This window comes from Marmota monax, unplaced genomic scaffold (genome assembly GCF_021218885.2).
Source record: "Marmota monax isolate L192 unplaced genomic scaffold, Marmota_monax_Labrador192_F-V1.1 WCK01_AAM20220418_F8-fsc00038, whole genome shotgun sequence".
Taxonomy (NCBI): Eukaryota; Metazoa; Chordata; class Mammalia; order Rodentia; family Sciuridae; genus Marmota; species Marmota monax.
The window spans coordinates 9,239,636-9,311,724 of NW_026692498.1; the positions used below are offsets into that span (position 1 = coordinate 9,239,636).

Below are 72,089 nucleotides of genomic sequence, written 5' to 3' on the forward strand. Positions count from 1 at the left end.
TATCTTTGATTGAATAATAGCTCTCCTAACCATTGTAGTGTGATATCTCGATGTGGTCTTGATTTCTAGCTCTCTGATGTTTAGTGATGCTAAGCATTTTTTCACATAGTGTTTTGTCATTTGTGTCTTCATTAAGACATGTCCATATTTCAAGGCAAAAGAAAATAGAAACACAAGATAAAAACAACTTGGGGAATACAAGGGTAATAAGAGGGTACTGGAAAAGCATCAGATGAAATTCAGCATCCTCTTATCATAAAAACTCTCAAAAAATTAGGCATGCAAGAATCATACCTCAACATTATTAAGGCCATTTGTGAGAAATCCACAGCTATCAAGACACTGATGAGTATCGGGGAGCTGATAGTTTTGATTGTAATGTCTCAAACAAGAGAGTAATGCTAGTTCACCACTTCTATTCTATGTAGTGCTGTAAGAACTCAGAGTAATAAGAGAGAGAAAAAACTTAAAAACATCCAAATTTGGAAAAAATTAAATTGCATGCTTGCAGATGATATGAGATTATAGAGAGAAAATCATAATGATTCCATCAAAAAGCTGATAGAACTCATAAACCACTTAATTAAATGTGCATAAAAATCAATGTACAAAAATCAGTATGATATCTACAAATAATAATAAAGTATGTAAAAAAAGAAGTCAAGAAAGTAATTTCATTTATAGAAGCTACAAAAAATATCTAGGGATAAATTTAATTATAAATATGCAAAATTTGCATAATAAAAATTATAATACATTTGTAAAATAAATTGAAGAAGACACAAATAAATACATATTGATCTCAAGTTTTCTTTACTTGATCTGGTTTTGGTATCAGGGTGATACTAGCCTCATAGAATGAGTTTGGAAGGGTTCCCTCCTTTTCTATTTCACAGAATACTTTGAGGAGTTTTGTAACAGTTATTTCTTGAAGGTGTTGTAGAGCTCAGCTGCAAATCCGACTGGTTCTGGCCTTTTCTTGACTGGTAGGCTTTTGGCAGCATTTTCTATTCCATTACTTGCAATTGATCTGTTTAAATCATGTATGACCTCCTCATCCATTTCTAGAGAGAAATTTGTTGGTGTCTTTGATATTTTGTATTTTATTGGAGTATAAATTTTCAAAATAGTTTATAATTATCTTCTGTATTTTAGACATTTCTTTTGTGATATTTTCTTCTTCATCACATATTTTAGTAATTTGAGTTTTCTCTCTTTTTCCTCTTCATTAGCATGGCTAGAGGTTTATCTGTTTTATTTATTTTTTCAAAGAACCAAGTCTTCTTTTGTCAATGTTTTATTTTGTTTCTATTTCATTGATTTCAGCTCTGATTTTAATTATTTCCTGCCTTCTGCTTTTGGTGTTGATTTGTTCTTCTTCTTGTAGGACTTTGATATGTAATGTTAGGTCATTTATTTGTTGACGTTTTATTCTTTTAATGAATGAGCTCAATACAATAAACTTTCCTCTTAGTACTGCCTTTATAGTGTACCATGATTTTGATATGTTGTATTGGTGTTCTCATTTACCTCTAAGAATTTTTTTATTTCATCCTTAGTTTCTTCTACTATCCATTCATCATTCAATAGTGTATTTTTTAGTCTCCATGTGTTAGAGTAGCTTCTATCATTATTTTGTAATTGATTTCTAATTTTATTCCATTGTGATATGATTAGAATATTATCTCTCTCTTTTTTGAATTTACTAGTAATTGATTTGTGGCATAAGATATGATCTATTGTACAGATGAAGCTGTGTGCAGCTGATAAGAAAATATATTCACTTGTTAAAGGATGAAATATTCTATATATGTCTGTTAAGTTTAAATTGTTGGTTGTATTATTTAGTTCTACAGTTTCTTTATTTAGTTTTTGTTTGGAAGATCTGACCAGTAGTGACAGAAGAGTGTTAACATCACCCAGTATTATTGTGTTGGGGTCTATTTGATTTTTGAAATTGAAAAGTGTTTGTTTGATGTGCATAGATGCTCCACTGTTTGGGGTATAACTATTTAAAATTGTTATGTCTTTCTGATATATAATTCCCTTAAGTAATATGAAATGTCATTCTTTGTTTCTTATTAAATTTGGCTTGAAGTCTACTTTATCTGAAATGAGGATGAAAACTCCTGCTTGTTTATGCAATTCATATAAGTGACATGTTTTTTCCCATTCTTTCATCTTCAGTTTGTAGATGTATTTGCCTCTGAGATGAGTCTTTTGGATTCAACATATAGTTGGGGCTTTTTTAAATCCAGTCTACTACTCTATGTCTTTTTATTGATGAATGTAGGCTATGAACATTCAAATATTAAGATATGATTTGTATTCCATCTTTTTGATTTGTTTCTTTTTTTTTTTAATTGGCTTAGTTTCTCCTTTGGTTAACCTTTAGTCTAGTTTTTCCCTTTGCTGGTTACATTTTTTTTCTCCACTTCATTCTCATGAAATATTTCTCTAAGGGAGAATGGTGTATGACATCCATGGTCCTCAGTCTCAAATCTATCTCCTAAAGAAAAGGCTTAGAGGTATTTATGGGATGCAGAAGCTGGGTGATAGAGCATGGTGGTGCACATATGTAATCCAAGCTCAGGAGGCTGAGGCAGGAGGGTCACAAGTTGAAAGTCAGCCTTAGCAACCTGAAGCCTTAGGTAACATATGTAGACAATGTCTCAAAATAAACAATAAAAATAGCTAGGTATCTGACTCAAAGGTTAAGTGCAACTGAGTTCAATCCCTCATACTAAAACAAACAACAACAACAATAAAAAACCAAACATGGTGGTCAGAGATATGAGGAAAAGGTGACCAGAGGAAGGGAAAAAATAGGCAAAATAACTGAACAGATAGCTCTCAAACAAAGACCTGTGGAAGTGCAATAGGTAAAACAACAACAACAACAACAAAATACTCAATATTATTAAAAGCACAGTAAGTGTACATCAGTCCTACAATTAAACACAGCATGGTGGCATGTGCTTGTAAGCCCAGCTATTTGGGAGGCTGAGGCAGGAGAATTGTAAAATTAAGCTCAGCTTGAGCAATTGAGTGAATCCTTTTCTCAAAATAAGATAGTTGAGGAGATACTGGGGATGTAGATTAGCGACAGAGCAACCCTGGATTCAATCCCTGACATCAGAAAAAACATAATTGCAATGATATATTTACCTCTCCCCACTTAGAATGGCTGTTATAAAAAAAACCCCAAAGGATTACAAGTGTGGATGAGAAGGTGAACAACAGGGAAGCCTTGCATACTGTGGAAATAAAAATTAGTAAAATCATTATGGGAAATAGCATAGAGTTTCTTAACAATATATAATTTCTATATTCAGGGTATATGTCCACAGGAAATGAAATCAGTGTGTCAAGGAGACATCTGCATCTTGTTTGGTCTACCTATATGTACTGATGTCTGGAACATAAATATTTACTATTGATATATCTTTATACTGGCTTGTTCCCTTATTTGTCTCTTCTGATTGATTTTATTAGTTTTATTTTTACTTTTTATTTATTTATTATTAATTGCTTTTATATTTAAAATACATGACAGCAGAATGCATCACTATTCTTACAACACATATAGAACACAATTTTTCATATTGCTGTTTGTATATAAAGTACGTTCACACCAATTCATGTCTTCATACATGTACTTTGAATAATGATGTCCATCATATTCCACCATCATTGCTAACACCCTGCCCCTCCTTCCCCTCCCACACCTCTGCCCTATCTAGAGTTCATCTATTCCTCCCATGCTCCCTCTCCCTACCCCACTATGAGTCAGTCACGGCATATCAGAGAAAACATTTGCCATTTGTTTTTTTGGGATTGGCTAAGTTCACTTAGTATTATCTTCTCCAACTGCATCCACTTACCTGAAAATCCATGATTTTATTCTCTTTTATTGCTGAGTAATATTCCATTGTGTATGTATGCTACATCTTTTTAACCATTCATCTACTGAAGGGCATTTAGGTTGGTTCCACAGTTTAGCTATTGTGAATTCTGCTGCTATGAACATTGATGTGGCTGTGTCCCTGTAGTATGCTGTTTTAAGTCCTTTGGGTATACACCAAGGAGAGGTGTAGCTAGGTCAAATGGTGGTTTCATTCCAAGTTTTCCAAGGAATTTCCATACTGCTTTCCATATTGGCTGTGCCAATTTGCAGTCCCACCAGCAATGTATGAGTGTGCCTTTTCCTCCACATCCCCATCAAAATTAATATTATCAAAATGGCCATATTATCCAAAGCACTAAACAGAGTCAGTGTGATTCCAATTAAAATCCTATATCATTTGAAATTTGAAAAAAATTATGAAATTTATCTGGAAAAATAAGAAACCCAGAATAGCCAAAGCAATTCTTAGTAAGAAGAGTGAAGCAGGAGACATCACAATACCAGAACTTAAACTATACTACACAGAACTTCTTTTCATTTGTGAGTTTGTGTGTGTTCTCTTTAATTTCTCCTCCTCCTCCTCCTCCTCCTCCTCCTCTTCTTCCTCCTCCTCCTTTTTCTCTCTCTTTAATTTTTTTCCCACTTAGCACAGGGGATTGACTTATTGTGCATGCTATATAAGTACCATATAAGTTAGATATATTCCCAACACTTTTATATTTGAAACAGCATCTTGCTAAAGTGCTGAGACTGGCCTTGAGCTTGCAATCTGCCTGCCTTTGACTTCTGAGTAGCTGAGAAAGCCAGGTGTGTGCCACCACATATGACTCATTTCAGTTATTCTTTTTTGAATAGTTTTCACTATTCAACTGGTTTATCACCAGCAACCTGAGAGGCTGAGTCAGGAGGATTACAAGTTCAGAGCAAGTCTTAGCAATTTAGAAAAGCCCTAATCAACTTAGTGAACCACTGTCTCAAAATAAAAATCTTTAAAACACCAGGCTGTGTATGTAACTTAGTGGTTAAGTGCCCCTGGGTTCCATGACCAATAGCAAAAACCAACCAAACAAACAAACAAACAAAAAACATAACACACAGGTTTGGTTTATCAGTTCTAAGAATTTTTTTTGGAGTAGACTCTTGGTTTTGCTGTATATTTGTTTTATGTCTTCACAAAAAAGGCAAATTTTGAGTATTACTTCCCAACTTATATCCTCATAATTTCTATGAATATGAATTTGAATACTAGTTAAATAAAAGTGTGGGAATTGGAACTTTTTTTACTTCAGATCTCAGAGGAAAAGCTTTCAACATTTTCTGATTCAGTGTGATCTGAGTGGTGACTATTACACGTGGACCTTATAGTATTGGGGTAAGTTCAATCTATACCTAATTTGTTCTGAGTTTATAGTCATGGAGGAATATTGCCATAAAAAATACCAGACATGAAGACCAATTTTTATGGTCTAGATATTATGTGTCCCCCATAAGCTCATGTATGACTCACTGCAGGAATGTTCAGAGGAGGAATGATTGAGTTATGAGAGTCTTTATCCAATAAGTGACTTAATCTCCTGGTGGGATTAACTAAATGGAAACTGAAGGTGGGTGGGTTGTGGCTGGAGGAGGTGGGACACTGGGGTCCTGCCTTTTTGGTATATATTTTGTATCTGGCAAGTGGAATCTCTCTCTGTTCTTGATTAGCATATGTGGTGCTTCTCTCCACTACACTCTTCCACCATGATGTTGTGCCTCACCTTGAGCTCTAAGGAATTGAGCCTGCTGTCTTTGGATTGAAACCTCTGAAGCTGTGAGCCCAAGACAAGCCTTTTCTCTTCTAAAATTGTTCCTGTCAGACCTTTTAGTCACAGCAGCAAAAAAGCTAACTAAAACTGAAATTGGTACTGAGAAGTGGGGCCTTTGCTGTGACCATGTTGTTTGGAAGCTTTTGGAGATTTTTGGAATTTGGGGGAGGAATTTGAGATGTTTAGTAGTGCAGGCTGGAAATGTTGTAGACTGTTGTAAGCAGAGCTTAATGGCTGATTCTGGTGGGAGCTCAGGATACCAGAATGCCAATAGAACCATGGATTGTAGACAGGGCTCAAGAGGGTTTAGAAAGACAACTGTATTGGAATTTGCAGTAGAGACCATTTGTGTTATGTTCTGAGTGAGAAATTGTCTGTATTTTGCAGAAGTCTGTGAGGCTGATTTAAAAGGCATGGACTCTCTAATCTGGTGAAAGAAGTATATAGAAAACATAGAATTTGGGTGGTGGCATACATGTTGCTGGTGGATTTTAACCACGTTTATTGTGATAATCAAGAGCAGAAAAGCAGAGCAGAAAGATTGGAAAAACTTTAACTTGAAAGGTGGGAGTAAAACTGGGTAGTTGCACTTGTGAAAGACATTACCTACACTAAAATGCTAAAACTTTTTCCCAGAAACAATAAGAAAGATGGCTATAGAGCATCTCAGAAAATGGCAAGTTCATATCCATCTCAGACTCAAGAAAGTCAAAGTAAAAATTCTCTTGAGAAGAGACCAGTGGGGACCCCTTCTTGCAGAAGGAAACGTAGGAGTTTTTTCAACAGAGTAAAATACCCAAACACTCAGAGGCTGCCACAGCCAGGGTCCCTGGAGTCTTGGCTAGTGTTCAAGATGGTGGCAGACCTTGCTGTCAACCACTTGGTTCTGCAGGAATATAACATGGTGGAGTCTGGAGGTCAGGGAAGCCTTCATTGAGATTCCAAATGAAGGTGTGGGAGTCCAGAAAAAGTGCAGCAGCATCATAGTTCCTGCAAGCAAGGAGGGCAATGCATAAAGATGTGAGGAAGAAGCAAAAGCTCCAGACCATCAAGAATAAGAAATTCTAGTACCATGGAACATCCATTGAGAAAGACTGCAGCAACTGAGGTGAGTCAAACCAACAGAAAGGCCACGTGGGCTAAAATCAACAAGGCCACAGGTTGGAGTTAAACAAGCCCTTTAGACAGTACATAATGCCATGTGCCCAGATGCCAGATGTGGAACTACAGGACTTGTTTGCCCAGCTGGATTTCAGACTTCCTGAAGTCCCTGTACGTTTATATTTTGGATGCATGTACATTGCTTTTGATTATTTACAGGAGCTCATTATATGAGCCTACCCTGAGTCTCAGAGGAGATTTTTTAATATAAACTTTTGGGCAGCTTGAACTGTTCAGCCTATGGGAACTCTTGGAAATGGACTAAGTGTATTTTTCATAATGAGATGAACATGAGCTTTTGTGGGTCAGGTGTGGAATATTATTATTTATATATTAGTTGCCCCCCAAAAGCTCATGTGTAAGACAATGCAAGCATATTTTGAGGAGAAATTATTAAGGTATGAGCGCCTCAACCCAGTTAGTGGATTAATCCCCTGAAGTGACTATCTGAGTGAAAATGGAAACAGGTAGGGTGTGGCTTGAGGAGGTGGGTCATTGGGGGTATGCCTTTGGTGTATATATTTTGCCTGGCAAGTGGAGTCTCTGCTTACTGATTATCATGTGAACTACTTCCTTCCATCACACTCTTCCACCATGATGTTCTGCCTCACATGGAGCCCTGAGAACTGGACCTTGCTGTCTATGTATTGAGACCTCTGAAACTATGAGTCCTAAATAAACTTTTCCTCTTCTACAATTGTTCTTCTCAGGTCTTTTATTCACAGCAGCAAAAAACTAACTAAAACATCAATAGAACAGAATAGAAGATATAAAGACAAAACCACATAGATATACAGCCATCTGATACTCAAAAAGGTGCTAAACACAAGGTTAGAAAAATGATGATCTTTTTAACAAATGTTGCTAATGAAAACTGTATATTCATATGTACAAGAATGAAAGTAGATGCTTACTTTTCACCCTGACAAAAGTCAGCTCAAAGTGGATCTGATGCCTAGGAATTAGACCAGAAACTGCAACTGTTGGAGGAAAACATAAAGTCACCACCCCAATATATTGGAGCAGGCACCAACTTCCTTAGCAAAATCCTAAAGCTCAAAAAAATTGATAATCAATAATTAGGATGGCATCAAATTAAAAATCTTATGCACAATAAAGGGAACAATTAAGTGAATGAAAAGAAACCCTATAGAAATCTTTGCCAGCTACTCCTCCTAGAGGGATTAATGTCCAGAATATATAAAGAACTCAAAATACTTAACAAAAAGGGAAAAACCTAGTCAACAAGTGGGAAGAAAAACTAAACAGATATTTCTCAAAAGAAGAAATATAAAAAGCCAACAAATACATGCAAATTCTCAATATCTCCAGCAATCACGGAAATGCACATGAAAAAATACTGAGATTTTATCTCACTCAATTTAGAATGTCAATCATTGAGAATGCAAAGAATAATAAATGCTGGCAAGAATGATACATTCAAATATTTTGGTGGCACTGAAATCTAGTACAACCACTTTGGAATGTAGTTTGTAGATTTCTCCAAAGCCCAGGAATAGATCAACCCTATGACCCAGGTATCCTGTTCCTTGTCAGACATGAAAAATAAAGAAAGAAAGAAAGAATGAAAGAAAGAAAGAAAGAAAGAAAGAAAGAAAGCCATTACAGTGAAACAAGAATATCAATATTTATAGCAGTGCCATTCACTAATAATCAAGTTATGGGCCCAGCCCAGATACCCATTAATAAATGAATGAAAAAATAGGATATGCCATATATACACAATGGAGTTTTACTCAACCATGAAGAAGACTAAGATTATGGCATTTGCTAGGAAATGAATTGAACTGGAGAACATAACACTGAGTGAAATAAGTTAGACTTATAAAGTCAAAGATTGAATATTTTCCTTCACATACAGAAGCTAGAGCAAAATAAGAGAAAAAGATAGGTGGAGGGCAGTTACTTGAAAATAAAACACAAGAGAGTGGAGTAGTATAAAAGGATAGAAGGGGAAGGAAAAGAGAGAAAAAGTACGAGACTGTGGAATAAAATGGACCACATTATTCTATGTATGTATTTGAATACAACACAGTGGCTGAGCATGGTGGCACACCCCTGTAATCCCAGAAACTCAGGTAGCTGAAGAAAGAGAATTGATGGTCCAAAGCCAACTCAGTGAGACTCTGTTTCTAAATAAAATATTTTAAAAAGGGCTGGAAATGTGGTTCAGTGTTTAAACACCTCTGGGTTCAATCATCAGTACACCCACTAAATTTTTTTTAATACAACACAGTAGAGTTTTCCTTTTTGTATATCTATAAAATATCCATTAAAAACAATAAATTAATCAAAGAAAGACCAGTAGAACTAAAGAAGGGGATACGGGACAGTGGAGGTAGTAGGGACTGAAAAGGAGCAAATTATTTTCTATGCATGTATTTATGTGAAAATGAATTCCACTATTATATGTAAGCATAATGCACTAATAAAAACATTTTTTAAATCGAAAAGAGAAGCCATATGATCCAGCAATTCTACTACTGAGAATATACCCAAAGAACATGAAATCAGTGTGCAAAAAGATACCTGCGTGCTCATGTTCATTGCAGCCCTATTCACAATAGCTAAGTAGTGGAAACAAGCTAGGTCTTCATAGATGAATGAATGAATAAATAAAATATATATTCATATATATACATATATATTCATAAAGAAGAATGAGAAGGAGGAGGGATTGCAAGGTGGGGGGAGGGGAGGCAATGGAATGTGGAGTAATGGGGATTGAAATGAAGCAAATTACATTTCATGCATGTATGAATATGTCACAATAAACTCCACTACAATGTATAAGTATAAGGCACTGATAAAAAATATTTGAACTTTTTAAATGCAAGAGCCCAGAAGCTAGTGGAATGAAAAAACAGAAACAAAATCCTGTCATTTGCAACAACATGGATGGATCTGGAGGTCTATATGTTAAGTGAAATAAAACAGGCTCAAGTATTGCATATCATAAAAGTGTAGAATCTTAAAAATCGAGAGTACAATGGTATTGCCAAAGGTTTGGGAGACTATTGTGGACAGATGGCAAAAGTTTGATCAATGTGTACAAAATGACAATTGGATGGGAGCATTAAATATCAGTGTGCTATTGTACAGTGAGGAGACTATAGCTCACAATAATGTCCTGTACATTTTTAAAAGTTATAATAATAATTTTCACCATGAAAGAAATGATAAGGGCTGGAGCTCTGCCTTAGTGATAGAGCACATGCCTAGCAAGTGTGAGGCACTGGAGTTGATCCCCAGCACCACATTAAAAAAACCTACATAAACAAAAAGTATTGTGTCCATCACAACTAAAAATATTTTAAATAAAATAAATGATAAATGTTTAAGGAAACAGATGTTTGGCCATATTCCAATACTATACAATGTATAATGTGTCAAAACATAAAAGGGTACACAAAATATGTACATTTTTAATGCTTTTATGTATGACCTAAAAACATTTCACTTAAATTATCAAAAAGTCATTTCCTGAAAGAATTTGTGCATACTGGACAGAAATCTGCATTTTAAGATGTTGCACAGGTGATGGATTTAAAGTTAAAGAATAAAACCCTCTAGTTTGCATAAATAATTCCAGATTTTCTGTTTGGTTGCTTGTTTTGGTTTTGTTCAACCAGTCCAACTCCTTCCATTATTATCCTGCATGTTCTTCACCTTTGGAATATCCTGCAGGTACAGTTATGTCAAACCTTTTTTATATAATTAGGTACTTATAATTATGTACTTTCTTGTTCATAAGCTGTCCTTTTAATCATTTATTGTCTCAGGAATTCTTCTTCACAAGTTCAAAGTTTTACTTCTAGAGAGATGACTCTCCTGTCCCATTCTACCAAGGAATAATTAAACATTTTCTGTGAAATTGTTTATGTGTCTCTCTCTCACTAACTGGAACATAAGACCTTATAACAGCAAACTCATATACTATCTCCAAATTTGTAATTAAGTACACAAATATATTGATATAAAAGGCCAAAATGCTATTTGAATAAATTAACAAATCTGATAAAATAAACTGTGGCATAAAAGTTCTGTTTCCTTCCTCCCTGTCCCTTATACTTGTTTCCATATTTCAAAAACTTTAAAATCACTGTCACTATTTAAACTGAAACAGAATTTCAGTTACCAACAGTCAGCATTTGCATTCAATATCCCTCTTTCCTTTATTTTAACCAAGAATATTTATCACTAACTTCTAGTGAAAATTCAGTCCTAACTAAGAAAACCATGCTCTGTTCTTTACACAGTAATATCAGAAAGCCTTTTACTTTTGAGATTCCAACATTCCTTTTCTAAAAAGGACAGATCATTGAAAGGTATATTTAGGGTCATATGGAGATTATACCCACTGAAAGTCCACTGTTGACTTCTCAGAAAGCTCAAAGATCAGAATCATTCACAGAGTAATCTTTTAAGCCGCGTTCAGTTGTCAGCAAGTAGAAGTCTCTTTGCCAAATATTTCTGTAGCTTTATTGAAACTATCTGCCTGTCTAAACCCATTATTCTGCAGCAGTGAGTCACAGCCCATCAAGGAGAAAGTTGAATGAGGATCAACACATTACAGGTCTTGTTGAAAGGAAGCATTTTCTCCTTCTGAATTTACCTCCATAAAGTGATTCCTTTAGGTGATCCCCTGTTCAGCCTCAATGTCCTTTGATGAGCTCCTGGATCAAGCTGGAGGCCTGGGGAGATTCCAAATCTTTCAGTTAGTTCTCTTTTGTGTCATCAACCTCCTAACATACCCACATATTGTACTGGAGAACTTCACTGCAGCAATTCCTGATCATCGCTGCTGGGTCCAGATTCTGGACAATGACACTGTCTCTGGTAATGACACCGGGATCCTCAGCCAAGATGCCCTCCTGAGGATCTCCATTCCCCTGGACTCGAACCTGAAACCAATGAAGTGTCGTCGCTTCATCCATCCCCAGTGGCATCTTCTTCACCTGAATGAAACTGTCGTCAACACAACTGAGCCAGACACAGAACCCTGTGTGGATGGTTGGGTGTATGACAGAAGCTACTTCACCTCCACCATCATAACTGAGGTAAGGTGCCTCATCTAAATATACTGTTTGTATGATCAAAGAGTTTGGAGGTAATACCAAGAAAAAGCTTGCTTTATACATTTAGTCCTTCTGCAGGTAGCAATTGCTTATCTACTTACACTTCGATGCTGTGGAGAATGTATAGTATTGGAGTGAATGAATTGAACAAACAAAACATATACCTATAATTATCATTTAATCTAGTGAAAAAGATCTATAATTTTAAAAGTATTCAAATGTTATACTAAGTCAGTTATTCTCAGTGCTGAAAAACTGACCCTGAGAGCAAATAAATCAGAATCTCTGGGCATAGGATCCAAAAACTAGCATTTTTGATGTTCTTTTAGTGATTCAATGTGTGGCCAAGGATGAGAGATATTGTAATATTTGAAGTATGGACTGCTAAGAAAAGTCAAAGTCAGGACTCTAAGTCACTTACATGATGAGGAAAAATGTTAGGGTTTTAAAAATTTTTGGTAATTGTGCTTTTATATATTTTAATTGTAGTAGCTAAAGAATGTGTATAAGTTAATGGAATAAAGAGATTTGGTGACTTGAAGGTAAAAATGAATAAAGTCATGCAGAAAAAAGGTGCAGAATATTGGATGGTTATGAGGCAAGAGAGAGGCAAGTGCACTTGAAGGGCTAAAATAAGTGGAGAAAGGGCGACCAGGGGAGAGAGACTGTAGGTGAAGCTGGAGATTGGGGCAGGATCCACAAAGCAGAGATCATATGTGGGAGTTGGCACTCTGTTTTCACTGAATGCAAATATTTTAAAGGCTCAAAACCTTCTAAAACTCTACTGTGCATGTAAAGGAAGGAGACCCTCTTTGTTATACAAAATTACACATAAGAGGAATTGAGGGGAAAAGGGGAAAAAAACAAGAGAGAGAAATGAATTACAGTAGATGGGGTAGAGAAAGAAGATGGCAGGGGAAGGGTGGGGAGGGGGGATAGTAGAGGATAGGAAAGGCAGCAGAATACAACATACACTAGTATGGCAGTATGTAAAAAAGTGGATGTGTAACAGATGTGAATCTGCAATTTGTATACGGGGTAAAAATGGGAGTTCATAATCCGTGCGAATCAAATGTATGAAATATGATATGTCAAGAGCTTTGTAATGTTTTGAACAACTAATAAAAAATAATGGAACTAAAAAGTACTTAGAGTAATCAGATGTCTCTGAACTCCAAGTAGAGAATAAAGCATTTGCATAAAAAAGAATGTGTATAAGTTGATAAAATAAAGAGAGTTGGTGGCCTGAAACTAAAAATTAATAAAGTCATGCAGAAAAAAGGTGCAGAATATTGGGAGGATATGAGGCAAGAGAGAGGCAAGTGCACTTGAAAGGCTGAAAAAAGTGGAGGAAGGGCGACCAGGGGAGAGAGACTGTAGGTGAAGCTGGAGATCGGGGCAGGATCCACAAAGCAGAGATCATATGCGGGAGTTTGCACTCTGTTTTCACTGACTGCAAAGATTTTAAAGGCTCAAAACCTTCTAAAACTCCACTGTGCTTTTTTATTTTCCTCCAGTGGGACCTGGTTTGTGAATCCCAGTCATTAAAATCAGTGGTTCAAACTCTGTTTATGACTGGGTCACTGTTGGGAAGTCTGATATATAGCCTTCTTTCAGACAGGTGAGTGACACTTCTCTTTCTTTTAGACTCTTGGTAAAATTAAGTATTCAATAAATACTTATTTCTTTATTTAAGAAATCTGATGAGCTCTCTGTGCTTTGCACTGAACTGTGTACTGGACTCACTTTCTGACTCTAGCAAACTAAGTATTAGCGCTTAATACATACACTGGAAGTTAAAACTTGTTGTGAAAAATTAATTTTTTTCTGCATTAAGGAGGACAGAAAAGGGTATGTTAATCATATTAGTTTCAGGGAGCAATTTGCAGAGTAAATCCAGAATGTGAGGTGTATGAGTAACAGTTCAACAAAGGGAAAGAAAGTAGAGTTCAGGGAGAAGGCACTTGCATGTTTAAAAGTATGTTCCTAGTCTTGGCAATATTCTGAACCACCTAGACCCTGTAAGATAAATGAGCATAGATACTTTAATACTGGTCATCATTTCACACATGCAGTGTAGGCACACATACATATGTAATCATCATTATAAAATCTAAATCTGAGGATTGAGTAGCACTGTGGCCCTGATGGGATGGTAAGTCACTGGATCTGTAACCGGGATACTGGTCCTTGTGAAATGACTTTAATAGGTAACATTTGTAGCCAGAAAAGTTAATTATTAAGAAGTTAGGAGGATGAAACTTAAGAGGTGAGAAGTTTGTGGCTTCTAGCACCCTGGCAGAGCTACAGAAGGCAGTCAAACATGGCTGTCATTCACACATGTCTCCCACAAGAACATTGATTGGAGTGCTGATTCTTAGAGCTACCTAGTATTCTCAGTTCAAAATTGTGAACATACAACAGATAATTGGTGCCTCTATGGCTTTCTAGATCAGAGAGTTCATTTCCCCCTGGTTTTCAGGTCTCTGTACTACCAATTTGTATTGGAGAATGAATTAACAAAACATTTAAAAGAAATATATGAATAAGTAAAGGCTCAAAACCTTCTAAACTCCACTGTGCTTTTTAATTTTCCTCCAGTGGGACCTTTGAGCATAGATTCAGGTTACTAACCATAAACAGTAGAATAAAATGTATTATATTTATATAAATTTCTATTGAGCCACAAGAAAAAAGAAACTAATGCCACATGTAATAACAGGGGCAATATTACATAACCCAGGACTATATAATACATGATTTCAAGTTCCATGAAGACCAAAGCATACAGAATAATATATGGTGTTAAAGTTCATGATCTTAGATATCTTTGGTGAGAATGGTGTCCAGGAGAATGTCCAAGAACAACTTCATGAGACTGATGTTATATTGGTTTAGGATTGGTTAAATACAATGGTTTTGTGAAAATAATTAAACTTGTAAACATTTGATATCTTCACTTTTACGTGTAATGGAAACCTCAATGAAATGCTTAATAAGGGATGTAACAATGGTAGGGATGTGACTATTGAATTAGAAGTATAATTTGATAGAAGGCAATAGTAGCAGCCAGGAGACAAGTTGTAAAAGGATTAACTTCAATACTGATGACAGAGATTTGTAAGATGGCCCTTTCCAATCTAAAGTAGTAAATGATGGAAGGCAGTAAATAAATTTACTTTATTAATTATTTTAATTCACAAATATATGGAGTACATTAATTTGGTGTATTTATATACATTAAATACATACAAACAGTGTGTAATTATCACAACAATATGGTTAATATTTCCATCACCTTAAACATTTAAAAAAATGTTTATATACACATAATAATTGTACTATGAAGTACTATGTGATATTTCATTTTATGTATACCTTATATAACAATAAAATCCAGATAATGAAAATTTCCTTCTCCTTATCATTATTTTGGTTTGGAGCTTTCAAGCTCCTCTCTTCTAGTGACTCATAAAATATACTATGGGTTATTGTGAATTATAGTTGCCCAGTTTTGCTCTAGAACATTAGAATTTATTACTGCCATCCATTTGTGCTTTGGTGCCAATTTTTCAACTTCCTTCTACACCCAATCACCTCCCACTGCTTCTAGTACCAGAAGTTATGGAGTTCAACCCCCTATCAAATGAAGGGACCTCTGCATTTCTGACAAATAACCACCCAGTTTCTTAGAACACTTTAGAGTATGTGTAGCTCACATTTGAAGCTAACATTTGATTTGCATTAATAACACACATTTTATCCACACATTATGTTGACCTGTGTCTTCTCAAGCTTGAAAATTTTCTGCCTTTCTTACCCAGGAAATAGCCAGTGATATTCTGTCATACATAGAATAAAACTTTGAGTTTCTTATCAAGTCTTGCCATTCTATCATATGGCCCCAGCCTCCCTTCCTCATCTTGTCTACCCGCTTCTCCATTCTCTGCTAGTCTTCAGAACATCTATCTAGATTCTACCACATGGCATTTACATTTTCTATTCCTTCTGCCTATAATGCTTTTCCCTGTGCACTTGTCAGCCCAACTTCTAGGTACTCAGAATCAAATCTTACCTTCTGAAACGTCTCTTCCCTGATTCCCTATTTAGTGGTACTTCTACCCATGTTATTCTTGTTGCAATTCCCAGACTTTTTATTGAATGGGTGTATGGGCTCTCTCTTGTCCAGCAAGGAGGTCCAGAAAACTGGGTAGAGGAGTGTGTGGCTGTGGAGTCCCTAAACAAGTTCTCCGGAGGCCAAGCAGGAAGCAGGTCTGATTTTATTGCACAGTTACCACGTATTTATACTAGGGCAATAGCTAAGCAGATTACAGGTAGATACCAATGCAATTTCTGATAACTGTCCTTGCAGCAACCAATTGAGGAGTGGGCCATGGAGCAAGCACAGGCCTCACACCCATGGCCTCACACCCAGATCTGTGCTTACAGGGTAAGCAGTCTGCCACTCACACGCCTGGCATGAGGGGAGTGGCCTGCCACTCAGATGCCCTTAATGTATGCCATGTATGCAGTACTCCATGCACTTATCCCCACAAATGGGAATTTTATAACTTTGCCTTTTAAATGTCTTATTTCTCCACTGAGTGGTAGCAAGGATCAACTGTCTACTGAAGTAGCCCAGAGGAGAGATGATAGGAGTCTGAAGTAAGTAGATATCTTGGAGATAGAAAGAAGGAGTTGGATTTGGGGAATGTAGAGGCATCAAGACCTTCTGGAGATTAAGATTATTTTCCACTATTATAGAACTACTAGTGAGAGAAATGGAAGAATCAAAGAGGATATAAGCTTCTGGCCTTAAAAAATGACTAGTTACTAGAATTAATGCCACTATAGAAGAAGGAAGAGAACTAGAGAAGAAGTGGAGAAATGTTGGTGGAGAAAATCAAGAAATCTGTGTTGGACTTGCTGAGTGGGAGATATTTGGCATTGTTTCAGTCAGCTTTTTTTTGGTGCTGTGACTAAAAGAGCCAAAAAAGCAAATTTAGAGGACAGATGTTTATCTTGGGGCTCACAGTTTCAGAGGTCTCAGTCCATAGGTGGCTGACTCCATTCCTTGAAGTATCATGGTTGAAGAATATAGTGGAGGAAAGTATTAGCCAGGAACATGGCACAAAAGGGGGGTGGGAGAGAGAGAGAGAGAGAGAGAGAGAGAGAGAGAGAGAGAGAGAGAGAGAGAGAGAGAATTCTCCTTACCAAGACAAAATATAAACTCCAAAGGCATACCACCAGTGACCTTCCTCTTCTAGCCACATGCTACTCAACTATAGTTACCACACAGTTAGTCCATTCAACTGGATTTATGCACCAATTGGTTAATACTCCCATATGCCAATCATTTCACCTCAGAACTTTCTTGGATTGTCTCACACACATCAACTTTTTGGGAACAGCTCACATCTGTTCACATCTAAACCAAAATGGACATATATATGGAGATTCAGGTATCTAGTTGTACACGTACATTTGGGCCATAGAAAAGTTCAAGGCTGTGAATATCTTGAAATTTGCTATCATACAAATATTTGTATAGGTAGAGGAGTGAGGATAGGAAAAAATACCAATAAGCACAGTGATACAAAATAGTTTAAACCTGCCTAAAGCAATAACTCACCATGTGCACCATTCTACATCACTGTAACTGAACAGGTGTGTTGCCTCACGTGATCAGGCAAGTTTTTCAGTCCTGACGTCTTTCTTCTTCAGATTTCAAATGCACACAAATTTATTTATTATGTACAATTCAGTATCCATCTATACCCTTCTTCCTTGTGCTCAAGGATAATGTCATTCTTCTCATCTACAATGTTCTTATTGGTTTGGGAAAAGACTCTTTTCCTTGTGTATTCCCATTCATGTCCATGAATTCCCATTAATCTCCATTCCCATCTGTCATGGCAGAGAAATGTCCTATGTGTTTACTATTTCTCTTTCTACATGTTATGAAATATGTGATGTTTTTTAGTATGATAGATTTCAAATCTATATAAGATGTATCTTTTTGTCTAATCTCTTTATTACTTTTTATCATTCACCACTAAGTTGTTTTAGGTCTACTTATATTTTCATGTATGTAGTCTTTTGTTTCAAAATAACCCAGAGCTCCCCATGATAAGCTCCCAACACTTTTATCTATTCTATTTTCCAGTGTTGGTTTCTTTGATTCCCACAGCATCCCTAAAACCACACCTATCTATTGAAACAGGGTTTTCCTCAGGTGAGGGTGACCTTTAACTTCTGATTCTGCCTCAGCCTCCTGATTCACCACCATGTCTGGCAATGAGCTTTAAAATTTTGCATCAGTTTTAGGTTTACAGAAATATTGTGTCCAAAGTACAGAGAGTTCCCAATACCCTCTCCCACAAACAACCTCACATATTATTAACATCTTACATTAGTGTAATGAGTTTATTATATGTGATAGACCAATATTTATATGGTATTGACTAAAGCCCATGGTTTACAACAGGACACAATCTTGGTGTTACATGGTTTTAGGAGTTTTGGCAAAAGTATAAAGCCATGTAGCCACGAACAGAGTATCTCTTTTAAAATATCCTGTCCTCTACCTGTTCATCCCTTCCACTCAAGCTCTGGTAACCATTACCAGAAGAATTTAGTTGTTATTAATATTTTACTGATTATGTTTCATTTCTCAATTTTCCAGTGATTGTTTCATCCTCAATCATGGCTTGAAAAAAGACAGTTCTATCTTGAATTCTCTTATTCAAGTTTAGTAACACAATGTATGTGGCAAGAACCTACATTTTGTAACAGAAGGTAACATAGTTCATAAGACTTTTAATGACTTAGATTGCTAAGTAACAAAGGTTATAGGGAAAATGTTCAAAAGTAAAAGTTTGTCCAGGTATTAATGTCCTAGTCAGCTTTTTCACTGTTGTGAGTAAAGGATCCAATCAGAACAACTGTAGAGGAAGAAAAGTTGATTTGAGAGCTCACCGTTTCAGAGGTCCTTAGTCCATAGAAAGACAGCTCCATTCCTTGAAGCTGGAGGCAAGGCAGAATATGATGGTGGGAGAGTGTGGCAGAGGGAAGCATCTCTCACGGTAACCAGGAAGCAGAGAGAGACTGCTGTCACCAGATGCAATTATATTCATCATAACTGTGACTCAAATAAACCACTTTCTCCAGCCACACCCCACCTGCCTCCATTTAGCACTCAGTTAATCCCACCATGGATTAACTCACTGATTAGAATAATTAGGTCATTTCTTTTCCAAACCTTCTTGCATTGTCTCACATGTGAGATTTTGGAAGACACCACATCTAAACCATAAAAATTAACATTACTGAAAACTTTGTATCAGCTCATGGAACTTTGTCCACGTTAACTCCAGAATGAGACCTTTCCCTGGAGCTCCATGACACAAATATCTCCCTGTTCTTTTTGTGTGATGTCCTTCCGATTCTTATTCTCTGTCTCTCCTCTGTGTACCTCCTATCAGTTCCTGTGCTAAAGGGAACAGTTGCCAGGTCATCTTCTGAAACACACTTCCCGATTTTTAAAACAAACATTTTTTATGACCTCCCATATTTCCTCTTCTTGATATGGCTCCACATGGCATCCAAGTCCTCCACCATGTGTTTTACTGTGCATTCTTGCAACATTCTAAGATTAGCAGGGGTGCTTACATCTGTGAATTTTGTTGTTGAGTAGTATTATGATTCCGCTAGACCACAGTACAATGTCCTACTTGTTAAACATTTTACCCTAATTCTCAAGTTATTTTATCTTTTCTTGTTTTTCACATATTACTTTTGTTCTGAAATAAGCTTACCTGTTCCGATCTTTCTTAGGTTTGGGCGGAAGGTGGTCTACCTGTGGTGCTTACTCCAGCTGGGCATCGTTGACACCGCGGCAGCCTTCGCCCCCACCTTCCTCATTTACTGCATATTACGCTTCTGGGCTGGGTTGAGTGTCATGACTATTTTGATAAATGCTTTTTGTCTCAGTAAGTCAATAATTTGAGACTTTCATTTTCTCCATGCCTGAATTGACTGTGAAATTACCCTTTGCCTGGAATGACAATTATGTACATATTTTATTCCAGTGTCAGAATGGACAACATCCAAAAGGAAGTCTGTAGGAATAGTCCTGATGATGTCTTCCTACAGTATTGGGCAGATGTTCCTTGGAGGACTGGCTTTTGCCATTAGAAGCTGGCACACACTACATCTGGCTGTGTCTGTACCCTTGCTTGTCCTCCTCTTGCCTTCCAGGTATGAACAATCTCCATGTTATTTACAAGAGAGGCCAAGGTGATAACAGAAGAGCTATGTCACTGGGTATGTTTTTGGTTCCAATATTGGTCCCTATTAACACCCCTTGTGCCATCCAAGGTGCAAGAGAGGAAATAGGATGGCAATTTGAATGGTGGTTGGCACTATGCATCACCATTTTTGTATAATAGGCAGAAAATTGTCATGAAATAATTGTAATACAAAAAATAAAACATTTTATTATACTTTTATGAGTGCAGTATAATAATACATAATAGTGGAGTTCATTGTGACATACTCATAAATGCACATAATATAATTTCCTATGTCTTATTTTCCCTTACCTCCCTTTTGCCTACCCTCTCACTCCCTCTGATTGTCTTCCTTATGGTATCTCTTCTACATGTTTATTTTTTTAATTGGTGCAGTATGATCATATATAAACATGGAGCTCATTGTGATTTGTTTATACATGGACATAGCACACTTTGGTTGATTTCAATGCCCAGCATCTCTCCTTGGCAACCCTCATCTTTGCCTATCTTACTCTGCTATACTGTTCTCCCTTCTATTCTCATGAGCTCCTTTTATTTTTCCCTTTTTCCCCTCTTTACCTTTCACCTATGAAAGAAAACATTCAGTCTTTGGCTTTCTGAGTCTGGCTTATTTCACTTAGCATTATGCTTTTCAGTTCCATTTACTTACCAGCAAATAACATAATTTCATTCTTCTTTATGGCTGCATAAAACTCTATGTGTGTATATACCATATTTTCTTTATCTGTTCATCTGTTGATGGACACTAACAATGGTTTTATAACTTGGCTATTGTGAATTGCACTCCTACAAACATTGAAATTCATGTATCACTAGAGTATACTGACTTGGGGGTTTTGGCATAAATTTCCTAAGTCTGGAACAGCTGAGTCATGTGGTGGTCCCATTCCTAGTCTTTTGAGAAATCTCCAAACTGCTTTCCAAAGTGATTTTACCATTTGCAGTCCTACCAATGATAAATGTTATTTTATTCAGTTTTTTTGCCACTGTGATTTAAAGACCAACCAACAATTGTAATTATCTTTTCACATTGTTCATTAATAGTGTATATGAATACAACTGACCTTCTATGTTGACTTTGTATTATGCTATTTGGCTGCATTTTCTATTCATTAGCTAAAATATCTTTTTTTCTGGAATCTTCAGGATTTTTTACATGGAAGACCATATCATCTGCAAACAGATAATTTTACTTTCTCCTTTTACATATGGATGCCTTTTATTTCTTTTTCTTGCCTAATTAATCCATCTATAATTTTTAGTTCTATGTTGAAAATAAGTGGTGAAAGTGGGCATGCTTGCCTTATTTCTGGTCTCTGAGAAAAATCTTTTAGTCTTTCACCATTGAGTATGATGTTCACTGACTTGGGTCCTACAAAAACATTATGATATGTGAATTAAATATCAAAATTATATATCAAAAATTGGAATGCAAATGGATGATTTATACCTTTTGATCCTTGTTTACTGATCTCTATAATTATTTTCACACATTAATGGACAGATATGTCCCTCATCTTAGTGAAAGAGAAGTCCAGTGGAAAAGGAGGATTTGGTTAGAAATTACACTGCCACAATAATAAAGTATGTATAAATGGAAAGGCAAATGAATCTCAAGGTTTATGGAAATTAAATGGTTGAATATTTACTGTATCTTTCTTGTCTTCTTTAATCAGGAAGCTGGTGGAGTCCTTCCGGTGGCTGATTGTCAGAAATCAGCTAGAAAAGGGTGTAAAGGAACTTAGAAGAGTTGCACACATAAATGGAAAAAAGAATATTGAAGAGACCCTGACCATAGAGGTGATCTGGAAGGGGGACTTGGGATGAAATGACATGAACTCATAATCACACTGGGCTATGTTCCTGGGTCTCTGGGGGTGACTAAAGGGTCTGAATGAGAATGCTGAATGAGCTCTTACATCTCGTCCTGGTTCTTCATTGATTCATTGTAGAGAGGGGATCTTGAAAAAACATATCATGTATTTGGACATAGATGTTGCAATTCATTCATGGAAGTACACAAATTGTACCCTAATTCATTTCTCACTACTTAAATAAATCATGGTCCCTTTTAAAGAAAATCAGAAAGCTAGTAAGACAAAGAGTAATTGACCATGAAAAAGATAGCATGAAAATTATTTTTTAATTCTATCTGTTTATTTATCAATTCAACAAATATTTATTGTGCAACAAATGAATCACATACTCTTCTACACAATATAAACATGACAGTAAAATATATAAAAGTCCTTTCCTACTTCTTTTGACATTTAACATTGTTCTCACTAGAGAGTAATAAAATTGCACCTCTGTGAAAAATCTTTGGACAAATATTTTTTTTCTTTTTTTCTCCCTGAAGTTCCCTCCTCATGGGAGCCAGATTCTGATGTGGGTTATTCAAAAATTACTCTCATTAACACATTTAAAAATACTTATGCATCTACTGTGTGCCAGCAGGTTAATATATATTAATAAGCAAATAAATCAGATTCTCTGCCTTTAAGGAACTTACATTTTAATTTGGGACAAAAATTAAGAGACAATTACAAAAAGAGTGATATGACAAGTCACGTGAAAAGAATTTTTGAGAGAACACAGCTTTAATGGACCAAAAGGTATTGGGGGTTAACTGATAAAAAGGAAGCTAAAAAGCACTTCAGGCATTACACAAACTGCTTGGTGGAGGGACAACTAATAGACTTCCCCACATTAACCCTGAAAGAGAGCAAATGCCCTAGACTAGAAATTGTTAATAAAGGAAAACACAAAGGATAGATTCTATGGCTACAAAATTATTGTATCCTTCTGACTCACTAAATAAATTGACACATTCTCAATTTCCCCAAAAGTCTTATTTTTATAGCATGTTCTTGAAGTCCAGAATATTTTTTAATTGCCATCATTTGAACTAAAGACTTCACTCTTGATAGAAGAGCACTCTAACACTGAGCTACACCCTGACCCCCAGAACCAAAACACTTCAATGAGGTCCAAATGTGGATAAGACTACTTATGTGTTGTTCTCTAATCATAGAACCTGTATTTGTAAATCCATGGAACTCAAGAGACAAAACACATACTGATGATAGAAGTTTAGAATAACTACTGAAGACATTCCCATTCAAAAAGGAGATTTGAGATACAGAGTCTATAGAAATTATGAAATCAAGAAAGGCAAAGTTTAGAAATTCTGCGAGTAGGTTTAAAGGCTTGGAAAATTGAAGCAATTTGGCTCTCACAACCTCTTGTCCCTTGGCTCCAACTTCCGAATTTCTTCCCTCTCATAAAATGCATAAACATATTTTCATCTAAAAGATGTTTTAAGTTAGCTTATCAGTGTAGCATTTTGGGGAGCCTTTCTCATTTGATACTATTTCTGTTCCCTTCAGTCAAGTTGGAAATGTTTATTGTGACAAATATTTCTCAAAAACATTGTGGAGCTCCTATGAACTTCATTGGGGTTTACAAAAAATTGTAACAATCTAACAAATATCTTTGATATAAACCCTTCTCAGCTTTGGGTGCCTGAAATGGCTGAAAGAAAACACATCTAATTATCTTAGAAGTTCTATTGTTTGTTTGAGATCTGATCCCCCTGAGATCTTGAGAGACTTTGTACAGGAGGTGATGTATATGCTAATTACCCAATTTGTTCATGTATACAAAACATACATTGTGCTTTATAAATGTCAACTAAAGTTATAATTAAGTACTAAGAAATATTGTTCTTTCACATGCTGGACCTTATCTGTAAATTAAGACTTATTTCCAGCCATGTTTTCCCGAAAATGTTCCAAAGCTATTCCTCAATGGTAGTTTCAGTTGCCAAATGGAAAGGCTGAAAAATCCTAGTTCTTTTTATTTAGTTTTACTTCAATTTACCTTGCTCTCCTTGATTTTATCATTATCAAGAAATCAGAATATTTCAACCCACTGCCCAATTCTACATCCATTCCAAAAATTTAAGCTATTTTTTTACAGTGGCATTTTGCTCCTAGTACCAACATGTAATGAGTTCTCTGTTTTTATGGAGTAAATTGTCCCTAAAAATATAGTATCTTAAAACAGCAACATGGGCAGTGATTAACGGGGTTCTGTGGTTAACAGTCTCTCACAGTTTGTGGTCAAGATATTTATTGGGGGTGTAATATCACCTAAACTCTCCCTGGAAGAAAGCTTCACTTTCAAGACCAGTAACATGATTTGGGGAAGGATTAAGTTGCTCTCAGACTCTTGGAATAAGGACTTCATTCCCTGTCATATTGGTCTCACCAAAATAATAGCATTTAATTTAAATGTAGAGCTGGATAGGGGAATCTAGCAAGGTAGAAGTCACAATTTTTCATTATCTACCTTTGAAAGTAGTAATCCATTGCTTTTGGTGTATTCTGTTTACTGGTAACAAGTCACTATCTGCAATCCATAGTCAAGAAGAGGGGATTACAGAATTATGAAAATCAAGAGGTGGGGATTAATGAGGGCTACCTTTCTTTTTTCCACGTTTTTATTGGTGCATTATAGTTGTACATAATGGTGAGGCTCATATGAGAACAAAATATAACAATATAATTTAGTCAATATCATTCCCCAGTATTTCCTGTTTACCTAGCCTCCTACTCCCTCCTTTCTAATCTACTAATCTCTCTTTGATTTTTAGGAGGTACATCTCCACCTTTGTTTTCCTTCTTCCTCTCTACTTTCTACATAGGAGGGAAAACACACAACCCTAACCTCTGAGTTTGACTTATTTCACCTAACATAGTCTTCTCTAGTTCCATCCACTTTCTTGCAAATGACACAATTTCATTCTTAATGATAGATTAATACTCCCTTGTGCATATACACAATATTTTTTAACCATTCATCTGTTGATGGACACCTAGGCTGGTCCCATTGTTTGGTTATTGTGAGTTGTGCTGACATAAATATGTGTATGCATGTACCACTGTAGTATGATGAGTAAGTCTTTAGGATAAATACCAAGGAATGGTATATCTGGGGCACGTGATGCTTCTATTCCTAGACTTTTGAGGAACCTCCATACTGATTTCCATAATGGTTGTACTAATTTTTAGTTCCACCAACAGCCTAACAGTTTCCTTTATCTCCACACCCTCTCCACCATATGTTATTGTTTGTATTCTTGATGGCTGCCATTGTAACAAGAGTGAGGTGACATCTCAGTGTAGCTTTCATTTGCATTTACCTAATTTTTAAAAAATGTTAACTATTTTTTATTTACTTGTTGTCCATGTGAATATTTTGAGAAGTGTCTCTTCAATTTATTTGCCTATTTACCATTTAGGTTAGGTGTGTGTGTGTGTATGTGCGTATTTGTGTGTGTGTGTGTGTGTGTGTGTTTAGTTCTTTATGCATTTTGGAAATTAATCCTGTGTCAGAAGAGTAGCTGACAAAGATTCTCTTCCACTCACTTCACATTTTAATTGTTGTTTTCTTTGCTGTGCTGATTCTTTTTAATTTTATGCCATCCCATTTATTAATTCTGGGCATTATTTCCTGACTTTTGAGTGTCCTTTTGAAGGGTCAGTGACAATGTTGAAGTGTTGACCCAGTTTTATTCTAGAAGTTGCATAATTTCTGGTATAATTCCAAAAGTTTTTGATCAATTTTTAGATGACTTTTATGCAGGATAAGAGATAGGGGTTTAGTTTCATGCTTTTACGCTTGGTTAACCAGTTTTTCCAGCACCATTGGTTAAAAAGGGTATCTTTTCTCCAATGTATGTTTTGGTAATCTTATCAAGGATTAGATGATTGTAGATGTATTGGGTCATCTCTGTGTTTTCTGTACCATTGGTCTATGTGTCAGTTTTTACACCAGTACAATTATTGTTGCTATAGCTCTGTAGTATAATTTGAAGACAGGCTTTGTGATGCCCCCAGCATTGCTTTTTTGGCTTAGAATAACTTTGGCTATTCTGGATCTTTTATTATTCCAAATGAATTTTAAGACTGTGAAGAGTATCATTAGCATTTTGATGAAGATTGCATTGAATTTATATAATGATTTTTGTAGTATAGAGATTTTAAGAATATTAATTGTGCCTTCCCATAAACATGGAAATCTTTCAATCTTCTTGTGTCTTTTTCAATTTCATTCTTCAATCTTGTATAATTTTCATTGTACAGATCTTTCATATCTTTTGCTAGATTTATTCCTAGGAATGTGTTATTTTGATTTTGGTTTCTTTTATGTGTTTTTGTTTATTTGTTTGTTGTTTGCTTTTTTGTTTTGAGTTTATTGTGAATTGCATTATTTTCCTGATTTCATTCTCAGAAGATTTATTATTGGTGTACAACAAAGCTATTTATTGTGTATGTTGACTTTGTAATCTGCTACTGTGCTGAATTTGTTTATTAAATATAGCAGTCTTCTGATCAAAGTTTTAGATCTTCTAAATATAGGATTGTATCACCTGGAAATAGTGATAATTTTACTTCTACTTTTCCTATTTTTATTCCTTTTATCTTCTTCTCTCATCTAATTGCTCTAATGACAATTTCTAATATATATTGAATAGAAGTTGTGAGGATATAAATCCTTGTCTTGTTCCAGAATTTAAAGGAAATGCTTTCAATTTTCCCTCATTCACTCTGATATTGGCTTTGAGTTTTTGGCATATACTATTTACAATATTGAGGTAGTTCCATCTATCCTTCCTTCCTTCCTTTTTTGTCAAGAATAGGTACTGAATTTTGCTAAATTATTTCTCTGCATCTATTGACATGACTATGTGATTTTTGTTCTTAAATTTATTTATGTGGGAAATTACACGTATTGATTTGTGAATGTTAAGACATCCTTGCAAGATTGGCATAAAAATCAACTTGGTATTGGTGTGTAATCTTCTAAATACATGATTGAATATGATTAGCTAATATTTTATTAAGAATTTTTTCATCTTAGTTCATCAGGGTAATTGGCCTGTAGTTTTCTTTCCTGGATGTGTCTTTATCTGATTGTAGTATGAGGATGATAGTGGCTTTATAGAATAAATTTGGAAGTGTTCCATCCCTTTCTATTTTGTGGAATAATTTGAGGACCATTAGCATTATTTCTTCTTTGAAATTCTGGTAGAATTCAGATAAGAATCCATCTGACTCTGGGCTATTCTTTGTTTGAAGACTTTTCATTACTTCTTCTATCTCATTGGTAGTTATTATTCTGTTCAGGCTGTCATTCAAAGCTGTGAACAATTATTTCCATATGAAAAACAAACTACCCCTTTATTCAAGTTTATACTCTGACCATCTTGATTGTTTTTCTTTTTCTTTTTTTGGTTCTGTTTTAGTTATGCAAGACAGTAGAATTTACTTTGGTATATTTATACAAGCATAGTTTTTATCTTATTCTATTTAGGATCTCAGTCTTGTGGATGTACACAATTGTGAGGTTCATTGTGTTCTATTCATATGTGTACATATGAAATAATGTCAGATTAATTCCACTGTCTTTTCTATTTCTCTCTCTGCCCATCCCTTCTTTCCACTTTGTCTAATCCACTGAATTTCTATTCTTCCCCTCCTCCCACCTTATTTTGTGTTAACATTCATGTAAGAGAGAAAAATCTGACCTTTGGTCTTTTGGGATTGGCTTATCTCCCTTAGCATGATAGACTCCATATCCATCCATTTTGTGGCAAATATCATAAAGTTATTCATTTTATGGCTGATTTATATTGCATTGGGTATCGTATATATGCCACAGTTTCTTTATCCATTCATCTGTTGATAGGCATCTAGTTTGGCTCCATAGGCCTGCTATTGTGAATTGTTCTGTTGTAAACATTGATGTGGCTGCATCACTATAGTACCCTGATTTTAAATCCTTTGGATGTATACTGCGGAGTGGAATAACTGGTGTTTCCATTCCATTTTTTGAGTAATCATCATACCACTTTCCAGTATGGTTGCACTATTTTGTAGTCCCACCAGCAATGTCTGAGTGTTTCCTTTTCCCCACATACTCAATAACACTTATTGTTCCTTGTATTTTTGTAATTGCTATTCTGACTGAAATGACATAAAATCTCATTGTAGTTTTAATATGCATTTCTCTAATTTCTATAGATATTGAACCTTTTTTTCATATATTTGTTGACCATTCCTATTTCCTTTTTTGATATGTGTCTTTTTAGTTTCTTGTCCCATTTATTGACTGGTTTTGGGTGAAGGTGATTATGGTTGTGGTGATGGTGGTCGTGGTGGTGTTAAGCTTTTTGAGTTCTTTTTATATCCTGGAAATTAATGCCCTATCTGAAGCGTGGGTGGCAAAATTTTTCTCCCATTCTGTAAGCTCTCTCTTCACACTCTTGTTTGTTTCCTCTGCTGTAAATAAGCTTTTCAGTTTTATACCAACCAGTCTGTTGATTTTTTATTTTACTTCTTGTGCTTTAGGAATTTTGTTAAGGAAGTCTGTTCCTAGCCAACATGTAGTGTTGTGCCTACATTGTTTTCTATCAGGTGCAGTGTTTCTGTCTAATATCTAGCTGACCACCTTAATCTTAGCATCTTTTCTTTCATAGGTAGAGTTAATATTGATAAAATCACCATATGACCCAACATGATCTACACGTTCAATGCAATACCCATCAACATATAAACTCTTCATAGATCTAAAAAAAGAAAAAAAATGAGTCCTAGAATTCATATGGAAAGACAGGAGACCCATAATTGCCAAAACAATTTTGAACAAAGAAAATATATCACTGGATATATCATAATATCTAATTTAAAATTATACAACAGAGTTGTATTAAGAAAAATTACAATAAATGCTGGGAAGATGCTGGGGAATTGGAACTCTGATATTTGAACTCTGTAAGAATGTAAATTACTACAGTCACTATGGAAATCAGAATAGAGATTCCTTAAAACTAGAAATAGAACCACCATATTACCAGGTATGAGTGCGTAATTCAGTATTTATCCAAAAGACTTAATATTAGCATACTCTAGAGATCCATTTACATAAATATCTATGGCAGCACAAATCACAAGAGCCAACTAATGGAGCAGGTATTCATCAACAGATTAAGGGATAAAGACAATGGTATATTTATACACAACAGTGTTGTGCTCAGCCATAAAGAAGAATGAAATTTTGTCATTTGCTAAAAAAATAAATGGAATGTGAGATCATTATGTTAAGTGAAATAATCCAGACTCATAAATTCAAGGTCATATGTTTTCTCTCATATGTGGAAGTTGGATAGAAAAAAGGAAAAAAGGAGAATCTCATGAAAATTGAATAAGATTTTCAGAGTAAAGAAAATTATCAGGGGGAGGAAATAGAGTTCAATGGGGTGTTAGTTGGAAATGAAATTAACCAAATTATGTTATGTGCATGTGGGAATAAACCACAATGAAACCCACTATTCTGTATGATTGCTATTTGCACCAATAAAATTTTGAAATTAAAAAATTATTCCTCATGTGTGCTCTCAAGTTGATGGTTTCTGCTTGCTACTTGAGCACTTTGAGCATACAGGCACTTTTCCTACTCAGTAGACAAAACATCTCCCAAACAGATTATATTTTTCTTTTAGTTATCTGGTAGGAGGAAAATAGTTATAAATCATGGCAGGGAAATTATGTATTTTCTTGCAAGCATAAACTCTGCACTATCTTTAAACCAGGCAGTAGCACTAGATTTTAGCGGGGCGGGGGGGGGGGGTCAATATATTTTCATGCCAAGTAGTACTAGGGAATGAAGGGATTCAAAAAGATCAAATGCCTCAACTCAGTTATAACCATCCCCAAATAAGTCCTATTTCTCAATTAAGGCCAGGTCTTTTCACAAAAGAAACCATATTCCACTGCACAACCAGCACACTGGCTTCATACTAGAGGTTTGAAGCATAGAAGTTAACTAGTGAGATCAAAATAAACACACAAAACTCAATTTAGCTTTTTCTTTGACCAGGTCTGAGATGGCTCTCCCTCGGGCTCCTGCCTCGAGCCACCCAATAGGGCAGCGAGGTTTACACAAACTAGCAGGAGAGAGAGCGCATGCCAGGGAGTGGCCTTTTATTAGGGAACAAGAAATTCAGGGGAAAATTCCATCCAATGAAGGTCAAGGGGGACAGCATTCCAAGGTCAGGGTCAGTGATTGGTCTCAGGGTTGATGGTCAGTCACACCCCCACACGGATGGGCTCTTGCACCTAGAAAGGGTGGGGATTTGTTCTGACCCAGTTTAGCCAGAACGCCTCACACCCAATCAGGGAGGTGCCCAATCACTTGTGAGAATGGCTTCCCACACCATATAATGTCATATAAACCTGACATTATTCTTAAAACTTAGTCCTGGGACTTGTTCTTCATATTTTTCTGCCCTCTACCTGTGGAAGATGAGGGTCTCCTTATATACTGCTCTTTATATACATCTTCTGGTTTTCACATTCCACTTTAGATTGGTAGTCAGTCACTACTAGTAAATGTCTTTCTTAAATGCATTCATAGCACTTTACAAGAGCTACTGAAGTCTAAAATCCTCACAATTATTCCTTTTTTAAAAAAATTTGAAATCCTGGGATCACAACCAACCCATTCCAGTTTACCACCAGTGAAAATTTAAATACCTGAATTACAACTGCATGCACCAGCTAACACCACTATGGGATATTCATTGGATGATCTAGTTCTAGATTCTCATTATACAATCAATTTATTTGACTACTACCATACAATTACAAGTATTATAGATCTGCTTTCCCAGAAACTGGGAAATCTGAGATTTGTGTGCAGAAGGTTTATTGAGGTCTTCTTTCAAAACATTATCTGTGAGGAGAAAAAAAATGAAAATAGCCAGAAATAAAAGTCAGAGTATAATGCAGTTGTAATAGAGAACCCAGGAGATCTTGCAAGAAACACTGGAACTAGGATTTCCCATGAGAATTCCTCTGCCTTGAAGCAAGGAAGCATGGTTCTAATATGCTTGAATTCTTCAGTTATTGGATAAGGACAAGGGTATAGCATTGGGTGAGGAGATTGTCTTTATCTAAGGGCAATTCACAGTTGGGGCCACAACAACCAGCCATCAACACTCCCAGAACCTGGAGAAGTGAATAAAACATGTGAATAGGATACAATAGCATCCACTAAACAGAGATTAGCAAACTCTTTTGAGAATAATACCTGTTTTTGTAAATAAAATATTATGGAACATAGTCAAACCCATTTGATCTTGTATTATGAATGACTGTTTTGTGCTACAGCATCATAATTAAGCAGTTGCAATAAAAATCATTGCCTGTATGGCCTAAAATATTTATTTACTGGAGCTCCAGGGAAAACAATTGTCTGTGGTATCCTGTGCTAAGTCAGTATAATTTTTGTTGTTGTTGTTGTTGTGGGGAGGGTGTTTTTGTTTTGTTTTGTTTAGTTCATTTGATTATTTTTGTTTTGTTTTGGGCTACTTTGGGGGAGTTGATTTGTTTGTTCTGCATCAGGGATTGAAGCCAGGGTACTTAACCACTGAGCCATATCCCAGACCCTTTTTATATTTTATTTTGAGACAGGGTCTAGGTAAGTTGCTTAGTGTCCCACTAAGTTGCTGAGGGTGGCATTGAACTTGCAATTCACCAGCCGCAGCCTCTTAAACTGCTGGGATTACAGGCATGTGCCACCATGCTCAGCTCACTGTATTTTTATTATCAGAAATAAAGTATTACTATTTTGAAAATTATTAAGTGCCTTCTCTCTTGTTGAATACATTTGATATTATTTTGTGACACTGAGCAATCTTTAATAACTCCAGTAAGAACGTGAGGGGCTACTTTCACTTTTTAACTGATGCGTAATAAATTTACATACTTGGTGATATTATGTGACATTCTGATGCATGGATACATTGTGTAATGTTCAACTTGGAGTAAGGATATCTATCATCTCAAACAGTTATTCTTTGTACTGAGAACATTCAAAATTCTTTATTCTAGCATTTCTGGAAATACAGAATATGTTATCATTATCAATAGACACCCTGCTGTACCATAAAACACCAGAATATAACATTTAGGTACCTAATGACCAACCTTCCCCAAAATAAAAAGTAACAGTAGTGTCAGGCCTAAAAATTCTAACCTTGAAACCAAATGTTTTTGCAACTATTATATTTCACATGGAATTTCACCTGCTATAACATCTGGCCTGGGTGCAAATCATACTCCATTGACAGATAACCTACTTTTTACACTCTTGTAACTCTGTACACTCCAATCATGAGTGGAGGTAGCATGACTACAATACCTAGAAAACGTCCACTTGGGACCAAATCATAAAGTGGACCTAGCTTTTATAAAATCCATTGATGTACAGAGATAAACTCTAATTCTAACAATGAGGGAAAAGTCTCATTTCCAGTGAATAGGAAAGAAAGGTCAAATCCTTAAACAAGTAGCTTTTCATTGTTTTTGATTTACAGTGAAAATCTTTTGTTTAATCCTTTTTACCTATCATAAAATAAGTGTTTAAACTGGCTTTATTTGTAGGTAGTTTTCATTCTCCCCAATCACTTTGTAGCTCACGCTACATGAGGTAGATCATTTAGCATCCATATTCCCAATGAGTCAGATGTTTCAAACATAGTGAGCATATTTATCTCATCCTCTAGTACTTACTACTATACCTGCCCATTATTGACATATTATAAGTGCCTGTTGTTTTTGTTGTTTCAGTATGTGAAATCCACCATACAGAAGGTGTTGGATGCAGTCCAGACCAAACCATCAATTTTTCAATTGTTCCATGCACCCAAAGTGATTATGAGAACCTTCTGCATGTGCTTTTCCAGGTAAGTACCATCTGATGTTTAGTAACTTCAAAATGTTTAAGATGCAGCCACATTCCTCCTTTCAAAAATTATTAGCCATGAGGGACAAATATGGTAGAGTAGAGAAAGGTTGCACCTTTCAGTTTCTCTATGGCTTTGAATTGAATCAAGTGAATACTGTGTCTCAGTGAGGTAGATGTTTAAGGGAATTCACTAAAATTCAATACTGGACAGTCAAAGATTTGGAGAGAATCCTGGATGGCATCTACCATAAGGAGTAGAATACATGCTGTTAAAACAGGCACACAGAAGATTTCATCCAGGAGAATTCAGTTCAGGGATACAGAGAGGAGTGCGACTTACTTTCCCATGGAGTCTGGCGACTCATTTAATCAGCTGAAGATATTTAGGAAGCCAAACAGGCAGGCATGATTACATTCAAGGATTGAGCCTTGGAAGGCCATAGTCCTGGGTAGTGAAGTGTGCTGTGCCCCCTCACCCAGGGAACTTGGTTACCTTATGAATAAAATTATTAAAAAGTGTCTGGGATTGGGACAACCAGAATAGATTGCCATCGACCTGGTCTTATTGGTTTCTTTTACTAATGTCTCCAGAATATGACAAAGAATATGACAAATAATGGATAGATCTCAACTGTGGGAACTTTCCATTTAGATCTTTGCCTCATCTCTTCCCTAAGCATACATTAACCTAGACTTTCTAGACAACATTCCAACAGATGGTAATTCTCATACATACTACCTTGTACTGATGAACTGAAAACCTAAGAGTCATTTCAATGAGCTTTGAGTCGGACCACTCCATATTTGGTTCTAGGTATATCAATTAAGAAAAAGGAGAAAGGGTTACTAATCCCCAAATCTTTGCTATAAGATGCACATACCCCCAGAAAGAATTGGAAGGAAGATCAGTCTGGCATTTGTAGTAAATATGCATCCTTGGCCAGTTTCAACCACCACAATGAAGACAATTCTTTCATTAATTGTTAACAAATTTTTTGTTCTTCCAATTGTATTTGCAGTGTGGTTTGTATGCATACATAAGTATGTGAGAATGTATATATGTATGTACATTTTCTTTTTCATATTTTAACAGATTTTTATTTTATTATTTTGTTTTTTAGGGTTAGTGAAGTTTTATCTTTTTTTCTATTGTGACTCTCTCTCCCATATTCTTCTTCTAATACTAAAACTTTTCTGTTCTCTCTCTCTCTCTCTCTCTCTCTCTCTCCCCCCACCCCATCCCTCTCTCTCTCTCTCTCTCTACTTTATTTCATTTTTTAAAAATTTTCCTTCTTGTTTTGGGGCTTCACTTTATGCCTCTTTTCTGCTTTGTTTCTGTCCTTTATAATATTCTAATCTTTCTTTTTCACTTTTTCCCATTTTTTTCTCTTAATGAACCAAAATTTTCCCATATTTTAACACTATTTTATGTAACTTATGCCCACACCATTCATATTTTTACAGTTATTATTATTTTGGAAGTCATAGTTGACACCTGGTATTTCCTTTAGTGATATATTCATGGCTGATTGTAATTTTTGCTGTTGCTAATTTTTGACCCCACCATTTCTGTTTTGTGGCTTTTAGTGCTGAAAATGTCATAGTTCATCTCTGGTATTCATTTTAATGCTATATATAATTTACTACTATTGTTACTGTTATTTATTTTTCTTTTTCTGGGAGATGCTGGAGATCTGGTTTTAACACTTTACCTTCATTTGGTAGATATTATGCTTCTGAGCCACACACTCTACCCATTTAGGAGACAGTACATTTTCCTCCATATACTACCTAACTCACTCAAACTTCAGCAACACAATATCACAAAGAGTAGGAGAGAACCCCAAAATTGACAACCAGGAATGGCTAGAGGGACTCAGTGCTCACTCATGAACATATTTCCTTATAGAAACAGCAAAGATAAATAACACTAAGACTGTGAATACCACATCTATGAAGGATTTCAAAATAGATTGCTCCCATACCCTTTTAATATACACAGAATTATCAAGTCTAGAAAAGCAATCACAGAGGGTATATTCCTTATGCCCTTGTATATATAACACAATTGCCTGACCTACCAGAAAGACTCCCCCATTTGAAATCTCATAGAAATTGGAATTCTCAAGCTCCAATGCAATACACACTATTAGATTTTACTAAGCTTGATATATGTTGCTTCAGGATCTTCTAGCTTTCAAGGTCTGTGTTGAAAAATCTGACATTATCCTAATTGGTTTTCCCCTGTAGGCAATATGATTCCTTTCTCTTGTGGCTTTTAAAATGCTCTTTTTATTCTGTATGTTGGGCATTTTTATTATAATGTGACTTGGTGTGGATCTGTTTTGATTTTGTACATTCAGCATCCTGTAGGCTTTTAAATTTGGAATTCAAATTCATTCTTCATGTTTGGAAAGTTTTCTAATATTATTTCACTGAATAGATTGTTCATTCCTTTGGTTTGTACCTCTATGCCTTCCTCTATCCTAATAACTCTTAAATTTGGTCTTTTTATCCTATCCTATATTTCTTGAATGTTCTGTTCATGGTTTCTTACTATTATCACTGTGTGGTCTATGTTCTTTTCAACTTTATATATTTTATCCTCATTATCTAATATCCTGTCTTCCAAGTGGTCTACTCTGCTGGTGATGCTTTCATTTCAGCTTTTAATTTGGTTTATTGTTTCTTTCATTTCAAGGATTTCTGTTCCTTTTTTCTTTTTTTTGAACCTCTGTCTCCCTGTTGAGGTAATTTTTTCCCTGTATTTGTCAAATTGATCTTTCACTGCCTGTATTTGCTCTCTTATGTCTTCCTTGAGTTCACAGAACATTTTAACCATGTGAATCATAAACTCCTTCTCTGTAATTTCTTCTGCTGGGCTTCCAATGATTCTAATGATGTGGTGTGTTAATTTGTTTGGGGCACTTCTTCCCTTGTCTTTTCATGCTGCTTGTGTGTCTTCCTTTCCAGCTCTGTGGGTCTGGAGTGTTATTGTTTTTACCCTATAGGTTTTTAGTGCTCTTGTAGGGTTCCAAGACCTCTCATTTGTGGGAAAGAACAGTGTTAACAGGTCCTAATATCAACAATATACCACTTATGAACAATTTGTTGTTATTAAGACATTTACAGTTTAGTCTCAATGTCCAGAATTGTTGGATTCAATTATTATCTAAAGTATAATCGGGAGTTTTGTAAAAAGGTTTCCAGTTTGTGACAATGGACAATGAACTGAAGGTGGGGTGTAGGATGATATGCTGTGGAGGTAGGATGTGAGGATATAGAGTAATATATCTTAGGAAGTGCAAAAGAGAAATTTAATGAAGAGGGTTAGTATCCAGGGAATAGACAGGAAGTAATTTATGGTAGACAAATACGTGGGAAGACAGTGGAGTACATAAAAAAAAACACAAATATGTATTTAGAAAAATACAGATGCTAAAATAGTAAAATTTGAAGGGGGGAAAAATGAATGAAGAAAAAAGGGCATATACAACACCTCTGTATTATATTGTTCAGATGACTCAATCCTCAAATCATATTTTATGCAAAGTTCTTGGTTTCATATATATTGGGGTGTGAGGGCTAGAGAATAGAAAGGCAGAAGAAGAAAAACAACTTAAAGGAAGAAACCAGGGTTGTTGCTAGCTTTAGAGATCTGTATCTTTCCTTCTTCTATTCTCATCCAATAGGTGGGGTTGTCTATTGTAAGCTGGTGTCTCTGCTCTTTGGATGGTGGAGGTAACCTGCGTGGGAAGACTGGTCCTGATGCAGGGCACCTGGAAGAGGGGAGTGGCACCCACCAGTCCCTGCCTGGAGACTTCACCTCACTGGTCTCCTTTTGGGACTGCTCATATGACTTTAGCGCATGGTCCTATCTCCCTATCTTGCCTGGAGATTTCCCAGTTCCTTGTCTCTCTGTTAGGCTCCAAATAAAGCCCCACCTCCCTCTCCCTTATCAGTTTCAAATTGAGGAAACTCTCACCCCGGGGCTCCCATAGGTGGGCCCTGGTCACACTGCACACCTGTTTTGGGCAGCTACTGTGTTGGGTTACCTCCACTGAGGGGAGGGGATGTAATAAAATACATTACAAAACAAGTATCAGGAAAGATATACTATTAAACACACCTGGAATTATATTCAACAATTTACAGCAACATGATACCCAAAAACACTTCACCAAGAAAAGATTGTACCCTACAAAGTTCTTGACATAAATTTGGAAGAGAAATCCTTCCCAACAGAAGCACTAACCTTGAAACTGGAAATATGAAAAATTGTGGTAAAATGAAATATCCAAAGGTTAATAACTCACAAGCAATGACTCCAAAGATATTGCAGTATATAAAATGCTGGATAAATAATTCAAAATAATAACTATTTAAAAAGAGGATTGAATACCAAGAAAAGTCAGGAAAATTGAATAAACTAAGGAAGGCATTACAGAAAAAGAATGAGAAATTCAACAAAAAGATATAGAGATATTGAAAAAACTGGAAGAAATCTTGAAAATAAAAGGCACAGTAAGTTAAATAAAAAATCCAGCTGAATTAAAGCCTTTTTAATGTATTAGAGCAGGTAGAAGATATAATCTCAAACCTCAGAGATAATGTCATCATTCAGACAGTATTTAAGAAAAAAAATGAAACTACAATAACAATATACAATATCTCTACGACATTATGAGAGTAAATTTAAGGCCTATATACATGGAGTAATGAGAAAAGATAGAGTCTAATAACATTGATAACCTACTCAGTGATATAATAACAGAAAATATTTGAAACTTTGGGTATGAGATGAATATCCAGATATTGGAGGCATGTAGAGACCAAAATAGACAAGACCAGAAAAGAATCTCTCCATGACATATTATAAGTTAAATACTAAAAAGTACAGACAAAAGAAAGAATTTTAAAAGTTTCCAGAGAATAATGTTGAGTCACATTTAGAGGTAAACCAATAAGGATAATTATGATTTAGCTCTGACCCTATAATCCAGGAGGGCTTGGCATTAAATAATACAAACTCTGAAATAAAATATTGCCAATCAAGATTGCTGATAGCCAACAAAGCAATCAGTCACAATGGAAGGAAAAGTTAAAACTTCCCAAGATAATGATAAAATAAAAGAATTCATTATCCCAGAACTACAGGAAATACTTAAAGACGTACTACACTAGGGATGCAAGATGGTGGGCCAGACAGAGGAAGCATTCTGTGTTGCTCTGTGACCTGTGATTCAAGAAGTGAGAATACCTCTTCTCTCAAGCAATATTCCTGCTTTTGCACAGGAATCACAGCACTATGCCATTCAGTACTCACCCATGCAGGACTACCTGGTGCCCGAGAGGGACTATAGGCATCAGCACCCACATAAAACTTTCATCCACCCACCTGAGCAGAAATCCCAGATGCAGCTCCCACACAGGATACCTGACAGCTATCCACACACTGGATCTGAAGCCACCACTCTTGTGTGGGCCCCCAAGTCACTTCCATCTTGGGACTCTGCAGCAACAGAGATAGTCCCCTATGCACCATAGCCTGCCTGCACCAGAGAACTTCACATAGACTCTGAAGAAAGCCACAGCCACACACTGCATGCCACATATCCAGTCTCTGAACTCATCATCCAACACCATCACCTGGCTCCTCCCCCCACCAAACCCGACACCCCATGGATAAAAGCAAATGCTTCCATCTTGGGTCACCTACATGAGCATTTTTGGTGGAGGAAACTCCCAGTTTGGAACTCCAGCTAGCCAGGTTCCCAGTTTCTAACTCCTCCTGCTCCCCAGCAGCTGCTTACCCAGCACAGTGACTGCCCAACACAAAATAGCTCTCAGCAGGGCAGGTTCACAGCATGCCAAAGCATCACACACAAGAGCCCCAGAAAGAAATGTCCTGTATTAGGAAACAGTAATGGAGAGAGTGAGTGTGATAAGTTTAGAGACACAGAGACTAGGAACTGGGAGGTCTTCAGGTGAGATAAGAAAATAAGACCAGGTGCTCACATCACAGTAGTAGGCCTCAAAAGAGATCCTTCTGGTGCAGTCTCCCCTTGGGGACTAGTGCGTGTCACACCCAACTTCCAGGTGTCCTCCACCCAGGAACAACTCAACCTCCCCTGGTTACCTTCACTATCCCAAAGGTGGAGTTACCAGATAACAACAGAAGACCCCACCTATTGGACGAGAAGGGAAATAGGAAAGCTACTGATCTCCAACCAAAACAATCTGTATTCCTCCCTTCAATATTTTTTTCTTTCTTCTCTCTCTCTCTATTCTCCTGCTCTCATATCCCAAACATATATGAAACCAAGTACTTTGCATGAATTAGGATATGAAAAATGAGATGACTGAATAGTAGGATATTACAGTTATGTTGTATATTCTTTTCCTTTTCTTTTTTCTCCAATTTTTACTACTTTAACATTTTTATGTTTTTTAATATATATGTGTGTTTGTTTCATGTACTCTACTGTCTTCCCACTTACTTGTCTCCCAAAAATTACTTCCTCTCTACTCACCTACTACTAACTTCTTACTTAGATTTCTCTTTCACACTTCTTAAGATATAATAATTCTGTATCCTCACTTTCTACTTCCTCAGCATATCATCCTACACCTCACCTACAGTTCTTTGTCCACCATCAGAATCTGTAAACCCTTTTACAAACCTATGATTATATTGTAAATAATAATTGAATTCACCATTTCTGTAAATTATGACCAAACTGTTAACATCTATTATCAGCTATTTGTTTTTATGTGGTATATTGTTTATGTTGGTATCTGTTAACATTGTACTACCCATCAAAAGAGGGGTATTGAAACCCTACAGGGGCACTATAAGATTATAGGGTAAAATGGTAATGCCTTGAACCACAGTGCTAGAATGGAAGACACACAAGCAACATGAAAAGACAAAGGAAGATAACGTCTGAACAAATTAAGATACCACATTATTAGAATCCATGGCCAGTATAGCAGAAGAAATTACAGATAAGGAGAGGAGGAAAATAAGGAGCCCCCAAGGAGGGCAGAGAGGACTGGTATCACTTCAGGAACCAGATCAACAAAGGTTCCTTGCCACCACAGAGCCATCATGATTTCAGTCCATTCAGCATAGGTCTTGACTGGAGGTATCATCAGTAGCCAGGAGTTGGTAATTCCTGAGGAGAAGCTGGTTAAAGCTTGATTAGAAATTTTTTACCCACCCGAGTCTGAATGAACTTTATGATAAAGGGAAGGAACAGGCACAGGGAGTTTTTATACCCAAATCTAATGAGGTCTCTGGGTCTGCAAGCTGCCTTGTTGGCACAAAGGGGATTAAGTGTTCAGCCTTGAGCGGGGGCTTGGGTGTTTGGGCTTGAAGCAAAGAGGTGATAAAGAACCAGTCAGAGAGTTTGAGAAGCCAGGTCATCCTGCAGCTAACTTTGTTTGGCATGCCCTGCATACCATCCTGTCCTGCACCTAACACCCTCAATTCCACTCTTCATTCCTAGTCCAGTCTAGCTCCCTTCCCTCTCTATTAAGGCTGCTCTTCCAACTCTCTCCTACCTGGGTGTCTCTGAAGCCACCTTGCTTCTCTCTTTACCTTTCTCAAAATATCCCAGCTTTCCAAACCAGCTTGCTTCTCTCACTTATCACTGTTCCCAGCTTTCCCTAGTCACACCAAGAAAGCATGGGCTTTGTAATAAAGAAGGCAGCTTCTCCCACGTGCTGAATGAAGGCAACCAAGGGAGGACAGTGGCCCATTTTTACCAGATTTCCCTTTGAAAGCAGTCAGATCTCTCCAGGTTTTATGTGAAACACCTCAACCTTAAATACTGATACTTGAAATTCTTATGAAACTGGGAGGGCAAACAAAACACATGTTTCTCCTTAGGCCCAGAAGGCAACTGGTAAAGTTCTCTCTTATGATAAAGGTAGTTCACACTTATTCAGGGGTCACCATGCTCTGGACACCTAAGTGGTTTGTCAGAAGGACAACACACAATGGTCCCACTACCAACCAGATCCAAGCAAGTAGGGGAGGGGTCAGGCTGGAGAAGGCTCTTAGGGTCACTTGCCTTGAATCTCCAGACATAGGATGAAGAGAGGACCCAAGAGGGGCCAGAAATGAGAGGGAGCATTGACAAGAGTACTTAATGACAGGTAATGATCCTTGGCTCTTCTGATGGAGGTATAGGAGCACCAGGCTTAAGCCTGGAAATGTGAATCCATGGGGTAAGTTGGTTATTAGACAGCTTGAATTTGGCTGCCAAGGGAGTGCACATAATCACCTGAGCAGGACACACCCATTTTGGTTTTAGATGGGGCTATTCCCCCGGTGAGCAATAGTAAACAAGTTCACCAGGTATTAAGGAGATAGGGTTTTGAGAGAGACCGGTCAGGAAGGAGCCAGTCTTGATAGCGCCAGAGTTCAGAGCATAGATGGAAGAGGAGGGGCAGGGCATAGGTTTCGGAGATGGGTAAGGGTTCTGTAGGCAGTTTGGGAGGAACGAGGGGATGGCCATGCATGACTTCATAAGGTGAGAGATTAGAAGACTTCTTTGGCAAGGCTCTAATGCACAATAAAGCAAGGGGAGCACCTTTACCCAGTGATTGGTCCTTTCAACCTTTCTGGAAGCCTGGGGGTGGTGAGGGCAATGCCAAGGGAGTGATAGCGCATGAGCCAGTCCCTGAGTTATCTGCGAGGTGAATTCTGGGCCATTGTCTGATTGGATAGAAGTGGGCATCCTGAAAGGGGGGATTATGTGAGTAAGCAACAGATCAACTACCATAGAGGCCTGCTTGTTAGAAGTTGGAAAGGCTTCAACCCATCCTGAAAAAGTATCTACCAATACAAGAGAATACTTTATGGTTTTTACCTGGGGCATGTTGGTGAAATCAATCTGCCAGTCTGCAGCCAGGGTATGACCATGGGCCTGATGAGAAGGGAAAGTTTTTAAGTTTCTTATCCTGTGGGGAAAGGGTGAAAAAAGAGTGAAGGAAAGTAGTGAGATTCTGTGGACTAGAATGGAATAGAGAGTGAAGAAACTGAAAGAGTTGTGGGAATCTTTGGGCTGATTCCCAGTGGTAACGAAGAGTAGCAGAGAGGAGGTAAAGCTCTGTAGGGTGGCTGATTGAGCCGCTTGATTGGCCTTTGAATTACCCATAGTAGTAAGGGAGGAGTCAGTTTGGTGGGCCTTGCAATGGATTATTCCCAGTTGGGAAGGCAGCCTGGAGGCTTGTAGTAGGCCAGAAATAAGTGTGGAATTATTGACTGCCATCCCTCTGATGGTCAATAGCCCCCTTTCTTTCCAAATGGCTGTGTGGGAGATCAGGATATGGAAGATGCATTATATAGTGAGAGAGTTTTTCCCTCCACTAGTTTGCATGCCCTTGTAGCAGCTATGAGTTCAGCTTGTTGGTTGGTGGTATTGGGTGGGAGAGGTTTTGCCTCTATGATGGTTGAGAGGGAAACAACAGCATACCCCACCACTTTAAACCCTTCTTGTATAAGAGGACAGGGGTCCCTCAGAAATGGTGGTAGGGCAGGGCAAAATCATCTCTAATACCTCCAGGCATTTGTGGATGGGATCTTGTGAGGGAGAAGATGGGAGGAGGGAGGCAGGGTTTAATGGAGAGCAGGGTTGAAAAGAGATGGAGGGATTTTCAAGGAGAGACAAGGAGCAATAGAACCCTGGAAGGAGGAAGTGACTGTAGCCCCTTGTAAGTGAGGAAATCCTTTAGATGGTGAGGAGATGAGATGGTTAGTGGGGAGCCAAAGGTAAGCTTGTGTACTTCTTTCTGGAGGTCATGGGCTGCTGCTAGGGCTCTGAGGCATGGGGCCAGCCCCTGATGGTGGGGTTGGATAGGTAGGCCACTGGTGCAAATGTGGGGCCATCCTGACCCAGAACACCCAGACTTTGTCCCTGTTTTTACATAGAGGGTGAAGGTTTGGAAGAGGTCGGGGAGATGCAGGGCAGGTGTCTGGAGGATTGCCTTTCTAAGGGTTGTAAAGGGCTTCCCTACCGCTGAGGGTAGGGGTTCATCTTGGGGGCCCTTGGTCAGATTATATAGCAGCCTGGCAAGGAGGGAGAAATTCCAGGCCCTGAAGTACCCAGCCAAACCCAAGAAGGATAAGCTGTTTTCTGTCTACTGTAATGGCTTTTTCCCTTGAGAGAGAGAGAACCCTAGATATGTGACCTCTTTACATGCAATTTGGGTCTTTTGTGGAGAGGCCTGATATCCCTTTAAGGCCAAGAAATTAAGTAGAACTGTGTCATCTGTTGAGTCCCCTTTGGATGGGCTAGAAGAATTTGTAGAGGTTTGCAAGAGGTTCAGAGAGCAGGATTGGATTGGAGCAAGAAGAAAGTCTGGAAGAGATCCCTTAGAATGGAGGGATCCAGGGACCCAAAAAGGGGCCATCTGCTTTGATTGTCTAAGGGATAAGTGGGCGAGGCCTGGGTGCTATATTTGATCCAAGAGGCATTGTAGGGGAGAGTTGACCAGCAGAGAGGACACATTACCCATGTAAGGAGGAGGGAAGAGGATGCAGAGAAGGAGGAAACTGATTTATTGGCAAAAGGGGTGTCCCCACTACAGCCAAAAAATCAGGAGTGCCTAAGTGACAGGTTTGAGCTGCAGAGATTGGTCGTCACCGAATCCTGACAGTCAAAGGTCTCGTCCTCAACAGAGCTGGAACTGTGGGAGACCTTGGCCAAGTCTTTAAGGGTCTCCTCCTGGAGAGGCCAGATACTCTCAGGGTCAGATAGAGGGGAGAGGAAGGGCAAGAGAGAGGAAGGGGAGGGTAAGCGTCTCTTTAGTGGCCAAGTCTTAAAAGTGAGAGGACTAGGACTTTAGGAATCTGCCCAAGGAAGGAGTCCCTGAGGGCCACCATAGCCTTAAAGGCTGTGTTGGGGTGCTTTCCTCCCCACAGGTGGGCAAAGAGATTTGCCGGACGATAATCAACATATTGCAAGAGGATGGATTCGGGGCACTGGGGGTGGAAAGATTGGAGGTTAGAGGCCAAGGTTTGTCCAAAGAGTTGTGGACTATTTCAAAATCCCTAAGGAAGGACAGTCAAGATTAAAGGCAAAATATATCCTTTAAATCTATGACCGAGAAGTGAGTGGCAGTATGGGGGATATGAGACAGCAGGGTGTATGGGTTGGGAACCAAAGGATGTATGGGCCTAATGGAGGTGTTGATGAGTCGTAGGTCCTGAACTAAGTGATAGGACCCATTGGGCTTTTCTACCACTAGTATGGGAGTAAGGGGAATGAGCAGAACGGAGGTACTCCTTGCTAAGAGCTTTTGTGGACAGGGGGTATTGAGCCTGATTGGGGAAGGTGCTAGGATAACTGGTGGGCAGGAAATGGTGGAGGGGTGTGGGTATCCCATACAATCGGGTCTACCAGGTTATTGAATTTAGAGAGAATATCTCGACTGAGCAAAGGAACTGGACATTGGGGCATAACTAGGACCATCAGAGAGAATGGGAAGTTGTCTATGTAACAGAGAAATAGGGGAGTCTTTCTTGGATAAATGGTGTTTCCTCCTACCCCGACAATAGGAGAGGTGAATGTCACTGTTTGCCCCCAGAATTCTGTCAGGACTGAGAAGGTAGCCCTGGTGTCAAGGAGAAAATCAACCTTGCACCCATCCACCTGAATCCGCACCCTGGATTCCTGTCTATTGATCTTTACAGCCAGGGACAAGGACCCAAGGCTCCATCAATCTTCTATTGCCATGCCCAGAAGGTTGGAGGGTTCCCTGGACATAGGCCTCCTATGGGATCTAAGAAAGTCAGAGCCCCAATGACCTTGTTGTTGACATTTAGGGCATGGGGTACGTAGAGTGCATGGTGCGGGGTATGCCCTGGCCCAATGTCCCTTCTTGCCACACTTGAAGCAGGCGCCCAGGGGGGTTTTCGGTGATGGGCGGCGACTCAAGGAAGCATCCTGCAGGGCCTGGGTAAGCACAAAAACCTTAAAGACTACCACTGAGATCTCAGTCTGGGGGGCGGGCGTGGGCAGGACCTTGTTTGAGCTTTTTTAGTTTGGCCCACATGTCAGGGTAATATATCATAAGGACATGATGGCCTTCTGGGGTTTCGGGATCTAGGTTACTGCTGAAGGGATTTCGTAGGCCAATCCAGAAATTCCAATGGGGTCTCTTGTGTCATTTTTGGAAATTGACGGCCTTATGTGCTGCTTTTTTGAGCCGAGCAATAATACATATGGAGAATCGGTCCGTACTCTGTATGCCAGCTTGTGTATAATCCCAGTCGGGAGTTTCTGGGGCAGCAAGTGGCCCCAGAGGGTGATTGGGATTAACTCAGTGAGTTTCATCCTCATGGGCTCTGGCAAGTTCCCAGACTCTGGTACGTTCCTCAAGAAGGAGAGTATTAGCCGATAATATATATATATATATATATATATATATATATATATATATATATATATATATCATGGTGAGTGGAGCTATAAGCCTGGAGGACATTAAAACTCTTGGGACCTAGTTTGGTGGGGACTAAATGTGTCCGCCGAGTCAGAGGGAGCACCTGAGGGGCTGGACGAAGCTGACAGGGGAGGTCGGTAGAGAGGGGGTTCATCTGCAGGATAAGTCAGGGTGAGAACGAAGAAGAGAAAAAGCCTCAACATAGGGGATCTCCTTCCACTTTTTCGAGTGCTCACAGAAGTTAAACAGATCTTTGAGAACTGCAGGATCTAGGGATCCTCCCGGGGGCCATTGACTTTGGTTGTCCAATTGATAGTAAGGCCAATCTTGTGTGCAGAATTTAATAAGGGGGAGTCTGTAGGGAGGGAAGAAGAGGCCCCCATAGGTCAGGAGAGGGACAAGGGTGGTTAAGAGAGAGAGAGAGGAGTGCCTGTTCTTTCACCCCTCAGTACCTCCCGCTCATGAACTGGGCTCCAGAGAGTCCACCATGACCATGAAGGTCGTGGTGGGGTGCGTCCTCTTCTCCAGATTGGGTGTCAGAGGTTTGCCAGAAAATCATGGTCAAAGCCCCTGCATATAGCCCCTCTGAAGTTGGATACCCAATAGGGGAACTCACCTACTGAAGAGCTGGTGTTTTGAGCAGTGCTTGAAAGAGTGGACGAGATTGGAAAGCCTTGAGAGAGGGGGCCCTCGAGCAGCGAGGCATTCCCCATCCTGGGTTTCGGCACCAATGAAAGAACTAACATGGCTTGTTGTTGGAGAAAATGCCCATTTATTGAGGAATGGCTCTATATTTATAGAGCCAGGGGTGGTTTGACAGTTATGACAGTTTAATGGTTCAACAGTTTGACAGTTGGCATGGGGTGCTTTCTGATTGGTGAGTAAGGATCATGTGAGCCATCAGGGCTAGTCTGATTGGTGGGTAAGGATCATGTGAGCCAGCAGAGCTAGTCTGATTGGTGGGTAAGGATCATGTGAGCCAGCAGGGCTGACCATTGAACGGCTCTTCTCGGGGGATGGGGAAGTTAGTCTTTGAAGCCAGGGTGACTCCCAACAGCACCTAATTACATAAAATAAATTCCTCTTGACATTAAGACTAAGATAGACTTGAATACAAAAATACTGGTGATTTCAACATATCCCGCTCATAAGATGTAAAATCAACAGAATGTTATGGCTTGGGTAGAGGCGTCCCGACAAAACTCTTGTGTTTATGTTCTGAGGTGGAATGATTTAATTATGAAAGCTGTAACTATATCATCAGATATTTCCATTTCATGGATTAATAATTTTTTTTTTATTTTGGGGGTACTGGGGATTGAACTCAGGAGCACTTGACCATTGAACCACATACTCAGCCCTATTTTGTATTTTATTTAGAAGCAGTGTCTCACTGAGATGTTTAGCACATTGCTTTTGCTGATGCAGGCTTTGAAATCATGATCCTCTTGCCTCGGCCTCCCATGCAGCTGTGATTATAAGCATGTGCCACCACTGCCATCTGGGTAATAATTTGAATGGACTAACTGGGTGGTATTTATAGGCAGATGGGTCTCTGAGGGTGTGACCTTGGAAACTATATCTGAGGGTGTGACCTTGGAAGCTATATCTGATTTCCCTGGCCCCTCTTTTTCTCTCTGTGTTTACTGACTACCACAATGTGAACAATATTCCTCTTTCATAATATTCTTTCTGCCTTATTGTGGGCCCAGTGCAATGGAGACAGCTGACCATGGACTGAACCTCTGAAACTATGAGACTAAGTAAACTTTTATTCCTCTAAATTTTTCTAGTCCGGTTGCTTACAGCAACAAAAACAACACAACACAACACTTCTGATCTAAATAATACCATAAATCAAATGCACACAACAGAAAATTTTAGGCTATTTCATCCAATAACAAGCAAATTCACTTTCTTCTCTATAGCTCACAGAATATTCTCCAAAATAGACCATATTTTAAGTCACAAAACAAGTGTTTGAAAATACAAAATAATCAATATAATTCCTTTTATCTTATCAGATCATAATGGAATTAAATTAGAAATAAACACAAAATTACATAAGCACATGGGGAATAAATAATTCTCTTTTGAAAAGAAATGGGTCTTAGATGAAATAATAAGAGAAAGTTTATAAATTTCTAGAATCAAACAAGAATAGTGACACAACATTAAAAAGTTATGGGACATTATGCAGAGTTGTTGCTAAGAGGAATTTTATAGAAGTAGATGCCTACATTAAAAAAAGAGAAACAAGTCCCAAATAAATTATCTAATGTTATATCTCAATGTGCCATAAAAGCAGGAACAAACTAACTCCAAAATGAGAAAAAGAAACTTCAGAGCCAAAACAAATGAAATAGTGTGGGGTTGGGTGGGGGGAGGATCAATGTAACAAATAGTTCATTCCTTGAAAAGTTCAAAGATTGATAAATCTATCTATCCAAAAGAAAGAGTTTAGAGTCCCAAATCAATAAAACTATAGATGAGAAAGGCAATATCACTACAAACATTTTTGAAATCAAGAGGATCATTAGAGACTACTTTAAAAATTTATATTCTGATAAATTGGGAAATCTAGAAGATAATGACAATTTCTAGACATCTATGACTTAATCATACTGAGAAAAGAGAATATAGAAAACCTGAACAGAACAATATCAGGGAATGAGATTGAAGACATAAAAGAAGCTTTCAACAAAGACAACTAATATCAATCATCATCAAATTATATCATAAAATAGAAAGTGAGGGAACACTTCCAAATTAATTCCTTGAAACCAGTATCAGTATTATCCTGATGCCAATACCAAGTGGAAAAAAAATACAGACAACATCTCTGATGAATATAGACACAAAAATCCTTACTAAAAATATTAGAAAAATGAATTTGAAAACACACTAAGGGGATTGTACACTGTGATCAAGTTGAATTAATCCCAGGAATGCAAGTTAGTTTCAGCATATACAAATCAATAAATGTAATTCTCTCACTAAGTTTCCCAAGGTGGCCTTGAACTTGCAGTGCTCCTGCCTTGGTCTCCTGAGTCACTGGGATTGCTAGGTGGGCACCATTGCACCTGACTAGGTCATTGTACTCTTAAAAACCAAGAAACACATGGAAAACTCTTCTCCTAGTGCCCTGCACCCTTACTTACTAGGATTAAGGTGAAAAAAGGACTCCAAACAAGGAATCAAAGAAGAGAGACTCATTGTTGCAAAGAAACAACTTCCCTAATTTCCAATGTCTAACCTTATCTATGTTCATTCCTTTATCCCCTTAAATTGAACAATAATCTCAGATTTCAAATTACCGTTTTCTGCCTAGAATTAAGCAGTTCAAAAATTAACTTTTACTGGAATATTTGTGTATCTGCTATATATTCTTTTGTGGCCTCAGTAAAAATTATAGCAATAAAGATCCCATGGTAATTTTATGGTAATTTAAGATCACTGCCTTAAAACATTTTTTCTATTATTCCATTCTATAATTATCATTGAACACTTGCCATCTTGGGACAGTATAATCATCATGTAGAATCTCCATCAAAATCTTAGGGAATGTTCCTTAGGCTCTAAATGTTATTAGATGTCTCTTCTCCTTTCACTTTAGATTTTCAAATGCTGTATCCTTTTATGGCCTCGTACTCAACCTGCAGCACCTGGGGAGCAATATTTTCCTGTTCCAGGTTCTCTTTGGAGCCATCATGCTCACAGCCAGATTTGTTTCCCTTTGGACTCTGAATTATATGGGTCATCGGACAAACCAGATATTGTTCTCATTCCTGGCAGGAATTTCCATTCTGGTCAACACATTTTTGCCCCAAGGTGAGAGAGACAAAGGTTTGGGGAAAGAAAGAGTTTCCCTTATTCCTTAGGAATTACATCATCTTACCTGCCTGATGCACAAGAATATCATTAAAAGCCAAGGATTCTTTGTAGTTAATATGAAGATTTGAAATGGATTATGGCAAGCACTTGGCAGGACTTAGGCTTCAACTGTGCCTATGTCCTTAAGGTATGGTTCAGACACAAAGCTGCCCTGACCACATCCAAGATGAAACTGAATATCAGCCAATGGTACAAATAGTATCTTTAGAAGAGGAGCTAACCACATGCCTCTGGCTAATGACACTTTTCATAACAATCCTGGAGGGGGTAGGCCTTGCAATTGCATCTCCAAGTGGGCTTGTGATAGTCTCCCTGGGACTCTTCCTGATTTTTAAGGCCTCCCTAACTCAATACGTTTTTAGGGAAGGCTTCTTGAATTCAGTGAAATAAAAGTCCCTTGTCTTTAGACAGAAAGCAAGAGCACAGCAGGAGTAAGGGAATCATTTAATCTTAATATGTCTTCTAATCTGTTTTGTAATTTGTCCTTAGAGAAGAAAAGAATAATGACTTCTACATTTATGTGTAATTATAATGCACCAATTAAAAACAATAAATAAATGAAAGGAAGATCAGTAGAATAGAGGTTCAGGGAGATGGAGGAAGAGAGTGAAAGGGGAAGTACTAGGGGTTGAAATGGAACAAATTATGTCATATGCACTTAGGAATGTATCAAAATGAACCCCACTATAATGTATAGCAATAATGCACTAGGAAAAACACTAGAAACAGATTAAGAATACAACTCAACCTATTTTACTAACTTACCCAAATGATCTCATTAATTATTGTGGGAATTTCAGTGGTCACCATGCTCCATCATGTCCCAGAGAAGGAACATATTTTGTAGGATTTCAGACTGGAAGTCTCCATTCTTCTCCCCAACAGAAGTTTCCTGCCTTACAGTAGAACAATCTGTATTCTTTTACAGTCCTATTTTGATTATTTTAGTGAATTAAAAATAATCTATTTAATCTCTGTAAGTTCAATAATTCAAAAGTATGTGATTAATACCCAGGATGGCATTATAAACTTCTGAATAAAATTTCTAATGTCAGGCCTTTGAAATCCTGAATTATTGCCTAGAACTCGCCTCTATTCACATTGTCCAATCCCTTTGTCACTATGTGGAGGAAGACCTGCCCCACATTACACATTGTTCCCATACTCTTAGTTATAAGTCTTTCAAGACGTGGGTTATAAACTCCTCAGTTTTTTGTTCACATAGAGTTCTAGGCCCTTGAGAAAATGCCCTGAAAAAAATGATGGAATTAATAAAACAAATATTTCCTGATTTCTCTATTCCCACCATTATGAGCAATACTCAAATATGCAGAGAAATTGAAGCAAGAGATTTAGATCCTTTTGTTCAGTGTTTCAGCCCAGCATTCAGCAGCTCATCAACCACTCCGTCATCTCTGAGGGGTTGCATTTTGTCTGTCATTTGTTTATCACCTGCAAACCCTACAACAGAATCACCTCACAATTAGTTACAGATAGACAGATTTCTTCAGCCAAGATTTTTTATTCTCCCTGGTCTCTTCTATCCAGAAATGCAGATTCTGCGTGTGGTTTTAGCAACTTTGGGAATTGGATGTGTTTCTGCTGCCAGCACTGGTTCTGCTCTCCACCAAATTGAGCTCCTCCCCACTGTATTCAGGTACAAGTGCTAAACGACCTTCTGACTGCTTTCCAAACAGGACTTTCTGAACTAATTAACACTTACTGCAAGGATAAAATTGAGGATGCTTATGTGTCCAAGACATGAATTGTAATACAAATTTTAAAAGCAACAAATAATTCACAATTATTTAAAACAAACTTTGTGCCTTGCAACGTGCCAAGTCTTTTACTGCAGTTTTTCACTTAATCTGAAGAGCCACTCTACAGAATTGATGCTATGAATATTCTTATTTTAATTATGATGAAACTGATTAATTAGAAATCAATAGTAGTCAATGTCACAATGCATTGTCAAAGCCCATGCATTCTATAACTATCCTGTATTGTCTCCCAAAATGAAATAGCGTTGAGAAGTGAAAACATATATACAGATTTGTACAAGATTTTCTTTGTTTTATTATTGTCATCCTAAGGTCCACACTTGGAGGCATCATTTCAGTATTCCAGAGAACAGGGGCAATACTGGCTCCTCTCCTGATGACCTTACTGGGGTATTCTCTCCATCTGCCCTGGATCATCTATGGAGTCATCACCCTCCTTGCTGGCCTTATTATCTTGCCCCTTCCAGAAACCAGGAATCAGCCTCTTGTTAACACCATCCAGGATGTGGAAAATAAGTAAGCAGATGCCCTGGTTGTCACCTGAGTAGGAAATGGCTATGTTCTATAGATCTCTGATGAGGAAGCTAATGACCATTTTCAGCCATCTGTCCTACACATAGGCTCAGATCTGAGCTATTTCTGTTTAACCCCATGTCTTTTGTACAGCGGCAGCTCTCTACCCACAAAGCTGTATCTCTCCTCGTGGGATTCTAGACACACAGACCATCTTGCACCAGTCTTTAGCAGTGAAAAGGTCAAAATTAGTCCTATTGTGAATGGCACATACTTTTTGCCCTATGGAAAGCACAGTGCTGGTGTTTTCTTGTAAATATATGAAGCCTCAAATACTTAATTCTCATACTTGTGGTATTATCAGGCATCAGTCCAATGAGTGCTCAATATATTATGGGGAGGAAATTAGCTTCCGTAAAAGATACAAAATTGATTACTGCTTCTAGTCAGAAAGGATTGTGAGATTAATACAGAGCAACCTTACTTATAAAGATGACATTATATCTAAAGGAAGTGGACCCTATAAGATTTAATCCAATTTAATGCCATATATAGTGAAAATTTTAAGGAGAGAGAAATTGAAGAAGTGGGATGACAGAATTTGAAATGAGGAAAAATGAAAAAATGCCCTCAGAAATTTTTAATTTCTCTTTGTTTTTTCCCCAAAGATGTCATTGGTCAAATGTCAATTTGGTAAATTGACAAGTGTAAGAGTAGCAATACTCAACACTGTCTTCCCAGTGTATCATTCCCAGGTATCAAGGCCTTTCCCAGCACAATGGTGTCTAGGGAGTCTTGGATTAGAATGATATCAAGTAAAACTTGTTACAAAGTTCATCATCTAGCATGGATGATATGTGCACTTATTCTACATCTTTGCTTGTTTTTTTCTTCTTCTTCCCAGCACAATATATTCAAGAAAAGTAAAGCAGGAAGATACTTCCACAAAAGTAACACAGTTTTAATGACTTCCCAAGAATTGATCCAAAGAAGAACAAAATTAGGGGGAAAAAGTCAAGATTCTTCTTTATGCCAATAAAACTAGTCATAAATATAATGGACAAACGGATGCCACCTAAAATCACTTTATATACAAACTTTCTCCAAATAATTTATGAGTTTATGTAATCTCACCAAACAATTGTTGGTTTGAAGGAAAACATTGCAAAAATAATTTGAAGTTCATCTTGAAATTAATAATAGAAAATGAAGCCTTGTTTCTATGATCCAGCAATCCCATTACTTGGTATATATCCAAAAGAGATTATTTGTATGCCAAGGAGATACCTGCACTTCCATGTTTATTGTAGCACACCTCAGTGTCCTTCAAAGAATGAATAGTTTAAGAGAGTGTATTATATTACATGAAATGTAACACTACTCAACCACATAAATGAATAACATTCTGACATTTGAAATAACAAAAATGGACAGGGAGGACTTTATTTTAAGGGATGTAGGAAGTACAAACAGAAAATGATAAATACAACATAACTCACTCATGTGTGAAACCTGAAAATGTTGATCTCAAAATACAGTAGGATGGTGATCTCTAGAGACTAGGGCACTTGGATGGGGGAGTGAATGGAAGATGATCAAAAGATTCAAAGTTACAATTAGGTAATAGAAGTAAGTAAAAGAGATCTATTGTGCAACATATTGACTATAGTTAATGACATTATATTTTATTATTGAAAAATGCTTAAAGGATGGCTGAGTGCTATCACCACAAAGAAATGATAACTGTGTGAGGTAATTCATGGGTTAATAAGCTACATTTAACCATTACACAATGCACATGTACTGCAAAACATCATGTTGCACAAAATAAATACATATAATTTTGTATGTCACTTTGAATAGGTAAAATTTGAAAGCAAGAAAAGGAATTGGAGTAACAAAGAGGTTGGCTCATATATCATGAATCATGTGCTACATTTTATCAAGTTACAGAGATCCAAAGAGTAAATGCCACCACAAATCATAATAATTCCAAAAAACATGCTTGTGTATGAATAAACACTTAATATATGAATTTTTTGGCACCAAAAAAATACTTATTAATTGAAATATTCTATAATAAATAATATTAATTAGATATCCGGGAATAAATTTACAAAAATATTTGAAATGACTCTATTTATGATAATATTTTATTGTTTTTCCCCTGGATTCTTTCTGACTTCACACTTTAAACAACTAATATGAATCACTTAAAAATATTATAAATATTATCAGATACTAAATCACTATTGATATGATTGATGACTTCAACATATACATTTTTATACGTATTTCATGTATAATTAGGAATAAAATTATACTTCCATACAAAAATGGGCAAAAGCAAGAGCAAATAATTCTCAGACAGAAAAAGCCACATAAAAATATGTAGAAGAAAAGATTTCTAAATTTGTGATCAAATAAATATACACTAAAATGAAATACTAACGTTTATTTGCCAAAATAACAAAAATTCTTAAACCTCTTATTTTTATTCTCCTGATAGTTTTGATACAGTAAAATAAAAATTCATACAACACATTATCTCAATACAAATTGCAAAGCCATAGTGATCAAAAGAGCGTGGTACTGGAATAAAAACAGAAACACACATCACTGAAACAGAACAGAAAATCCAGAAATTAATTCTCATATTTAGAGACATCTGATGTTTTACAAAGGAACCAAGAACATACCTCAAAAAAAAGACCATTGCTTCAACAAATCATGCTGGAGAAACTGGATATACACATGTAGAAGAATGAAACTACACCTCTACGACTCACTGTACACAAAAATCAACTAAAAGTGGATCAAGTGTCTAAATGTAAGTGCTGAAACTATGAAACTAAAGTACTAAAAGACGTCTTAAGGAAAACACTTCAAGATATTGAAATTAAAAAAAAACAATTTTTGTGTAGAACCTCCCAATGCACTGACAGTAAATGCAAAACTAGACAGGATAATATCAAACCAAGAAGTTTCTGCACAACAAAGGAATCAGTCAACAGAGTCAACGCAACCTACAGAATGGGAGAAAATATTTATAAACTATTCATCAGAAAAGTGGTGATTGAAAGGTGTGTAACCCACCCCAGAGGGAGATTCAACCCAGAGATTTATTGGGGGTCTGCCCAAAGGGAAAGAAAAGTAGAGGCAGAGAACAGAGAGAGGAGGGGAGGAGGGCAGAGAGGAAGAGAGCAAAAAGCAGAGGAGTGGAGCAGAGAGAAAGAGAAAGAGAGTAGAGAGAGGAGAGAAAGAAGACCTTGCAAGCTTCCTCTTAAGAAGGGTTGTGTAGGAGACATGGCCAGTGCTGATTGGCAGGGTGACTCAGGAACTGCTAGCTGACAATGTGACCCACGGGGATTGGATGAGAAAACATTTGAATTTGGCGCTCTTTGGCTTGGCACCCTTCACCCTTCAGAGAGGAGGGAGAGGGGTAAGGGATTACTCAAGAGGGAAACTTAACTTCAGCAGGGAATCTCCCACACACCCAACAATGATGATTGGGTGATAACCACTCAATAACAAAGAAAAACTGATTTTAAAATAGGCAAATGATCTGAATAGATGTTTCTCAAGTGGCCATCACTAGTCATTAAGTAAATGCAAATCAAAATTACAATAAGATAACATCTCACCCTAGTTAAAATGGATATATTTAAAAAAGACAAAATTTAAAAATACTAGCCAAGATCCAGAGAAGGGTTAAATTTCATACACTGTTGATGGGAATATTAACTAGTATAGCCATTTTGAAAAATGGCATGGTGAGTGCTCATAAAACTAAAAGTAGAATTATACCATGATCCAGTAATCTCACCAATAGGTATATATATCCAAAGGTAAGGATATCATTCTATCAATGAGATATCTGCATGCGGTATGTTTACTGCAACACTTTTCACAAATACAAGTTATGGACTTAGCAAGATTCAAAGATAAACATTTGAATGGAATTTTAAATGAGGGGAACTGGGGGGGGGTGTGGTGGTCTATGAGGCTCACAATACAAACAATGTGGCAGGATGTCCCTGAGTCAGGTGAATGCCACAGATGGGGTCTGGCCAGCAGCAAGGTGGCCTAGGCTTTTGCCTCCCTCCAGTTCCCTAGAAGCACGCAGACTGAAGCAGAAAACCAGAGGTGTCTCTTCCTGAACCTCAGCCTGAGCCAGAGGAAGACAGGCAACTTGGGTGGCTGGAGAGGGTCCACTGCCCAAGAATGGGAATTCTATTCACTCAGACATGGAGATGATTTAATTGCCAAGAGCACAAAGTTATCATTGTTGAGTTGGATAATGCAGGGAAAACCAACATTATTTACAAATTTTCTGTTAATTAAGTTGTAAATAATACCATAAAAGGTAATGTAGAGGAGAGGATGGTGAAAAATACACATTACCAATGTTGGATATTGATGACCAGATGATCAATTCATTTTCCCTGGAACACTTATTATGCTAACATAGAGTTTGTAATAGTTGTTGTGGACATAAAGAGGACTTCTATAACTAGAGAAGAACTCCATAAAAATGTTCAGTGCATCAGAACCTAAAAAAGAAACTAGGATTATTAATTTTTGTTAATAATTAAGATGTTAAAGAATTCATGGCTGTAGCAAAAATCTCTCACTTTTTGAAAAAAGTGAGGTTCACTTCTTCCTTTTGAAAAGGTTTAGATCAATTTAAATAAATACATCTAAACTATTAACTTTTGCAGCCCTTTGGTAAAGCCCAGCCTTTTATTGATAAAGAGTCTATGGAAAGGGCTGGGTATATAAGTTAGCTGGTAGAGTGCTTACCTTGCATGCACAAGGTTCTGGGTTCAATACCCAGCACCACACAAAAAAAGGCTTAGGAAATAGGAGAGTAGAGATCTTCTCATCTTTGTATGTGAGATCATCCATTCAAAATCACCACATCAATGGGGACTCTTATTAGAAATTGATAAATATATAGAGATGAATGGTTTAGATGTATTTATCTGGGCTGAGGATATAGCTCAGTTGGTAGAGTGCTTGCCCCACATGCACAAGGCCTTGGGTTCAATCACCACCAACAAACAAAATTAAAGATATTTATCTAATGGTTTAGATATATTTATCATAAACTGATCTAAATTTTGGTAGATATATTTAATATAAGTTGATTTAAATTTTTTAACAGGAAGAAAAATCAACATCACTTATTTGAAAACAAAGATGAAGTCTTACCTTCCAATTTATTTTCTCTTATTTCCTTCAGAAGTAAGATAGTAAAGCTGTGATTGATAGTTTCCCCATAATGAATCTATTCAGGACATGGTGTAGCCTGCAACAAATAAAAATTGAAATGAATATATTTTTGACATTAAGAGCTTTGGTATCAGTATAACCCTCTGTAGTTGAAGGTTGATCCCTTCTTCTTCCATACAGTCCAAATAAATCAGCACAGATATTGTTTCTAGTACTTGAAAATGTAGTAATTATTTATATAAAGTATTTCACACACTATTGTGTATGTATTGTGTATACACCTCAAAGTCAAGTTAATGGCTTTGATTTATGTTACAAAGAAAAGTGGATAACAAAAAAATTAACAACTTCTTTATTAATAACCCTAAAAAGATAGGTACTGGCACTGGTGGGAAGTTCCATTTTGTTCTTTTCCTCAGGCTTTCCATAATATACCAATCAAAACCCAAAATCACTTAGTGACTTTTTAAAAAGAAGGAAATAAAAAGAAAAAACCTTGAGAAAAAGATGCATATATACACAATGAAATATTATTCAGCCATAAAAAGAATGAACTCTGGTCATTTGCAGTAAGTAGAGAAAATGATGTTATGTGAAATAAGTCAGGAAATTACTGGAATAAGAAAGACAACTTGTGAATGTTTTCACTCATTTGTGGAAACAAAAAACCAAAAATACTTAATCATATAGCAGTAGAGAGTATAGAAGTCACTAAAGGTTAGGAAGGGGATATTTGGTCATCTTTCTGTAATTGTGAAAATATATTGAGAAAATCAATTTAAGGGGTAAAATATCTATTTTGACTGACAATTTTACCATGGTTGCTTGTTCCTGTTGCTTTGTCAGCAAGGCAGTTCACCATGGCAGGGAGTGCTTCATAGAGCAAAGCTGCTCATCTCTTGGTGACTGGGAAGCAGAAAATGATAGAAATGAGTTGGGTTCCCAATATCTACTTTAGGAGCACAGTCCAAGTGACCTAATAGCTTTCAACTAGGTTCCACCTCCTAAAGCCACCATCCCAATAGCCACCTCTTCACACCTCCATCTACCAGAGTGCAAGCCTTCAACACATGAGCTGTGGGGGAACATATAAGTTTTGAAGTATACTGGGGGAGTAGCTCTAATGTCCTATAGTGTGAAAGGACAATTACAGTCTATGCAGTCTATGGCAATTAAGTATATATTCCAATATAGCTAGAGAACAAGAATTTGTAGGTCCCAATACATAAATATGACAAAATTCAAAGAGATGAAAATGCTAACTGCCTAATTTGATTGTTATATGGTATATATATATATATATATATATATATATATATATATATATATATATATATAGAGAGAGAGAGAGAGAGAGAGAGAGTTACAATGCTGTACTCTGTAAATGAGCACAAATACATACAAATACATGCCAATTAGAAAAAATAAAATTAATATTTAAAAAACAGATGCTATAATTTTCTAGATCTATTGAGATAATCTGTTTTCTTTCTTTTTACTCTCCAACTATGGAAAAATACAGTGATGACTTTTTAAATGTTGAACCACCCTTATAATTCTACAATAACACAAACTTGGTCATGATGTTTTGGGGCTTTTTTCTTATAGAATTCACCAATGAATCTATGTGCCACTGTAGTTTTTTATCTTATTTTCACTGTTTTTTTTAAATGTAGAATTAGTATTGTTTTACCTACAAACTATATTTTTAGTAGATATATGAGGCTATTAATATTGTATAATTCTTTCATAGTGATTTTTGTCTTATTAAGAATTTTAAAATGCAAATATAAACCATGGTAAATTTTATTACAATTATTTTGAAGTCAGAGGCAGGATTAAAGTTTTTCTGAATGCAAAGAATATCCTCTAATATCATACACAGAATGGCTTGGAAATTAGATTGTGCTTTTAACTCTATAATGTTTCTTTATGAGTTCAGCCTAAAATTATAAGTCAAATCACTGAGGGATGAACCTTATAATACACCAAAGTCACAAATAATGTTTTTTGAATAACAACGATATCAGCTGCTTTATATAATTCCTGTACTGTCTAATGTTCATGCAAAAGGCAAGAACCTTAATACCACACAAATTTTCAACAAAAATCATTTTGACTCTTGTGAGAATTCACTCAAGGAGACCAATATTCCCTTCCAGAGACAGGTCCCCAGTGAGCTAACGACATCCTACTAGACCTCACAACTTAAAGGGTCCACCACCTCCCAATACTACAGCCAAGTTCCTAATGGAAGAACCTCTGGGGAGAAAGACAACACCAAAACCATAATAAAATCTATTGCCAGTTTTTATTTAAGTTTGTGTTATTTGTTTGTTTGCTTTGCTCTTGAGTTGTCGGAGTTCCTAATGTGGTATAGACATCAGCCCCTTGTCCAGTGAATAGCTTGAGAAGACTTTCTCCCATTCTGTAAGTTGTCTTTAGGCTGTTGATTGTTCCATTTGCTGTGCTGAAACTTTACAGTTTGATGCAATGCTGTTTGTCTAGTTTTGCTTTTGTTGCCTGTGCTTGAGGATCATATCTAAAAAACTTCTTGTCCTGTCCATCATATTTAAATATTTTTTTCTTAAATTTGTTTTGTAGTGTAGATGGACAGAATGCCTTTATTTTATTTGTTTATTTTTATGTGGCACTAAGGATCGAACCCAGTGCCTCATGCATGCTAGGCAAGCACTCTACCACTGTGCTAAAGCCCCAACCCCATATTTAAGTATTTCATGTATGTTTTCCTCTACAAACTTCCTAGTCTTAGGTATTACATTTATGTCTGTAATTCATTTTGAATTGATATTTTTGTGTGATAGGAGTCAGAGATCTGGTTTCATTCTTCTACATGTAAACATCTAATTTTTTCAGCATCATTTATTGAATAATTTGTTTTCTTTTTCTTCCTTTTTTTAACTAATGTGTGTTCTTGGCACATTTGAAAATGATCAGTTAACTGTTGATGCATTGATTTATTTCTGAGCTCTTTTTTGTTCCATTGATCAATGTGTCTGTTCTTATGCAAATAATATGCTGCTTTGCAATCCAGGAGCTTTTGTGTAACCTAATATCTAGAGAACACTCTAATAGAATTCTTTTTTATTAGTTCTTCAAAACATTACATAGCTCTTGACATATCATATTTCATACATTTGATTCAAGTGGGTTATGAACTCCCATTTTTCCCCCCGTATACAGATTGCAGAATCACATTGGTTACACATCCACGTTTTTAGGTACTAGTGTCTGTTGTAGTCTGCTGTCTTTCCTATCCTCTACATCCCCCCCTCCCCTCCCCTCCCCTCCCATCTTCTCTCTCTACCCCATCTACTGTACTTCATTTCTTTCCCTTGTATCCCCCCCTTTCCCTTCAACTCCTCTTATATGTAATTTTGTATAATGATGAGAGTCTCCTTCCATTTCCATGCAATTTCCCCTCTCTCTCCCATTCCCTCCCACCTCTCATCCCTGTTTAATGTTAATCTTCTTTTCATGCTCTTCCTCCCTGCACTGTATGCTCATGAATTAATATCAGTTTTTAGTATTACCTACCTGTGTGAAAAGACAATTGCAAAGATTAAATATGCACAAGTTCTTTGTGGATCATCATTAAAACATGAATATGAACAATTGGCTTTGAGAGGTAGCAATAACTTTGAACTCGAATAAAATGTCTCAAAGGAAAAATAATGTAATTCTGATTGGCAGGCTTTTATTGCAAAAATTTTTACTCAATTGTTGTTATAGTTTAGTCTTGTCAAAAAACTAATTAGGGAGGAATCATATCTGCCACGTGTCACATCTAGGCCTCAGTGTCAGTGCAGGACTCCCAGCTACTTGTCTATAGAGTACCTCTGGGTGACCAAGTAGGACCACCTGCATTAGCACCCATGCAAAACACCTGGCCACAGCCCATGGGCAGGAACTCTGGCCACCACTCCTGTGTGGACCCCTGTCTACTAATGTCAGGATCCCCTGGTTTCTTCCATCTTGGAACACTGCAAGTGGAGTTGTTGTCTGGAGACAGCTGCCAGTCAGAATACTGCCACAGAGCTGCATCTCTGAACATGCTGCTCAATGTGACTGCCCAGCCCCACCTGACCTGACACCCCATTTCTGAAAGCAACAACCTGCATCCTGGGACACCTTCATCACCATATTTACCTGGATAAACTCCCAGCTTGGAACACTGGCTAGGGCTTAGAAGCAATATAAAGGCACCAAAATCCCCAACTACCCTCTGATTGGCAGCTGATAATCTGTCACAGTGCTTGCAGCTATGAGGCTGATCTGTAGCTCACAAAACTGGGACCTGAACTGTCCAGTATAAAACATCTCTCCTTAACATTTGTGCAGCCCCCAGAACACAGTCCACAAGACCTCTGGAGATCAAAGTTCATGATTGGGAAGTAGAAAGGGTGGGAGTAAGAAAGATACAGTTTAGAGACCAGGAATTATGAGGTCTACAGACAATATAAGGAGATAAGACCAGGCACCCACATCACAAGAGTGGTCCTAAAGGAGATCCTTGGGGTGCAGTCTTCTATCAGGGATGGGCAAGTGCTATACCCTACCTCCAGGAGCCATGCCCCCAAAAGCAATCCTCCCACCCTAATAACTTTCACCATCCTGAGGGTGGAGAAACCAGCAAGGAACAGACAACCCCACCTATTGGATGAGAAGGGAAGCTGGAAAGATACTGATCTCCAACAAAAACAATCTTTGTATCTTCCTTTGAGTTTTTTTCCTCCTGCCCTCATATCCCCAAAATTTCTGAAACCAAATACTTTTCATGAATTAGGCTACTGAGGACTGGGATATCAAAATAGTATACTGCAATGATGTTCTATATTCTTTTATCTCCTATTTTTATATTTTTTAATGTTTTTAAATATTTATGTTCATTTATTTTTAGTACTCTACTGTCTTCCCACTTACTTGTTTCCCCCAAATTATTTTTCTATCTTCTTCTGCTTTTAACTAACTTCTTTTGTGCTAGAAAGGAAGACACAAGAACAATCAAAAAAAAAAAAAAAGGAAAGATAGTGCTCCCTACAAACAAAATATTACATAATTAGAATCCATGGCCAGCACAATAGAAGAAATGACAGAGAATATTACTTCAATAATGAGATAGAAGTTCTGAAAATAAAATCAAACAGAAATTAGTGAAATGAAAGAAACAATAAACCAAATTAAAAGCTCAATAGAAAACATCACCAACACTTTAGATTATTTGGAAGGCAGTACCTCAGACAATGAACACAAAATATATAATCTTTCATGCTTTCTAAGATCTAATAACTCTATATCCTTACCTCCTTCCTCCTCAACATCTCAACCTACACCTCATCCATGGTTCTTTGTCCTCCATCAGAATCTGTAGATCCTTTTGCAAACCTACTGTTTTTATTATAGATAATATTTGAACTTACCATTTTTGTTTATTGTGACAAAACTGTGAATGTCTTGATAGCAGCTATCTGGTTTAAGGCTGTGTATTCTTTGTATTGGGGTCTGTTTACATTGTTCCCTCCTTCAAGGAGAGGTATTGGAAACCTGAAGGGACACTATAAGCCTTCAGACACTATTACATTTCAGATGCACAGTGTCACAAGGGAAGACACAAGAATATCATGAAAAAGCAAGGGAAGATAGTGCCCTAAACAAACCAAGATATTACATTATTAGAATCCAAGGCCAGCACAACAGAAAAAATGACAGAGAATGAGTTCAAGATGTACATAATTAAAATATTCTCTGAATTAAATGAACATGTAAGAGAAAAATACAGAAACAAAAGATCATTTCAATAAACATCTACATAAGTCAAGACTGGAAGCAAAAGATTACTTCAATAGGAGTTGGAGCTTCTGAAAATAAAACAAAACAGAAATTCTTGAAATAAAAAAAACAATAAACAAAATAAAAAGCTCAACAGAAAGCATCACCAACACATTAGATCACTTGAAAGACAGGATCTCAGACAATAAAGACAAAATATATAATCTTGAAAAGAATGTCAACCACACAGTGAAAATAGTAAGAACCCATGAGCAGACTATTCAAAAATTATGGGATAATATAAAAAGACCAAATTCAAGGACTTATTGGGATATGGGAAGGCATAGAGTTCCAAAACAAAGGAATTAACAATCTGTTCAATAAAATAATATCAGAAAATTTTCCAAAAATGAAGAATGAATTGTAAAATCAAATACAAGAGGATTACAGGACACCAAATGTACAAAACCACAACAGATCCACACCAAGGCACATTATAATGAAAAAGAGTAGCATACAGAAAAGAAGAGAATTTTAAAAGGCACAAGAAAAGTGAATCAGATTAAATAGAGGAGAAAACCAATTAGGATATCTGCAGATTTGTCAATCCAGATGTGGAAACCTAGAAGATCCTGGAAGAACACATACCAAGCTCTGAAAGAAAATGAATGCCAACCAAGAATCTTCTATCTAGCAAAATGAAGATTTAGATTTGATGATGAGATAAAAACCTTTTGTGATAAACTAAAGTTAAAAGAATTTACAACTAGAAAGCATACACAACAGAACATTCTTCACAAAATATTCCATAAGGAGGAAATGAAAAACAACAATTAAAATCAGCAAAGGTATGTATCATACCAAAGGAAATACTAATCAAAGGAGAAACTAAGTCAACTTAAATACCCAAAATAAACAAATATGTCCAGGAATACAAATCATGTCTCAATAATAACCCTGAATGTTAATGGCCTAAATTCAATAATCAAAAGACAGAGACTGGCAGGCTGGATTTTAAAAAAGACCCAAAAATATGCTGCCTTCAAGAGACGGATTTCATAGGAAAAAAACTTCCACAAACTGAAGGTGAAAGGTTGGGAAAAAAACATCCCACTCATGTAGACTGTAGAAACAAGCAGGGTTTTCCATCCTCATATTAAATAAAGTAGACTTCAAGCCAAAGTTAATCAAAAGGGATAAAGAAGGACATTCACACTGCTTAAGGGAACCATTCATCAACAAGACATAACAATTATAAATATATATTCCCCAAACAATGGAACATCTATATTAATCAAACAAACTCTTCTCAAGTCCAAGAGTCAGTTACACCACAACACAATATTTCTGGGTGATTTTCACACACATCTTTCACTACTGGATTGATCTTTCAAACAAAAGCTCAACAAAAAATGATAAAAATCAATAATACAATCAATAATTTAGACTGAAGAGACATATATAGAAAATTTCATTCATCCACAAATGAGTACTCATTTTTCTCAGCAGCACATGAATTCATCTCTAAAATAGACCCCATTTTATGCCACAAATTAACTCTTAGCAAATACAAGAAAATAGAATTAATATCCAATCATTTCTATATGATCATCTCAATAGTTGCAGAAAAAGCATTTGACAAAATACAGCACCCCTTCATGTTCAAAACACTAGAAAAACTAGAGCTAACAGGAACATATCTCAATGCTGTAAAAGCTACCTATGATAAGGCCAAGGCCAACATCATTCTAGATGGAGAAAAATTGCAAGTGTTCCCTCTAAAAACTGGAACAAGACAGGGATGCCCTCTTTTACCACTTCTATTTAAAATAGAACAATGTGTTGCAAAAGACATCAAACAGGAGATTAAAAATTCCTAAAGGTAATACTCTAGCCAGAGCAATTAGACAGATGAAAAACCAAAAAACTTAAATGGACACAGAACAGAAAAGAATCCAGATTATCACTATTTTCTAATGATATAATTCTATACCTAGAAGATCCAAGAAGTTACATCAGAAAACCTCTAGAACTGTTAAATAAATGCAGCAAAGTAGCAGAAAATAATAAAATCAACACCCATAATCTAAGGCATTTCTGTACATCAATTAAAAAAAAACCCTCCAAAAAAAAAAACTCAAAAAACAACATTATTTCCAATAGCCTCAACAAACAAATAAACAAAAAACCTTGGAAATCAACTTAATGAGAGAGATTAAAGACCTCTACAATGAGCACTACAGAATTGCAATTAAAGAAAATAAATAAATTCATAGAAGATGAAAGACAGGCAGAATTACTATTGTCAAAATGACCATACTACCAAGACCACAATACACATTTAATGAATTTCCACTTGAAATCCCAAAGACATTTCTCATAAAAATAGAAAAAGTGGTCATGAAATTCACCTAGAGAAATAAGAGACCTAGAATAGCTAAAGCAATTCATAGCAAGAAGAGTGAAGCCAGTGACATCATTGTACCAGACCTACATTATACTACAGAGAAACAGTAACAAAAAAAAGGCACAGTATGGGCACCAAAATAGGTTTGTAGACTCATGGTGCAGAATAGATGACACAGAGACAAAACCACATAAATTCAGTTATCTCACAGTAGACAAGGCACCAAAAACATATATTCAAGAAAGAACAGCCTCTTCATTGCCTGGAGTTCAATCCTCAAAAAAAGAAAAAACCAACAAATAAATGAGCTCACACTTCACTTCAAAACTTTAGAAAAGGAAGAGCAAAACAACAGCAAATGTAGCAGAAGGCAAGAAATAATTAAAATCGGAGTGGAAATCAACAAAATTGAAACAAAAGAAACTATTGAAAAAATTAACAAAAGTAAAAGTTGGTTCTTCGAAAAAATAAATAAGATTGACAGACCCTTAGCCATGTTAATGTAGAGAAGAAGAGAGAGAACTCAAATTACTAACATATGGGATGAAAAAGGCAATATCACAACAGACACTACAGAAATACAAAATATAATTAGAAATTATTTGAAACCCTATATTCCAATAAAATAGAAGATAGTGAAGACATGAATAAATTTCTTAAGTCATATGATTTGTCCAGATTGAGTGAGGAGGATACACACAATATAAACAGACAATAATAATGGAGGAAATTGATGAAGCCATCAAAAGACTACCAAAGAGAAAAGACCAGGACCAGATGAGTATACAGCGGAGTTTTACAAAACCTTTAAAGAAGAATTAATACCAATACTTTTCAAGTTATTTCAGGAAATAGAAAAAGAGGGAGCTCTTCCAAATTCATTCTATGAGGCCAACATCACCCTGATTCCAAATCCAGAAAAAGACACTTCAAAGAAAGAAAACTACAGAATAATATCTCTAATGAACCTAGATGCAAAAATCCTCAATAAAATTCTGGGGAATCGAATACAAAAACTTATCAAAAAATTGTGCACCGTGATGAAGTAGGATTCATCCCTTGGATGCAAGGCTGGTTCAATATATGGAAGTCAATAAATTTTATTCACTACATCAATAGACTTAAAGATAAGAACCATATGATCATCCAATAGATTCAGAAAAATCATTCAACAAAGGACAGCATCGCTTTATGTTCAAAACACTAGAAAAACTAGGGATAACAGGAACTTACCTCAACAATGAAAAACTATTTATGCTAAGCCTTAGGCTAGCATCATTCTAAATGGAAAAAAATTGAAGGCATTCCCTCTAAAATCTGGAACAATTCAGGGAAGCCCTCTCTCACCACTTCTGTTCAATATAGTTCTCAAAATACTGGCCAGAGCAATTAGACAGATGAAAGAAATTAAAGGCATAAAAATAGGAAAAGAAGAACTTAAATTATCACTATTTGCAGGTGACATGATTCCATACCTAGCAGACCCAAAATGTTTTACAAAGAAACTACTAGAACTAATAAATGAATTCAGCAAAGTGGAAGGATATAAAATCAACATGCATTAATCAAAGGCATTCCTGTATATCAGCGACAAATCTTCTGAAATGGAAATGAGGACAACCACCCCATTGACAATATCTTCAAAAGAAATAAAATACTTGGGAATCAACCTAAAAAAAGAGGTGAAAGATTTATACAATGGAAACTACAGTACCCTAAAGAGAGAAATAGAAGAAGATCTTAGAAGATGGAAAAATATACCCTGTTCATGGATAGGCAGAACTAACATCATCAAAATGGCAATATTACCAAAAGTTCTCTATAGGTTTAATGCAATGCCAATCAAAATCCCAATGGCGGGCTGGGGATGTGGCTCAAGCGGTAGCGCGCTCGCCTGGCATGCGTGCGGCCCGGGTTCGATCCTCAGCACCACATACAAACAAAGATGTTGTGTCCGCCGAAAAATAAAAAATAAATATTAAAAATTCAAAAAAAAAAAAAAAAAAAAAAAAAAAAAAAAAAAAAAAAAAAAAAAAAAAAAAAAAAATCCCAATGGCATTTCTTGTAGAAATAGATAAAGCAGTCATGAAATTCATCTGGAAAAATAAAAGACCCAGAATACCAAAAGCAATTCTAAGCAGGAAGAGTGAAACAGGCAGTATAGCAATACCAGACTTCAAACTATACTACAGAGCAATAGTAACAAAAACAGCATGGTACTGGTACCAAAACAGGTGGGTGGACCAATGGTACAGAATAGAGGACACAGAGACCAATCCACAAAATTACAACTATCTTATATTTGACAAAGGGGCTAAAAGCATGCAATGGAGAGAGGATAGCATCTTCAACAAATGGTGCTGGGAAAACTGGAAATCCATATGCAACAAAATGAATCTGAATCGCTTTCTCTCGCCATGCACAAAAGTTAACTCAAAATGGATCAAGGAGCTTGATATCAAAACAGAGACTCTGCATCTGATAGAAGAAAAAGTTGGCTCTAATCTACATATTGTGGGGTCGGGCTCCAAATTCCTTAATAGGACACCCATAGCACAAGAATTAAAAACAAGAATCAACAAATGGGACTTACTCAAACTAAAAAGTTTTTTCTCAGCAAGAGAAACAATAAGAGAGGTAAATAGGGAGCCTACATCCTGGGAACAAATTTTTACTCCTCACACTTCAGATAGAGCCCTAATATCCGGAGTATACAAAGTACTCAAAAAATTAAACAATAAGAAAGCAAATAACCCAATCAAAAATGGGCCAAGGACCTGAACAGACACTTCTCAGAGGAGGACATACAATCAATCAACAAGTACATGAAAAAATGCTCACCATCTCTAGCAGTCAGAGAAATGCAAATCAAAACCACCCTAAGATACCATCTCACTCCAGTAAGATTGGCAGCCATTATGAAGTCAAACAACAACAAGTGCTGGCGAGGATGTGGGTAAAAGGGTACACTTGTACATTGCTGGTGGGACTGAAAATTGGTGCAGCCAATTTGGAAAACAGTATGGAGATTCCTTGGAAAGCTGGGAATGGAACTGCCATTTGACCCAGGTATTCCCCTTCTCAGACTATTCCCTAAAGACCTTAAAAGAGTGTACTATAGGGATAGTGCAACATCGATGTTCATAGCAGCACAATTCACAATAGCTAGACTGTGGAACCAACCTAGATGCCCTTTAATAGACGAATGGATAAAAAAAATGTGGCATTTATACACAGTGGAGTATTACTCAGCACTAAAAAATGACAAAATCATGGAATTTGCAGGGAAATGGATGGCATTAGAGCAGATTATGCTGAGCGAAGCTAGCCAATCCCTAAAAAACAAATGCCAAATGTCTTCTTTGATATAAGGAGAGCAACTAAGAACAGAGTAGGGAGGAAGAGCATGAGAAGAAGATTAACATTAAACAGGGATGAGAGGTGGGAGGGAAAGGGAGAGAGAAGGGAAATTGCATGAAATGGAAGGAGACCCTCATTGTTATACAAAATTACATATAAGAGGAAGTGAGGGGAAAGGAAAAAAACAAGGGAGAGAAATGAATTACAGTAGATGGGGTAGAGAGAGAAGATGGGAGGGGAGGGGAGGGGAGATAGCAGAGGATAGGAAAGGTAGCAGAATACAACAGACACTAGTATGGCAGTATATAAAAATGTGGATGTGTAACCGATGTGATTCTGCAATTTGTATACGGGGTAAAATTGGGAGTTCATAACCCACTTGAATCAAATGTATGAAATATGATATTTCAAGAGCTTTGTAATGTTTTGAACAACTAATAATAAAAAAAAAAACATGGCACAGTATTGTCACCAAAATAGGTTTGTAGACCATGGTGCAGAATAGATTCCACAGAGACAAACCCACATAATGCTGTTATCTCATATTAGACAAAGCCAACAAAAACATATATTGGAGAAAGGACAGCCTCTTCAACAAATAGTGCTGGGAAAACTGGAAATCCATATGCAACAAAATGAAATTAAGCCCCTATCTCTCACCATGCACAAGAATTAAATCAATGTGTATCAAGGACCAAGACCCTGTGCCTAATAGAAAAAAAGTAGGGCCAAATCTTCATCATGTCTAATTAGGCCCCGTCTTCCTTAACAAGAGTCCAATAGAGCAAGAAATAAAATTAAGAATCAATAAAAGGGATGAATTTAAACTAAAAAGCTTCTTCTCAGCAAAAGAGACAATCAGTGAGGTAAATAGAAAGCCTACAGAATGGGAGCAAATCTTTACCACATGCACATTAGACAAAGCACTAATCTCTGGGATATATAAAGAACCCCCAAAATCTTAACACTCAAAAAGCAAATAACCAAATCAATAAGTGGGCTAAGAAATTGAAGAAAGACTTCTTAGAAGACAATATACAATCAATCAACAAATTCTTGAAAAACATGTTCAATATCTCTAGCAATTTGAGAAATGCTAATGAAAATTAAGATTTCATCTCACTCCAGTTAGAATGGCAGTTATTAAAATTACAAGTAACAATGATAATTGGAGAGGATATGGGGAATAAGGCACATGTATACATTGCTTGTCAGACTGCAAATTGTTACCACCAATCTGGAAAGCAGTGTGAAGATTCCTTTGAAAAGTTGGAAAGGAATACCCATTTGACCAAGCTATCCCACTCCTCAGTTTATACCCAAAGGACTTAAAACACCATACTATAATGATGTAGCCACATCAATGTTTATAGCAGCATAATTCACAATAGCTAAATTGTGGAGCCAACCTAGATGTCCTTCAGTAGATGAATGAATGAAAAAATGTGGTATATATACATAATGGAATATTACTCAGCATTAAAAGAAAGTAAAATTATGGTGTTTTCAGGTAAATGGATGGAGTTGGAGAATATTATGCAAAGTGAAGTAAGCCAATCACAAAAAAATAAATGCTGAATGTTTTCTGATATGAGGATGCTGATCCATAATGGGGAAGGGGAGGGGGATCTTGGGAGGAATGGAGGAACTTTAGGTAGGGGAAAGGGGTAGGAAAGAGGGTGGAATGAGAAGGACATCATGGCCCTAAGTATATATATGAAGACACAAATTGTGTGACTCTACTTTGTGTACAACAAGAGACACGAAATATTGTGCTCTATACATGTACAATAAATTGAAATACATTCTGCTGTCATATGTTACAAATCAGAGTAAATAAATAAATTTTTTAAACTAATTTGGGAAATGAATTATGGAAAATAACAAAAAATATGGAAATTTGCTTTTTTCTTTTTTATATAAATACCTATGTAATAGCTTCAAATTTGCATCTTGGTCTACAGATCTTAAATTATTTATTATCTAAAGGTCATTTCCTAGACCTTACAGAAAACATCTGCCAATCCATGATACAAGATTCTTCACATCTGAGTTTTGAGCCACCTGCCTCATGATCACTTCCAGAACAGAGTTTCATTATCATTTCCTCAAGGGCAGTTATTAAGCAACTGAGGAATCAACATTTGATCTTCAGGATAAAATTGATTCTTTTGTTTATTCCTTTAAAATCTCTTCTATAGTTATGTACCCCCTTTAATATCTGACTATGTTAAGAAAGCACAGAGTACACAATGATCCCATGTTCCTCTGCTCCTCTATTCATAGTTGTATTGTTATTACTCAGCCTGGAATGATATTTTCCCAGTGTTTAATTCCACCGAGCCTTCTTTAACTCTGGAGGGTTCACTCATCCTCGGATACCTGGTTGAAACCTCATCTCTACAGCTGAGACTTCTTTACTTTGCATTTACTAAGCACTACAAACACCATCTTATTGATTCTTCTACAGCATGTTGTACATCCTTCCCTCACAAACTGAACTCTTCCTTTTTTGAAGAAATGTGAGACCATTAGAAATCCTTATTATGTTCTTTGAACTCTGTGTTCCTAGCAAGCACAGATGATGTTCTGAAAATATGTTAAATAAATGAACAATAATATAAAGAAATTAAACTGCTTTGTCAGAAGGAATACTAATTCTCCCATGTCACCACTCAGCCCCAAATCCATTTCCCAATTTTTATAAATTTAAAATCATTCTTAACTCCTGGTTAGATGTCCATTGAGGTAAATCATTAGTTAATAAAATTAATATTTTATATTGAACATTCCATCTGGATTTAATTTAACTCATAATTGATAGTTTTAACTAACTCTTTTAACCAAAATGTAACACTAACATAATTGATTGTTTTAACTAACTCTTTTAACCAAAATGTAATGCTAAATAACCTAGCATTTATTCTTTCTAAAAAACAAAAAAAAAGTTTGAACGTGTATCAACCTTTTTACTTTAGAGGAAAATTGCTATTAATCCTTATCATTTTGGCTATGTAGTCTATGTACTTTTCAAAATGGTCTATTTGATCTTTATTGTCTGATGTTCTATCTTCTAAGTGGTCTACTCTTTTGGTGATGCTTTCATTTGAGTTTTTAATTTGGTTTAATAGTTCTTTCATTTCAAGGATTTCTGTTTGTTTTTTTAAATAACCTCTATATCCCTGTTGAGGTGATCTTTTGCTTCTTGAATTTGTGTATGTGGTGGGGTGTCTGGTGATGTGTGGGGAGTTGGGCGATGGACTTGTGCTATGGATAGGTAGCATCTGAGTGACCTGCATGAGAGCTGAGCACAGTCTGGAGTTCTGCAGAGGTGCTGATAGGTGTTTCTGCTAATCTGCTTGTGAGTCCTGTGTGAGCTAGAACTGCGGGCTTTGGGTCTGGAGTCTGGAGACTTATTTGAGCCCAGAGGCTCTGATTTCTGTGCAGGTGGTTGCAGCACTTGTGATTTCTGCTAAAATCCACTGTATAGGGGTCTTCTCACACTCTCTGAGATGTTGTATTCTACCTAGGCAAGACCTTGTGGGGAACT

General features: G+C 36.9%; 1 protein-coding gene across 2 annotated transcripts; it reads left to right on the forward strand.

Moving 5' to 3' along the window:
- The first annotated feature begins 10,564 nt into the window (after positions 1–10,564).
- On the forward strand, positions 10,565–53,881 carry LOC124093175 (steroid transmembrane transporter SLC22A24-like). 2 transcript variants are annotated; one of them, XM_046445461.2, is made up of 11 exons: positions 10,565–10,581; positions 11,417–11,954; positions 13,490–13,593; positions 19,809–19,963; positions 20,063–20,231; positions 21,964–22,087; positions 32,986–33,101; positions 49,176–49,390; positions 51,002–51,110; positions 51,547–51,750; positions 52,652–53,881. In XM_046445461.2, exons 2-11 carry the CDS (start codon positions 11,553–11,555, stop codon positions 52,710–52,712), a joined length of 1,659 nt encoding a protein of 552 aa, XP_046301417.1. In that variant the 5' UTR covers positions 10,565–10,581; positions 11,417–11,552; the 3' UTR covers positions 52,713–53,881. The 2 variants fall into 2 exon arrangements, with proteins under 2 accessions (XP_046301417.1, XP_058435536.1); XM_058579553.1 differs by lacking the exons at positions 10,565–10,581; positions 49,176–49,390; positions 51,002–51,110; positions 51,547–51,750; positions 52,652–53,881 and adding an exon at positions 36,796–37,202 and having other exon boundaries at positions 11,291–11,954.
- The last annotated feature ends 18,208 nt before the right edge of the window (positions 53,882–72,089 follow it).

What these genes read in the sequence shown, in the direction of transcription:
- LOC124093175 (XM_046445461.2), top strand. Translation starts at nt 11,553, where the DNA reads ATGTCCTTTGATGAGCTCCTGGATCAAGCTGGAGGCCTGGGGAGATTC. An exon ending in TTCTGCATGTGCTTTTCCAG is followed by an intron (nt 33,102 to 49,175) that starts GTAAGTACCATC and finishes CTTTCACTTTAG; the next exon opens with ATTTTCAAATGCTGTATCCT. An exon ending in ATCCAGGATGTGGAAAATAA is followed by an intron (nt 51,751 to 52,651) that starts GTAAGCAGATGC and finishes TCTTCTTCCCAG; the next exon opens with CACAATATATTCAAGAAAAG.